General features: G+C 44.4%; 8 protein-coding genes across 22 annotated transcripts in view; 5 read left to right on the top strand and 3 right to left on the bottom strand.

The window, feature by feature from the left end:
- The first annotated feature begins 5,701 nt into the window (after positions 1-5,701).
- Positions 5,702-9,452, top strand: LOC124060174 (leukocyte elastase inhibitor-like). Its single transcript, XM_046390796.1, has 7 exons — positions 5,702-5,923; positions 6,561-6,744; positions 7,458-7,595; positions 7,681-7,798; positions 7,927-8,069; positions 8,548-8,715; positions 8,965-9,452. The coding sequence occupies exons 2-7, from the start codon at positions 6,577-6,579 to the stop codon at positions 9,367-9,369; spliced, it is 1,140 nt and encodes a 379-aa protein (XP_046246752.1). The 5' UTR covers positions 5,702-5,923; positions 6,561-6,576; the 3' UTR covers positions 9,370-9,452.
- Positions 9,453-13,506: 4,054 nt separating this feature from the next.
- LOC124060173 (leukocyte elastase inhibitor-like) lies at positions 13,507-17,440 on the top strand. Its single transcript, XM_046390795.1, has 7 exons — positions 13,507-13,728; positions 14,366-14,549; positions 15,263-15,400; positions 15,486-15,603; positions 15,732-15,874; positions 16,353-16,520; positions 16,770-17,440. Exons 2-7 carry the CDS (start codon positions 14,382-14,384, stop codon positions 17,172-17,174), a joined length of 1,140 nt encoding a protein of 379 aa, XP_046246751.1. The 5' UTR covers positions 13,507-13,728; positions 14,366-14,381; the 3' UTR covers positions 17,175-17,440.
- A 1,094-nt stretch (positions 17,441-18,534) lies between these two features.
- LOC124060176 (GDP-L-fucose synthase-like) lies at positions 18,535-22,770 on the top strand. 4 transcript variants are annotated; one of them, XM_046390799.1, is made up of 11 exons: positions 18,535-18,625; positions 19,361-19,518; positions 20,403-20,517; positions 20,614-20,742; positions 20,828-20,901; positions 20,986-21,119; positions 21,482-21,613; positions 21,698-21,777; positions 21,989-22,088; positions 22,206-22,284; positions 22,671-22,770. In XM_046390799.1, the coding sequence occupies exons 2-10, from the start codon at positions 19,361-19,363 to the stop codon at positions 22,259-22,261; spliced, it is 978 nt and encodes a 325-aa protein (XP_046246755.1). In that variant the 5' UTR covers positions 18,535-18,625; the 3' UTR covers positions 22,262-22,284; positions 22,671-22,770. The 4 variants fall into 4 exon arrangements, with proteins under 4 accessions (XP_046246755.1, XP_046246753.1, XP_046246754.1 ...); XM_046390797.1 differs by having other exon boundaries at positions 22,206-22,770; XM_046390798.1 differs by lacking the exon at positions 18,535-18,625 and adding an exon at positions 18,646-18,981 and having other exon boundaries at positions 22,206-22,770.
- A 117-nt stretch (positions 22,771-22,887) lies between these two features.
- Positions 22,888-27,812, bottom strand: bmb (brambleberry). Of its 4 annotated transcripts, none has more exons than XM_046390788.1 (13): positions 27,663-27,812; positions 26,426-26,685; positions 26,189-26,317; positions 25,914-26,099; positions 25,600-25,822; positions 25,160-25,276; positions 24,891-25,070; positions 24,505-24,711; positions 24,266-24,416; positions 23,838-23,899; positions 23,619-23,740; positions 23,389-23,510; positions 22,888-23,239 (listed from the first exon to the last, which is right to left on the bottom strand). In XM_046390788.1, the coding sequence occupies exons 2-13, from the start codon at positions 26,681-26,683 to the stop codon at positions 23,110-23,112; spliced, it is 1,887 nt and encodes a 628-aa protein (XP_046246744.1). In that variant the 5' UTR covers positions 26,684-26,685; positions 27,663-27,812; the 3' UTR covers positions 22,888-23,109. The 4 variants fall into 4 exon arrangements, with proteins under 4 accessions (XP_046246744.1, XP_046246745.1, XP_046246746.1 ...); XM_046390789.1 differs by lacking the exon at positions 27,663-27,812 and adding an exon at positions 27,480-27,637; XM_046390790.1 differs by lacking the exon at positions 27,663-27,812 and adding an exon at positions 27,408-27,429.
- Positions 27,813-27,854: 42 nt separating this feature from the next.
- pycr3 (pyrroline-5-carboxylate reductase 3) lies at positions 27,855-33,283 on the top strand. 3 transcript variants are annotated; one of them, XM_046390794.1, is made up of 7 exons: positions 27,855-28,051; positions 29,936-30,029; positions 30,114-30,178; positions 30,366-30,545; positions 30,640-30,852; positions 31,366-31,458; positions 31,592-33,283. In XM_046390794.1, exons 2-7 carry the CDS (start codon positions 29,942-29,944, stop codon positions 31,787-31,789), a joined length of 837 nt encoding a protein of 278 aa, XP_046246750.1. In that variant the 5' UTR covers positions 27,855-28,051; positions 29,936-29,941; the 3' UTR covers positions 31,790-33,283. The 3 variants fall into 3 exon arrangements, with proteins under 3 accessions (XP_046246750.1, XP_046246748.1, XP_046246749.1); XM_046390792.1 differs by lacking the exon at positions 27,855-28,051 and adding an exon at positions 28,058-28,910; XM_046390793.1 differs by lacking the exon at positions 27,855-28,051 and adding an exon at positions 28,998-29,432.
- Positions 33,284-37,075: 3,792 nt separating this feature from the next.
- On the top strand, positions 37,076-43,023 carry LOC124060810. 4 transcript variants are annotated; one of them, XM_046392135.1, is made up of 9 exons: positions 37,076-38,510; positions 38,980-39,118; positions 39,478-39,549; positions 40,711-40,773; positions 41,061-41,142; positions 41,721-41,827; positions 41,952-42,155; positions 42,275-42,469; positions 42,882-43,023. In XM_046392135.1, the coding sequence occupies exons 1-9, from the start codon at positions 37,210-37,212 to the stop codon at positions 42,918-42,920; spliced, it is 2,202 nt and encodes a 733-aa protein (XP_046248091.1). In that variant the 5' UTR covers positions 37,076-37,209; the 3' UTR covers positions 42,921-43,023. The 4 variants fall into 4 exon arrangements, with proteins under 4 accessions (XP_046248091.1, XP_046248092.1, XP_046248093.1 ...); XM_046392136.1 differs by having other exon boundaries at positions 37,084-38,510; positions 38,980-39,097; XM_046392137.1 differs by lacking the exon at positions 40,711-40,773 and having other exon boundaries at positions 37,107-38,510.
- Positions 42,559-45,424, bottom strand: LOC124060811. Of its 3 annotated transcripts, XM_046392139.1 has the most exons (7): positions 45,278-45,419; positions 44,889-44,956; positions 44,524-44,590; positions 44,226-44,378; positions 43,953-44,045; positions 43,372-43,489; positions 42,559-43,043 (listed from the first exon to the last, which is right to left on the bottom strand). In XM_046392139.1, exons 1-7 carry the CDS (start codon positions 45,335-45,337, stop codon positions 42,982-42,984), a joined length of 621 nt encoding a protein of 206 aa, XP_046248095.1. In that variant the 5' UTR covers positions 45,338-45,419; the 3' UTR covers positions 42,559-42,981. The 3 variants fall into 3 exon arrangements, with proteins under 3 accessions (XP_046248095.1, XP_046248096.1, XP_046248097.1); XM_046392140.1 differs by lacking the exon at positions 44,889-44,956 and having other exon boundaries at positions 44,226-44,368; positions 45,278-45,424; XM_046392141.1 differs by lacking the exon at positions 44,226-44,378 and having other exon boundaries at positions 45,278-45,417.
- A 4,417-nt stretch (positions 45,425-49,841) lies between these two features.
- The window catches only part of nos1apa (nitric oxide synthase 1 (neuronal) adaptor protein a), a 134,379-nt gene continuing 116,888 nt past the window's right edge, over positions 49,842-67,332 (bottom strand). The window contains exons 11-14 of one of the 2 annotated variants that reach the window (XR_006843692.1): positions 55,024-55,220; positions 54,720-54,844; positions 52,739-53,700; positions 49,842-50,435 (exon numbers count right to left, since the gene is read on the bottom strand). Coding sequence is in view for 1 of the 2 variants with exons in the window: in XM_046392753.1 (XP_046248709.1) it covers positions 53,040-53,700; positions 54,720-54,844; positions 55,024-55,220 (983 nt within the window). In the remaining variant the exon portion in view is untranslated. Of the gene's footprint in view, positions 53,701-54,719; positions 54,845-55,023; positions 55,221-67,332 lie in introns of both variants that reach the window. The other variant, XM_046392753.1, reaches the window with a different exon arrangement.

A 67,332-nucleotide genomic window follows, 5' to 3' on the forward strand; every position in this document is an offset into this window, starting at 1 on the left:
TCTCAGCTGTCTTGGCTGAAGTATAAAGGATAACATGAAAATATAAATCGCTGAGGGAGAGATGATTTTGAAGCGGCAAATGAGGCGGCTTTAACCTTTCCAGAGATATGTTATGCAGATGGAACGCTAGCCAGCCGCCCCTTTTGCGAATACTTCCCATGACAGTCAGGGGAGTAACATGCTCATCATGCTGGATGTACATCAGGGTCCCACCGGTGCTGATGACATACAAATCTCAAAGAATATCCGAAGATCACCACATCCACACTGCTGCGACTCCAGAGACATTCAGCCACACAAACCCCTGTAAAAACAACTGTATTCAGCCAGCATGTGCGCTTTAATGACACATTTATGAGCACTAATGCTGATAAGACACTGAAAGAGCATATAGATATGAAAGTCATAATTCTCACAGGGTTTCCGGGAGGACAATAAAAGCCTTTCTTCTCAAGGGACAAGAGGAACTTATTAAAATTAATCTTAATTTAATAAAAATGGACTCAGAACAGAATGGAGATGCGCATAAAAGCTTTAATACATGTGTGACCTTTAATACAAATGGTTTATTAAAAGTAAAGAGGCAGAAGAAGAAAGAGATCCATTCAGAGTTAATATATATATATATATATATATATATGTGTGTGTGTTTATACATAAAATGTGAGACTATGTAAAATAAATAGACCAGTCTAAATTCAGGTCAGAAAAAATAAATTCACAATGAAAAAGAAACCAAAAATCCCCTGACTCCATAAACCAGATAAAACAGAATGAGAAAGTTTTCTCCTGAACCACCAGTAAAACTTTTACTGTCCACAGAAGCAAAGTCAGACTCCAACTCAGATATGAATCTCAGAATCTGTCAGGAAGACACCTGGAGTTTGTTCCCCTCCCAGACTGGATAAAAGTGTCGTTTATTGATGTTATATGGGTGTAGTATTTCAGTGTGTGCCAGAAGATGTTTGTCTTCCCCCACTGTGCATCATGTGATCAGATTCTCACAGCGATCGTATCCGAACGCTCCATGACGTTTATGTACGTTAACGTGCAGATGCATAACTTTATTGCCTGGAATGTCGGCGGCTTCAGCCAACACCTACTGACATTTATTTTGTGTTGATTTTACTATTTTATGGGGATTTGAGCATGTCTCCCTTTTAGTTCTTATTACTATTCTTTCAATTTCAATTCAGTTCAGACCTTTTAATTAAACAGGACAGGGTCATTGAGAGCAAGTTCAAGCTGTTTTTCTTCCTTCATCTATTTTGAGAGAAAACAATCGCACAATTGTGCTTTCATTTTCTCATGCTTTGATTATCGTGATGGTCTTCAAATGTGCATAATTCAATAAATGTTTTTGAGACTACTTCAGATCACTGTTAAAGCCACCCACGGCCTGGACCCAGCTTGTGTCGGACTGCCCTTCAGCACACACGCACTTTGCAAAACACTTTGTATTTACTGGTTCAGATAAAGAAGGACATTAATACATTTTACAATTCTCATTATTTTATTGACAGCAAGATAACTGTGTATCACTGCATCAGGGACAGCATACCTCCAGACTGTGTGCACATCCAGTGAAAAGCATCTCTTTCTCAGAGCAACCAGACTAGAAATGTCATGTTGTCTCTGACGTGGAAAAGGTCTGCTGCTTTGGGCTCTGTGGGTTTTATTATGCAGACATTATCTTCTTTCAAAACCCTGGAGTAGTTCAGCTATGCTGCCCAGACAAACACAGTCCTCCCCTTTATGTAAACACACACATGCAGGCTCTGTACTTTTTTCGCATAATGATGAATATGCTTGAAAATGCTGCGCATGTTGGATTGAAAGGATGCTGCTTTATTGAGTTGCAGGGTCGTATATTAAGACAAGGCTGCTCAGCTCGCTGTGCCCTCGGGTACATAAAAGAACCCAACTCATCACAGAGCACCGCACAGCTGTCCTAACTAGTGTAGAGGTCATGCATAGAGCTGATCGCAGCGAGATGAGGGGGAAACGCGGTGGACAGCAGGATCAAACGCATCCACAACGAAGACAAATATCTGCTGAGGCGTCGTTTGAAAAAAAGATGAGACGGAAGGAATTTGGAGACTCGAGCTTTAATGTGAAAAGCCTGGGTGTGTATTCAAGTCACGTTAAGTTGTAGTGCAGGCAGTGCTCAAGATGAGGCTGGCGTGACACTGAAGCACACTTCAAAGCCGACAAGGCAGCGTTTTGTTGTACCGTAAGTGAAACAGACGTTTCACATCCCAGCAAGGTTGTGAGTCTGACTGTGCGCCTTTGAAGTGCGCAAACCAGTTCGTTTGCTGCTCGTGTTTCACCCCAATAGAACAAATTCAGCAGTGAAATTTGTATCTGCAGCAGGTGAGCTGTGGATAAACGGGGTTCAATGTGTTTGAGGGCATACGCAGAGAAAGAATCGTTTTTATTATTGTGTGAGAAGAATCAAGTCAGAGGGAACACAAACTGACATTTTACTGTTAAACGCAAATTCACTGTTTGTGTGGAGCATCACAAGTTGAGGCGAAGATGCATCCAAGCCTGCGTTTTGTGTACATGTGGATACTGGAGAAAGATGTCTTTGAGATCATTCAGGGTCAAACACACACACACACACACACACACACACACACACACACACATACTGTTGTCTTTCCATCTCATTTAGGGTTATTACATAATGTTATGACCCTGAGTCATAATTTGAATGCTGTTGTTGTTCTCCTTCCTGCCTGGAGGTGGTGCTGTTTTTCCTGCTGTGTTTCTCTTGCCTTGTTATCGAGCTGCAGGAAGCGACTGCTGATTGGAGGGGAGACTAATGGCACCTCCTTTAAAACGGCTGTCCACGTCAGCTGACGTGACCCTGATGATCCTGACTTCTGCTGTACTGAAGAGTGATGTTTGTCGCAGCAGATCATTTAGAGCTTTCTCCTTATGTAAATATTGTAAATAGTCCTGATCCAAACAAGCAGTCAAAGTATCTGTAAGGGTGGGAAGCCCTTTTGTGTAATTCTGCTTTTCTCCTGTTTTAGTCAGGGAGTTTATTTAAGCTGATTGTATTTTCTTTTATTTGTGAGCAAGCCTGTTTGGGTTATTTTCTTGGTTTTGGACGGCACTCTGCTGTGGCACTGCTCATCCTTGGGAGCTGGGAAAAAGGAGAATCAGTTTTAATGCTACGCTCAGGTTTCCACAGACAGAGCGTAACAGCAGTTTTACATTCATTTCCTGGGGACTCACCCTAAGCCTTACTCTAACTTTTACCTCTACTTAACTTTAGAGCCTTCAGCCTATAATTTAACGATTTCCATTATGGGAACCTTTGTCCCCATAAGGAATTAGAGTCCCCACAAAGTGAGTGTGCTGACAAGCAAACCAACAGAACCGGAAACATGACCTCCTCGGTGGAGGTTATGAATGATTTGAAGGTCAGAAGACGTCACCATCATCTGCGAGGTCTCAATGATAAAAATAAGGATGAAGATAGAAGTAAAAGAATCAAATCATCCAAATAAAACCTGATCAGTGTGATTATTACTGATGGAATATTGCTGACAGCAGCTTCAATGACTCCAATCACAGCAGCAAAGAGCCGAGTTGAGGAGGTTCAAACTAAGATTGGAATTGTGTTCTCTGAAGCATGCAAAAGCCAAAAGAGACACTAGGTGGCAGAATCTCCATTCATATGGAGTAAATTCTCTTCCAAAGAGATCCCAACACTGTATACATACTGTGTATTTAATTCAGTTTACTGTGGGCTGGACACACTGTCCATTGCTACCCCAGAGTTTCAACTGGCAGATCTTTTCATTCACGTTACAAACTCATAATAATATTACAACAGATTCAGATTAAACAACTGATTTGAAGGTTAAAAGATGATGTGACCAGTTCTCACTGTAATCCAGTTGAGAGCTGACAGGTTCAGATCTCCTCCCCCAGAGGAGAGAGCTGGACTCTGAAGCTCGGGGACCTGAGCCTGATCAGACTGCTGGATGTCAGCAGAGGCTCCTCTGGACCTGAAAAGCTGTGGACGAGAACAGCCTCAGAGGAGTCTCCAGGCGGCCCAGTGGTTCTTTACTGAACAACAGAACCAGTGCTGTGAAAATAAGATAAAAATAAAATAATCAAATTCCAAATAAAACCTGCTCAGTTTCGGGTGGCACGGTGGTGCAGTGGTTAGCACTGTCGCCTCATAGCAAGAGGGTTGCAGGTTAGAATCCCGGTCTGGGCCCTTCTATGTGGAGTTTGCATGTTCTCCCTGTGCCTGCGTGGGTTTTCTCCGGGTTCTCCGGGTTCCTCCCACAATACCAAAAACATGCACATTAGGTTAATTGGCTACTCTAAATTGCCCCTAGGTGTGAGTGTGAGAGTGTGTGGTTGTCTGTCTGTCTGAGTGTTGGCCCTGCGATTGGCTGGCGACCAGTCCAGGGTGAACCCCGCCTCTCGGCCGTAGTCAGCTGGGATAGGCTCCAGCTCACCCGCGACCCTGACGGATAAGCGGTGTAGAAAATGGATGGATGGACCTGCTCAGTTTCATTAATAATGGTGAAATAATATCACTGAGAGCAGCAGGTGGAGCAGCAGGTGGAGCTGAGGCAATCTTCAGTGACTCATGTTCATAGAAACCTGTTCAGTCACTGGTGGCACACCCACAGAGGAACCAGAACTCACATCGGTACACGATAAAACGTCAGGTGTGAGGAAGAAGGAGGGACAAGGACATCTATAGTGGGACAGCCTATGGGAGGCGGTTATGTAACAGAGAGGTCTGGAGTCCAAGGGCCGCCATAAATCAGAGGTGTTTATCGTGTATCAGTGGTTGCCAAGACAACACTATGAGGCCCTGTGATGGGTGGAGACAAGACGTAATCTACACGGCATATAGCACAGACGCACCTTTCCACACACGACGTGTTTCAGAAGAAAAACTTCTGTTGAATGAATGAACGATTTTATTTTTGGTCACATACATCACAATGCATAATACACTTTAATAATTCACATCAAAACCAAAAAAGGAGTAGTAATAGTAACATTAACAGTAGTAACATTAGCTCTGGCTTTATGTCTTCCAAAAATAAACAAACCCCTTAAATTATAATGCCCATCTTGGATTTTTGTTTATAGCGCGAAATGGTATTTCCAAGGTTTTCAAGGTTTTCAAGGTCCCTAAATTTATTGGAGTATTGGATTCCTTGAAAAGATTATTAGCATGTTCACAATATGAAGCTTTGTTAATGATTCAGGTTAAAGTTTAAATATTGAATTGTTTTACCAACATTTCCCCAAATTTCTGCACAATATGACATGTATGGTCCCACAATTCCAGAAACATGCACTTTAGGTTAACTGGCTTCTATACGTTGAGTGTGTGTGGTTGTGTGTCTTTGTGTAGTAGTAGTAGAGCAGATGGATGGAAGGGTGGATCGATGAATGGATGGGTGGGTGGATGGATGGACTGATGGACGGGTGGATTTCCTTCAGGAGACAAAGTGAAAACAAACACCGTGTGCAGAATAAAAATCCAGACCTAACAGAATGATTCCTGAGTTTGTGTGATGTTTCTGAACTGAGGGGGTCTTTGGTGTTTAACGGACTCTGAGTGCTCTGAGTGTTTGGAGCTGACACGAAAACGCGCAGCATTTTGATTGTGAAACCGGAAGAGCAAAGTAAACGTTAACATTCCAGCGTTCATTCTTCTCTGGGCGCCGCCACCATCACGCAGCCGCGTCCCACCCACAGTCTGCGCTCGCAGGGTTGGCTATAAATGAGCCGCGGTGGTAAACACGACCCCTCTTCCCCTTCCGGACGTCGCGGGGCTTTTCCTGTCGTCTTTCCCTTTTTACTTTCACTCTTCAGCGGGTGGAGTGTGTGCGAGCGGAGCGGGCTTCTGTTTTTGCGGGACGAAGAGCAGGTAAAGTAACGATGCAGCTTTCAGGCCTGTGACAGACCCGCACCGCACGGCACCGCACGGCACGCACACGCACTGTATCATGTAGCTTCTCCTGACACGCGTGGTGCCTGGACTTCAAAGCAGCTAGTTTGTTATTTAGAGCTCGACGTGTGCGGGTTTTACTTCCGGTTATCTGAAGTTTATGCAGATCAGTCGGAGACTTGTGGAAAATATAAACATTTCAGGCTGTATTTCATTTCACTTTATATGCAAATGCGTTCAGAAGATTTCAGTCTTCAGACAGATTTAAGGGTAAAATAAGTCTTGTTTTAATCTGCTGCGGGTAAAAAGGCAACACTGAACCTTTCGTACGTGTTATTGGTGTACTGATTTGTTTATGAGTTTATCAGTAGTTTGTCTTGCAGGAGCACAGTTTTCCTTTGTAAGTTCACATTCAGTTACCCACACAGTTTAAATCACGTTCGTTCTTACTGTGATGTTTAACTTCATTTTAAGGTATGAAATGCAGATGTTCTCTTTCAGGTCAATGGGAAATGTATTTAGGTCACTTGCATTTCCGTTTGCGTTAAAATCTGTCTGAAGTGTATTTTGCATGATGTAATTATACACTAATGTAGTTGCTATCTGCTCATTCCAGGAAAACGTCCTGAGTCATGGCCGCCATCAGCAGCTCTAACACGGCTTTTGCCTTGGAGCTGCTCCGCACTCTGAGCCAAGCCAACCCCACCGGGAACATCTTCGTCTCCCCGCTGAGCATCAGCTCAGCCCTGGCTATGGTTTACCTGGGCGCTAAAGGAGACACAGCTGCTCAGATGGCAAAGGTCACGTGCACCTCACCCGTCCATCACCTGATGTCTCCGCCTAGCTTGTAGCGGGGTTATAAAGTAACATACGTTATGATATGCTGTCATCCTGGTCTGTTTGCGTAAGGCATGAGCTCTACTGGTGCAGGTGTGTCTTCAGACAGATGAGGTCTAATGACACCTGTACTTTGATCTCATAAAAGGCCTCTGAAACAAGTGATGTGTTGTTCACTTAAAGGAGGAAGCTTGTAGAAACCGGCAGTTCCACATCAAGTTGCGCTTTCCAATTGATAAAACCTGTTTTGCTTTTGAAAGAGTACAGTAAATCCACACAGATCTGTCCTCTGTTTTAGTTTGATTAAAGCACTTACGGTGTATAGTCAAAGACATGAGACCAGTTTGTTTAAGTCTTTCCCCAACAGTTTGCAGTAATCTTCTGCTATGACAGCCTCTGCTCTTGTAGGAAGGCTTTTCACCTGGTTTTAAAAACCTCTCCAGCTGCAAGAGCATTAAATTGGCCTTAGCTACCTTAAATGGAACTAAAGAGCATAACTCAAACCATGGAAACAGCTCTAGATATAAAGTACATAAAGGTATGTGGGCGTGCCTGTCTGCATATTTATGGCCTTACAATATAAAGCGTTAGCATGTAGATTAACTACATCAGAACAACAATGGAGCATGGCTCCATAACAGTGTCAGGTTGAATAAGGTGTGTTGTTCCAACGCAGGCCCTCTCATTCAGCTCTGGTGAAGGCGTCCACGCAGACTTCGAGACTCTCAATGCCGACATCAACTCACCACATGCATCATACATCCTGAAACTGGCCAATCGCCTTTATGGGGAAAATACTGCCAACTTCCTGCCGGTGAGCTTTCAGTTCCCACTCACAGCAGATGACACAGGTAATTACACCGAATCGGTAACTGTTTGACTGAACTGATGTTATGCAGGAGTTCCTCCAAGCCACTCAGAAGTACTACCACGCAGACCTGAAGGCTGTTGATTTCGTCGGGTCTCCAGAGGCGTGCAGAGGGGAGATCAACAGCTGGGTTGAGCAGCAGACAGAAAGTGAGCGTTTACATCCTGACCGGACACAAAATCTTCCTTACATTCACCAGCTTGTAAAGCAGTCATGCGATAGCTCTGAACCAGTGCTGCTGAATCAGTGGTTGCTTTGTGTCTGTATTTCCTTTTAGATAAGATTAAAGATCTTCTGAAGCCAGGAACAGTCAGTACTATGACAAGACTGGCTCTGGTTAACGCCATCTACTTCAAGGGAAACTGGAACAGCCGCTTTGATGTGGCCAACACCAAAGAGATGCCCTTTAAAGTCAACAAGGTGACTCGGCTAGGAGGGTTTAAACTTAGACTGTTCGACTCGTCTGAAAGCAAGAAAACACTCAGAAAACAGTCGAATCTATAAGATTAATCTATTATATTAAATGGTGTCCAAAAAATTTTTGTGCACATTACAAAAAACGTTTGGACCCTTAAAGCCCCTGACGAGCTGCACAGACGGGCCAATACCTGTCGTGCTCGCTGTAGCGCCTCTTGGCAGCGTCTGAGTCCGACTTCTGCTTCCTGTCTTTGATGGAATTCATTCAGCCAAACCGTTCACTGATATAACAACGCAGCGTTCGCCTGGCGTGGCATCACGAAACTGTTTGTGCTGATTGTGAAGTTTGCACATGTGGAGAGACAACATGTTTGAAACGGTTGAACTCAGCCAGATGTGCAGCTGAACATTTTCAGAAACTAAACACAGACTCTCCAACATGATTCAGTAACTCTGAGTTTCTGTGGTTCTTGCACATCAGAATGACACGAGGCCGGTCCAGTTGATGTACCAGATGAAGAAGCTGCCCTACATTTACATTCAGGAGCACGAACTGCAGATCCTGGAGCTGCCGTACGTGAACGAGGAGCTCAGCATGTTCATCTTGCTGCCCCAGGAGTCGACAGACGGCTCTGACCCTCTGCTGAAGGTACAACATCTGGAAACTACAACCGCCTAACCAAAAGCAGTTTTTATGATGCACTTTTTTTTCATTTCGTAAAGGAGGTTTCTTGTGAACGGTCAGAAGTTACATTTACATTCAGTGTTACTCACCAAAACGAGGTCTAACAAATGTGTCGAAGGCATTAGCTTCCTCACAAAAGATTTGCATGGTTGATCTTTAAAGGATTTTAAATCTTGCATTGTTTACTAGCTTGCAGTCCCTTCTTTGTTCCAGCTGGAGAACGAGCTAACACGGGAGAAGCTGGACGAATGGACCAACAGGGAATACATGGATGTCCACTCAGAAATCTTTGTTCACCTGCCCAGATTCAAGCTGGAGGAGGACTACGAGCTGAACGAGCCTCTGGCCAAACTGGGCATGACAGACGTGTTCTGTGCTGCGAAGGCCGATTTGTCTGGCATGAACGGTAATGCAGGACTCTTCCTGTCTACGGTGGCCCACAAGGCCTTTGTGGAGGTGAACGAGGAGGGGACGGAGGCGGCTGCAGCCACGGCAGGCATGGTAGCTTTCTGTATGCTGAGGGAGGAACACTTCACAGCAGACCACCCCTTCCTCTTCTTCATCAGGCACAACAAGACCAAGTCCATCCTCTTCCTTGGCAGGTTTTCGTCTCCTTAGGCGACAGAACCAGCAGAGGAAGACCCTGGACCAGCTCAAATGAAATATGCAAAATCCTTGAAGTAATGTAAGATGTGGAAAAGGTCTGCTGCTTTGGGCTCTGTGGGTTTTATTATGCAGACATTATCTTCTTTCAAAACCCTGGAGTAGTTCAGCTATGCTGCCCAGACAAACACAGTCCTCCCCTTTATGTAAACACACACATGCAGGCTCTGTACTTTTTTCGCATAATGATGAATATGCTTGAAAATGCTGCGCATGTTGGATTGAAAGGATGCTGCTTTATTGAGTTGCAGGGTCGTATATTAAGACAAGGCTGCTCAGCTCGCTGTGCCCTCGGGTACATAAAAGAACCCAACTCATCACAGAGCACCGCACAGCTGTCCTAACTAGTGTAGAGGTCATGCATAGAGCTGATCGCAGCGAGATGAGGGGGAAACGCGGTGGACAGCAGGATCAAACGCATCCACAACGAAGACAAATATCTGCTGAGGCGTCGTTTGAAAAAAAGATGAGACGGAAGGAATTTGGAGACTCGAGCTTTAATGTGAAAAGCCTGGGTGTGTATTCAAGTCACGTTAAGTTGTAGTGCAGGCAGTGCTCAAGATGAGGCTGGCGTGACACTGAAGCACACTTCAAAGCCGACAAGGCAGCGTTTTGTTGTACCGTAAGTGAAACAGACGTTTCACATCCCAGCAAGGTTGTGAGTCTGACTGTGCGCCTTTGAAGTGCGCAAACCAGTTCGTTTGCTGCTCGTGTTTCACCCCAATAGAACAAATTCAGCAGTGAAATTTGTATCTGCAGCAGGTGAGCTGTGGATAAACGGGGTTCAATGTGTTTGAGGGCATACGCAGAGAAAGAATCGTTTTTATTATTGTGTGAGAAGAATCAAGTCAGAGGGAACACAAACTGACATTTTACTGTTAAACGCAAATTCACTGTTTGTGTGGAGCATCACAAGTTGAGGCGAAGATGCATCCAAGCCTGCGTTTTGTGTACATGTGGATACTGGAGAAAGATGTCTTTGAGATCATTCAGGGTCAAACACACACACACACACACACACACACACACACACACACACACATACTGTTGTCTTTCCATCTCATTTAGGGTTATTACATAATGTTATGACCCTGAGTCATAATTTGAATGCTGTTGTTGTTCTCCTTCCTGCCTGGAGGTGGTGCTGTTTTTCCTGCTGTGTTTCTCTTGCCTTGTTATCGAGCTGCAGGAAGCGACTGCTGATTGGAGGGGAGACTAATGGCACCTCCTTTAAAACGGCTGTCCACGTCAGCTGACGTGACCCTGATGATCCTGACTTCTGCTGTACTGAAGAGTGATGTTTGTCGCAGCAGATCATTTAGAGCTTTCTCCTTATGTAAATATTGTAAATAGTCCTGATCCAAACAAGCAGTCAAAGTATCTGTAAGGGTGGGAAGCCCTTTTGTGTAATTCTGCTTTTCTCCTGTTTTAGTCAGGGAGTTTATTTAAGCTGATTGTATTTTCTTTTATTTGTGAGCAAGCCTGTTTGGGTTATTTTCTTGGTTTTGGACGGCACTCTGCTGTGGCACTGCTCATCCTTGGGAGCTGGGAAAAAGGAGAATCAGTTTTAATGCTACGCTCAGGTTTCCACAGACAGAGCGTAACAGCAGTTTTACATTCATTTCCTGGGGACTCACCCTAAGCCTTACTCTAACTTTTACCTCTACTTAACTTTAGAGCCTTCAGCCTATAATTTAACGATTTCCATTATGGGAACCTTTGTCCCCATAAGGAATTAGAGTCCCCACAAAGTGAGTGTGCTGACAAGCAAACCAACAGAACCGGAAACATGACCTCCTCGGTGGAGGTTATGAATGATTTGAAGGTCAGAAGACGTCACCATCATCTGCGAGGTCTCAATGATAAAAATAAGGATGAAGATAGAAGTAAAAGAATCAAATCATCCAAATAAAACCTGATCAGTGTGATTATTACTGATGGAATATTGCTGACAGCAGCTTCAATGACTCCAATCACAGCAGCAAAGAGCCGAGTTGAGGAGGTTCAAACTAAGATTGGAATTGTGTTCTCTGAAGCATGCAAAAGCCAAAAGAGACACTAGGTGGCAGAATCTCCATTCGTATGGAGTAAATTCTCTTCCAAAGAGATCCCAACACTGTATACATACTGTGTATTTAATTCAGTTTACTGTGGGCTGGACACACTGTCCATTGCTACCCCAGAGTTTCAACTGGCAGATCTTTTCATTCACGTTACAAACTCATAATAATATTACAACAGATTCAGATTAAACAACTGATTTGAAGGTTAAAAGATGATGTGACCAGTTCTCACTGTAATCCAGTTGAGAGCTGACAGGTTCAGATCTCCTCCCCCAGAGGAGAGAGCTGGACTCTGAAGCTCGGGGACCTGAGCCTGATCAGACTGCTGGATGTCAGCAGAGGCTCCTCTGGACCTGAAAAGCTGTGGACGAGAACAGCCTCAGAGGAGTCTCCAGGCGGCCCAGTGGTTCTTTACTGAACAACAGAACCAGTGCTGTGAAAATAAGATAAAAATAAAATAATCAAATTCCAAATAAAACCTGCTCAGTTTCGGGTGGCACGGTGGTGCAGTGGTTAGCACTGTCGCCTCATAGCAAGAGGGTTGCAGGTTAGAATCCCGGTCTGGGCCCTTCTATGTGGAGTTTGCATGTTCTCCCTGTGCCTGCGTGGGTTTTCTCCGGGTTCTCCGGGTTCCTCCCACAATACCAAAAACATGCACATTAGGTTAATTGGCTACTCTAAATTGCCCCTAGGTGTGAGTGTGAGAGTGTGTGGTTGTCTGTCTGTCTGAGTGTTGGCCCTGCGATTGGCTGGCGACCAGTCCAGGGTGAACCCCGCCTCTCGGCCGTAGTCAGCTGGGATAGGCTCCAGCTCACCCGCGACCCTGACGGATAAGCGGTGTAGAAAATGGATGGATGGACCTGCTCAGTTTCATTAATAATGGTGAAATAATATCACTGAGAGCAGCAGGTGGAGCAGCAGGTGGAGCTGAGGCAATCTTCAGTGACTCATGTTCATAGAAACCTGTTCAGTCACTGGTGGCACACCCACAGAGGAACCAGAACTCACATCGGTACACGATAAAACGTCAGGTGTGAGGAAGAAGGAGGGACAAGGACATCTATAGTGGGACAGCCTATGGGAGGCGGTTATGTAACAGAGAGGTCTGGAGTCCAAGGGCCGCCATAAATCAGAGGTGTTTATCGTGTATCAGTGGTTGCCAAGACAACACTATGAGGCCCTGTGATGGGTGGAGACAAGACGTAATCTACACGGCATATAGCACAGACGCACCTTTCCACACACGACGTGTTTCAGAAGAAAAACTTCTGTTGAATGAATGAACGATTTTATTTTTGGTCACATACATCACAATGCATAATACACTTTAATAATTCACATCAAAACCAAAAAAGGAGTAGTAATAGTAACATTAACAGTAGTAACATTAGCTCTGGCTTTATGTCTTCCAAAAATAAACAAACCCCTTAAATTATAATGCCCATCTTGGATTTTTGTTTATAGCGCGAAATGGTATTTCCAAGGTTTTCAAGGTTTTCAAGGTCCCTAAATTTATTGGAGTATTGGATTCCTTGAAAAGATTATTAGCATGTTCACAATATGAAGCTTTGTTAATGATTCAGGTTAAAGTTTAAATATTGAATTGTTTTACCAACATTTCCCCAAATTTCTGCACAATATGACATGTATGGTCCCACAATTCCAGAAACATGCACTTTAGGTTAACTGGCTTCTATACGTTGAGTGTGTGTGGTTGTGTGTCTTTGTGTAGTAGTAGTAGAGCAGATGGATGGAAGGGTGGATCGATGAATGGATGGGTGGGTGGATGGATGGACTGATGGACGGGTGGATTTCCTTCAGGAGACAAAGTGAAAACAAACACCGTGTGCAGAATAAAAATCCAGACCTAACAGAATGATTCCTGAGTTTGTGTGATGTTTCTGAACTGAGGGGGTCTTTGGTGTTTAACGGACTCTGAGTGCTCTGAGTGTTTGGAGCTGACACGAAAACGCGCAGCATTTTGATTGTGAAACCGGAAGAGCAAAGTAAACGTTAACATTCCAGCGTTCATTCTTCTCTGGGCGCCGCCACCATCACGCAGCCGCGTCCCACCCACAGTCTGCGCTCGCAGGGTTGGCTATAAATGAGCCGCGGTGGTAAACACGACCCCTCTTCCCCTTCCGGACGTCGCGGGGCTTTTCCTGTCGTCTTTCCCTTTTTACTTTCACTCTTCAGCGGGTGGAGTGTGTGCGAGCGGAGCGGGCTTCTGTTTTTGCGGGACGAAGAGCAGGTAAAGTAACGATGCAGCTTTCAGGCCTGTGACAGACCCGCACCGCACGGCACCGCACGGCACGCACACGCACTGTATCATGTAGCTTCTCCTGACACGCGTGGTGCCTGGACTTCAAAGCAGCTAGTTTGTTATTTAGAGCTCGACGTGTGCGGGTTTTACTTCCGGTTATCTGAAGTTTATGCAGATCAGTCGGAGACTTGTGGAAAATATAAACATTTCAGGCTGTATTTCATTTCACTTTATATGCAAATGCGTTCAGAAGATTTCAGTCTTCAGACAGATTTAAGGGTAAAATAAGTCTTGTTTTAATCTGCTGCGGGTAAAAAGGCAACACTGAACCTTTCGTACGTGTTATTGGTGTACTGATTTGTTTATGAGTTTATCAGTAGTTTGTCTTGCAGGAGCACAGTTTTCCTTTGTAAGTTCACATTCAGTTACCCACACAGTTTAAATCACGTTCGTTCTTACTGTGATGTTTAACTTCATTTTAAGGTATGAAATGCAGATGTTCTCTTTCAGGTCAATGGGAAATGTATTTAGGTCACTTGCATTTCCGTTTGCGTTAAAATCTGTCTGAAGTGTATTTTGCATGATGTAATTATACACTAATGTAGTTGCTATCTGCTCATTCCAGGAAAACGTCCTGAGTCATGGCCGCCATCAGCAGCTCTAACACGGCTTTTGCCTTGGAGCTGCTCCGCACTCTGAGCCAAGCCAACCCCACCGGGAACATCTTCGTCTCCCCGCTGAGCATCAGCTCAGCCCTGGCTATGGTTTACCTGGGCGCTAAAGGAGACACAGCTGCTCAGATGGCAAAGGTCACGTGCACCTCACCCGTCCATCACCTGATGTCTCCGCCTAGCTTGTAGCGGGGTTATAAAGTAACATACGTTATGATATGCTGTCATCCTGGTCTGTTTGCGTAAGGCATGAGCTCTACTGGTGCAGGTGTGTCTTCAGACAGATGAGGTCTAATGACACCTGTACTTTGATCTCATAAAAGGCCTCTGAAACAAGTGATGTGTTGTTCACTTAAAGGAGGAAGCTTGTAGAAACCGGCAGTTCCACATCAAGTTGCGCTTTCCAATTGATAAAACCTGTTTTGCTTTTGAAAGAGTACAGTAAATCCACACAGATCTGTCCTCTGTTTTAGTTTGATTAAAGCACTTACGGTGTATAGTCAAAGACATGAGACCAGTTTGTTTAAGTCTTTCCCCAACAGTTTGCAGTAATCTTCTGCTATGACAGCCTCTGCTCTTGTAGGAAGGCTTTTCACCTGGTTTTAAAAACCTCTCCAGCTGCAAGAGCATTAAATTGGCCTTAGCTACCTTAAATGGAACTAAAGAGCATAACTCAAACCATGGAAACAGCTCTAGATATAAAGTACATAAAGGTATGTGGGCGTGCCTGTCTGCATATTTATGGCCTTACAATATAAAGCGTTAGCATGTAGATTAACTACATCAGAACAACAATGGAGCATGGCTCCATAACAGTGTCAGGTTGAATAAGGTGTGTTGTTCCAACGCAGGCCCTCTCATTCAGCTCTGGTGAAGGCGTCCACGCAGACTTCGAGACTCTCAATGCCGACATCAACTCACCACATGCATCATACATCCTGAAACTGGCCAATCGCCTTTATGGGGAAAATACTGCCAACTTCCTGCCGGTGAGCTTTCAGTTCCCACTCACAGCAGATGACACAGGTAATTACACCGAATCGGTAACTGTTTGACTGAACTGATGTTATGCAGGAGTTCCTCCAAGCCACTCAGAAGTACTACCACGCAGACCTGAAGGCTGTTGATTTCGTCGGGTCTCCAGAGGCGTGCAGAGGGGAGATCAACAGCTGGGTTGAGCAGCAGACAGAAAGTGAGCGTTTACATCCTGACCGGACACAAAATCTTCCTTACATTCACCAGCTTGTAAAGCAGTCATGCGATAGCTCTGAACCAGTGCTGCTGAATCAGTGGTTGCTTTGTGTCTGTATTTCCTTTTAGATAAGATTAAAGATCTTCTGAAGCCAGGAACAGTCAGTACTATGACAAGACTGGCTCTGGTTAACGCCATCTACTTCAAGGGAAACTGGAACAGCCGCTTTGATGTGGCCAACACCAAAGAGATGCCCTTTAAAGTCAACAAGGTGACTCGGCTAGGAGGGTTTAAACTTAGACTGTTCGACTCGTCTGAAAGCAAGAAAACACTCAGAAAACAGTCGAATCTATAAGATTAATCTATTATATTAAATGGTGTCCAAAAAATTTTTGTGCACATTACAAAAAACGTTTGGACCCTTAAAGCCCCTGACGAGCTGCACAGACGGGCCAATACCTGTCGTGCTCGCTGTAGCGCCTCTTGGCAGCGTCTGAGTCCGACTTCTGCTTCCTGTCTTTGATGGAATTCATTCAGCCAAACCGTTCACTGATATAACAACGCAGCGTTCGCCTGGCGTGGCATCACGAAACTGTTTGTGCTGATTGTGAAGTTTGCACATGTGGAGAGACAACATGTTTGAAACGGTTGAACTCAGCCAGATGTGCAGCTGAACATTTTCAGAAACTAAACACAGACTCTCCAACATGATTCAGTAACTCTGAGTTTCTGTGGTTCTTGCACATCAGAATGACACGAGGCCGGTCCAGTTGATGTACCAGATGAAGAAGCTGCCCTACATTTACATTCAGGAGCACGAACTGCAGATCCTGGAGCTGCCGTACGTGAACGAGGAGCTCAGCATGTTCATCTTGCTGCCCCAGGAGTCGACAGACGGCTCTGACCCTCTGCTGAAGGTACAACATCTGGAAACTACAACCGCCTAACCAAAAGCAGTTTTTATGATGCACTTTTTTTTCATTTCGTAAAGGAGGTTTCTTGTGAACGGTCAGAAGTTACATTTACATTCAGTGTTACTCACCAAAACGAGGTCTAACAAATGTGTCGAAGGCATTAGCTTCCTCACAAAAGATTTGCATGGTTGATCTTTAAAGGATTTTAAATCTTGCATTGTTTACTAGCTTGCAGTCCCTTCTTTGTTCCAGCTGGAGAACGAGCTAACACGGGAGAAGCTGGACGAATGGACCAACAGGGAATACATGGATGTCCACTCAGAAATCTTTGTTCACCTGCCCAGATTCAAGCTGGAGGAGGACTACGAGCTGAACGAGCCTCTGGCCAAACTGGGCATGACAGACGTGTTCTGTGCTGCGAAGGCCGATTTGTCTGGCATGAACGGTAATGCAGGACTCTTCCTGTCTACGGTGGCCCACAAGGCCTTTGTGGAGGTGAACGAGGAGGGGACGGAGGCGGCTGCAGCCACGGCAGGCATGGTAGCTTTCTGTATGCTGAGGGAGGAACACTTCACAGCAGACCACCCCTTCCTCTTCTTCATCAGGCACAACAAGACCAAGTCCATCCTCTTCCTTGGCAGGTTTTCGTCTCCTTAGGCGACAGAACCAGCAGAGGAAGACCCTGGACCAGCTCAAATGAAATATGCAAAATCCTTGAAGTGAAGATTTTCTTTTCTGTGATACTTTGTAGATCTAAGACCTGTATTTTTTTTGTCTGCTTTTGCACTGAAATCATATAGCTCTTCAAGCAATTAACGCGTGAGTGTGTTTGGTTGAATAAATAGGTATTATAATACTGGAATGACCTCCACTGAGCGGTCTGTGTAAGTGAAAAATAAAGCAACAGGCTTTTAGGTTTTTGAGTGAGTGTTTTCATTCAGAGTGGTCTGTGGGTCTTCTAAAGGACCCAGGACAAGCCCTTGGAAGTCAAGGTTCAAGACACATTTCAAAGCCTCGGTCCACAAAATGATACCTCTGCACGTTTACATGCAAGGTGGAAGGAGGTAACGCTAAGGTCCTTGTAGCATGAGTCAAGTACTTGCACTTAAGTATTTCAAATTTTTGCTGCTTTATACTTTATGCTTTATAAAGAAACTAAAGAAATGAGGATCTAGTATTACAGATTAAGGTACCCCACTGTGTATGAAGTAGTTAGAATTAGAATTTTACCAGATGCAAGACATTAATGTACCAATAATTATAATCTAGTATCATAAATATTCTGAAATGACTTTTACTTTTGGCACTTTATATCTGTGTACTTTAACTTAAGTAAGATTTTGAATGCAGGACTTTTACTTGTAACTGATGCCTGATTACTGATGCTTTTACTTAAGCGAAAGCGTAATTCTCCTTCTGTCCACTAAGGGGCGACAAAAACAATATTGTGTTTCTGAGACATAATGTGACACAACATACTGTATACAGTTGGCCTGCCTATAGCAATAAAACAAATATTGCTCCACCATCCAGATCAGACAATGACCAAATTAACAACAAGAAAAACACGTTCTTCAAGAACAAGTTATTGATTGTTAAAAAGTCCAGCGAGTTCAGTGCCTCCAGTGTTCTGCTTTAGAGAATGCACATAAATCTACATATGCTCTTGAATTACAACTTTAATAATATTACCCAGTAAAATATCTGAACGAGGGAACATTGTTTATTGTTTTAGATTCACTGTTCTGATGTTGATGTTGCTGTAAGGGCGGACAAAAAACAAAATTTGTGCTCAGAAAAATCTTGAACTTTAATTACCAGTTCGGAAGTTGTCCCTACCTTATATATAAAAGTAAAGGTTAGAAAGCGTATCGAAATACTAGGAGGCCCACAATCACTAGGAGAAACTTTAGATTTCGCTTTGTTATTATGTAATAACGTTGTGTTAAACATTATAAACGTTAAAACACATCAGAGTATCTGAGCCTAAAAGACTAAACTGTTCGTCAACGATACTTTATTTTGAAGGCTTTGACCGGAAGTCGGCTTGTACATTCTAACTTGACGCCGGCTTCTTTCCTCCTGTTTGTGTACTTTCCAGCTAACGGGTGAGAAACAGCTTCTCTGCGTGTTTGTTTAGCTCAAAGTCGTTCATCGCGCCAGCCCGTCCCGCGCGGGCAGCGGAAACACTGTCATACGACTTAGTGACGATATAGTTGCCACATTCAGCTTTAGTTGTCTTAAAACTATGTTAATGTAACACTCCCTGAAAGGAATGAACGTGATAGCGGTTACCTGCTAGCTTACATCAACTTTGGCTAATCACGTTAGCGTGTCGCGCTGGCTTTGCACAGTGCTGCACAGACTGGTCACCTGTAATGACCGGCGGGTACCAACAGACACGGTGGTTTGGGGATGCCGTTATAACACATTGCTCGAAAATACGCCATCTAAGTTAGCTACAGTAAGTTAGATAGTGTCAGTTCAGTGAGTTTGGCTTGATGTAGTTTGCTGTCAGAAGCTCCTCTCTGTTCCCTAATCTCTTGAATCACTTTCTGCATAGAAATGCAAATAATCAATGGGTTGCGAGATTGAGTGTTCCCTGGTTGTTTAGCTAGGTATTAAAAGTCTAACTGATCTGAACTGCTAAATGACGTGGCACCAACCTGAGCCTTCAGCAAACAGCTGCAACACACCCACCTGTGTGTGGTGGTCAAGCTCATATCACCTGTTCCTTTCTGTAATCAAATGTGTCCTTCCTGTCTTACATGAACACTCATGTCTGGATTTGCTTGTATTATGCTCACTCCTCATGAAGTAGATTTTCTGTCTTGCTGTTCTAGATGAGCTGTCAGGGTGATCACACAGCTCCACTGAGGGTGTTGGTGACAGGAGGGTCGGGCCTGGTGGGCAGGGCCATACAGCATGTGGTCAAAGAGGAGGGGGGAGCCAAGGAGGGCGAAGAATGGATCTTCCTCTCCTCCAAAGAAGCCAATCTCATGTGAGAGCGCGTTTCTTCTAGCTGCTGCTAATACACAACCGCCAGCCGTGGAGGGAGTAGTAAGATCCTTAGCACAGTAAAATTACACCATTACAGGCTCAAGCCCTGCATTGAATATGTTACTGAAGTAACATGCAGGAAAGTGTAGTTAAAGTACAGTGAAGTACAGTACAGAAAAATGTCCCCCTGTGACTGTTTTGCTTTCATATATTAGATTATTTGGACTCATGCATTAATGTTAAACAGGATTTTACTGTTGGAGTTGGTTGACATGGAGCTCGTTGTGGGCGGTTTTGCATTAAACTCCAACTAATGATTATTTTCATTCTGGATTAATCTGCTGGTTAATTTCTACATTGATTGATTGGTTGGTTGGTTTGTTAAAATTCAGAAAATAATGAAAAATGCCATCACAACTGATGTGAAAAATGACTACATGTTTATCAAAATAGATGCAGATTATCAGTTAACTGACCAGGTGTTTCAGTTGTACTTGTACGAATGTTTAGTTTGCCAGTTAAATGTAGTGGAGTTAAAAACACAAGTGTCTCTGAAATGTAGTGGAGGCCAAAGGATACCAAAAGACAACACCCACCCGATCCACAGCCTGTTCATCCTGCTGCCATGTGGTAAAAGGTGCAGAAGTATCCGCAGCAGTACCAGCAGACTGTAGACCAGTGTTTTTCTCCCCAGGCTGTGAGACTCCTGAACTTATCCTCCACATTATTTACTACTACTAGCTTCAGTAGTTTGTGTTCTGGGGAACTGTACAACGAGCCTCTTGTGCTGCATAATGACAGTTAAATTCATCTTGAATCCTGAGTAGAAGTAGAAAGTGGCCTGAGAAGAATATACTCCAGTAAAGTACAAGTACCTCTCTTCAGGAACATGGAGGAGACGCGGGCGGTGTTTGAAAAACATCGGCCAACCCACGTCATTCATCTGGCTGCTATGGTTGGAGGGCTTTTCAAGAACATGAAGTACAACCTGGACTTTTGGGTACGAGGAAGTTTTACCTCTGCTATCACTGCAGTTAAACCAGCACCAATGTTAGTTTCTGATTTGTGTTTCTCTTGCCGTTGTTGTCTCCTCCAGCGAAACAATATCTACATCAATGATAACGTGCTGCAGGCAGCACATGAAGTTGGTGCTGTCAAGGTTGTTTCCTGCTTGTCCACGTGCATCTTTCCCGATAAGACCACCTACCCCATTGATGAGACCATGGTAAAAGGCTGCCATGTGTGTGCGGTTAGGTTGCGTGTGTCTGTACATTCAGAAATGGTGACGCAACTTTTCTTCTTTGCCCAAGATCCATAACGGCCCCCCGCATGAGTCGAACTTCGGTTACGCCTACGCGAAGAGGATGATTGATGTGCATAACAGGTAGGAAGTGAGCCGTTGCCTAGTTAATTCACAGTAACACTTGAATAAGAATGTGTGCGACACTGTAAACTGTGTGTTTCACAGGGCGTACTTCCAGCAGCACGGGCATTGCTTTACATCTGTGATTCCCACTAATGTCTTCGGTCCCCATGACAACTTTAGCATTGAGGACGGACACGTGCTGCCAGGACTCATACACAAAGTGTACATTGCTCATAGTAAGTCACATTCATAAGGGGGCAGGGATGCACACGTCTGGTTTTTCTGGTTTTTCTCTTCTAACTCAGGATTTTGGACAATGTTAGAGGAGACTTTTATGCATTCTGTGTGGGTTTCTGCAGATTTTAATTATTTTGTTGCATAAAATTGATGAAGTTGTGTTGTTACTGTGACTAAAATGATAAACCGTACTTACCGTATTTTCTGGACTATAGAACGCACCTGAGATTTATCCGAAACCCACCAAATAAAAAAAAAATAAGACTAGTAGCAGCACTGATACTAGGCCCCTGTGCTGGACCAGTGGTGTGTAGTGGGGATGCACCATATAAATGCTGTTCTCGTTTGTGGTTGTGATTAGAGGAGGAGAAGCCCCTGGTGGTCTGGGGCTCCGGCACTCCCAGAAGACAGTTCATTTACTCTTTGGACCTGGCTCGTCTCTTCCTCTGGGTCTTGAGAGAGTATTCAGAGGTCGATCCAATCATTCTCTCTGGTGAGTCCTCATTCACAGTGTAGTTAATAGCCAAGGCTGAATTTAAATGTATTGTAACATCTGCATCGTGTCCACTGGCTCCAGTTGGAGAGGAAGATGAAGTGTCCATCAGAGAAGCGGCAGAAGCAGTTGTCCAAGCGCTGGACTTTAAAGGAGAAGTGGTGGCATCCTTTTAATTCCTGGACCAGAATCCGATGTTGGAGAGCTGCAGCAATCGGGTGCTTAGTTGATCCAAAGGAAATTAGAACTGCCAACTATTGCGATAATCGACTAACTGTTTCTGTCGTTTGTCCGAGCAAATTCTCACTGTACTGTAAGTCACTATTCAAAATATTTCTAATCATCTGGAGAGTTTCCTTGACCTTTGACCTCTAGTTTGACACCAGTAAATCAGATGGCCAGTTCAAAAAGACAGCAAGCAATGCGAAGCTGCGCCGCTACCTGCCAGACTTCACCTTCACACCCTTCAAACAAGGTGGGACTGACTTATTGTGTGTGTGTGTGTGTGTGTGTGTGTGTGTGTGTGTGTGTGTGCATGGCTGTGATTGGTTTACGTCTGCCGTCGGTATTCACTCGTTCTTCTCACTCACAGCTTTAAAGGAAACCTGCGATTGGTTTGTTGCCAACTATGACTCAGCCCGGAAGTGAAACCTCTGCTGAACAAGTCCATTCTGTTAGAGGAGGAGGTGGTGGTGAGGGCGGAGGTAGAGAACAAGACGTTTCTGCACCAACTGAATGAAGTCTGTTTGATTCGGTCGCTCAGTGAGCTGGACTGAACTTCTTGCTTTGAATTCAAGTCTGCAACATCACCCAGTGTGATGAAGACTTGTTTCTCCTTAGACATACTGTAAATGTAGCCACTGTATTCTACTGCCTGCATGTAGACTTTCTTTCACTGTTGTAGTGTTATTTGAAGAGGTCAATTAACAATTCAATCTTAAAAACCCCGGTGCTGGCACGATTTGATAATGGTGTGGTTCAGATCTTTTCCAGCACTTCGAACATTTCACACCAAATTACCTCCATTCTTGAAGGGTTTGGGGCTTGAAGTTAAAATGGATCTGATCTTGATTCACTTATTTAATGAACAAAAAGACTGTTATTATACGTGCTGTTTAACTGGTGGCACTGAGCAAAATAAATGTTTTATACCTGCAGTACGTCTGCCTGAATATTTAAAGGGGAGATTTCCGATCATTTTGTAGATTTTCATATTTCGCAGGAAGATAATACAAAAAGCAAGCTAATAACTGAATTAAACTTGAGACTATTTCTCAGATTCATAGGAAACAATAATTTATTAAAAGTGAACACTTAAAAATGTGTAAATAAAAATAGATTAAAATAAAAAAACAGTCAAGCGTAGCGCTCGTTTAGCAAACGTGACCTTTGAGCAAAGCAGGCAGAACGCAGGATGACGACACAAAAACAAGAAGCGATTCTTCCACAGAGGAGGCCCTCGTGAAGGAAAACATTAAGAGGGGAACTGGAGCGTTTCAGGAGTGAACATAGGAGGCGTGTCCCCCCTCATGGACTCTGCAGTACTCGTGTCCCAGCACGGCTCTCTTCTTACAGGCCTTCCCCGTCTTTGTGACACCGTTGCACAGCTGACGGCCTGATAGAGAGCTGCCACAGGAAGGATGGAAAGAAAACAGGATTATCAGTTCAGTGTAAAGAACCAACAGTAGTCAAAACGGCCTAATCGCAATGGATTTAATGGCATACTTGACATTTGATGCACCGAGATGTGGTGGGAAAATATGTGAAACCCTGACCTGTTGCTGACCAGCGACGGGGTGGGACTCGCACTTCGTGAGTCGCTCACCAAATCCCGCGAGTCGTTCGCTGCATCAAAAACGCTCCCCAGGTTCCTCAGAGGGATGTCATCAACCAGAGCCTTAAAAATAAAAGCACAACGTTTGTGATGACACCTTTTAATACCTGAAGAGACACTGCAAAAACATTTGAACTGATCCTTCGTGTGACCTTCGCCCGGTCTGCTCACCGCTGAGAGAGCTGGCTGTGGCACAAGCCTGGGAGTCGAGTGATTATGTGTCCTCATAATTGGCACAAACTCTGACACTGGCTTCCTGTGAGGAGGAGACACTGCTGATATGCCGAAGTCACCTGTGAGCAAAGACACGAGTCAGCTTAAACTGAAGCTAGCAAGCTAGCAAGCTACAGCTGCTTTTCTTTAAGAGCCTGTCATCCAAACATTTCACACCTGATACGAAGCCGTCCTGATCCAACAGGTCGTCCCGCTCCATGAAGGTGTCCTTTTCCTCTCTGAGGACAAAAAGACTTAAAAGTTTAAAAATCAGGAACTTCAGGGAGCAACAGGCTGCAGTAATTCATATGAAAATGTTAAGAATTAAAAAACAGCACTTGTTGAGGTGTCTGCAGAAGAGCTGAAACAATTAGACAATTAACTGAATAGTCATCAACCTAAAATGAATCAGAAATCCTATTGATTATTAATGGTTTGATATGTACGAGTATATTCTCCTTTTCTGTTTAAACCACTCTGAACTTTGGACTGAAGGTCTGACAAAACAAGACCTTTCATGGACCAGATCTTTGATAAAATTAACACCTTGTGTCAGCCCTCCTCTGGAGCACATGGACATGGTCTACTGAACCCTGCAGACTCACTTCTGCGGCGTGGAGGACGGTGGATAGGAGCGGCGGGATGAAACCGGCTGCTTCTGTGGCTCCACAATGTTGCACGGGACAAGTGGCAGCGGGGCGGCTGGCTTTGCTCTGATCTGGAAGCAGGCCCACAGCTGACTCACAAACCAGTGACCTGCACATGTAAAAAGCAATGTGACAAATGGAAGAAAATGCTGGAAGATATTTCGACATTTGCCTCGTAAGCGGCTTTAGGTTTGTACCCAGAGAGAGCGCGAGCAGCAGCAGGCTGAGGCCGCCGAGGTCCAGCGCCGGCTGCTGGTTGAGCTCGGCCACTGCGTTCAGAGGCACACTGAGCAGCAGCATGGCCCGAGGGAAACCCGCACAGCGCAGGAACGTCAGCACGACGGCGCACAGTACGAAGTACCCCGTGTGGGAAATGCACGTCCACATGGCCGTCAAGCTCAAGCCTGCAGTCGCAAGGAAAGGACGAAAGAAACTGATTTGGCCGAGTTGACGTCCTAATGGTTGAGTTTTTGACCACAACACTCGTGCTGAACACCACAGGCCTGCTGACCAGGTGCCAGAAGGGACTGCCATATTTGTAATGTAATATAATATAGTTTTATGAGTAACAGTGACGGCTCACCTGCCCAGCCGAGGTAGCCTTGGATCATGTGGAGCCTTTCCTCGACCCGGATCTGCATGTTGTCCAGGAAGTGCAGCACGACTCCCAGTGTGCTGTTCATGCGCTCCAGTTTGTTCATCAGGTCTGTGTAGTACTGCGAGGTCTGGTCCTGATACTGCAGGAATTCCAACATGCTGTGGTCTGATCAGCCACAGGGGGACAAGATTTAAAAGATCTGAGAACTGATTTGAGTCACAAGTTTTTAATTTTTATGGGATAGATTTTGATACCAATTTTTTGGTAGATGTCCTGAGCTCGGTCTCGGACGTCCGCGAGGTCTTCAACAATGGCTTTGTGGCCATCCTGCACCTCGGAGCCTTGGATCTGCAGATGCTCACTCACATTCTCTGAAGGAGAAGGAGGAGGAGGAGGACGGGTTAGAGAAGTTATTTCATGCTGGATGGGTTTTCAATAGAGTTCTTACAGTTTTTGTATTTTTCATGAATTTTTATTTTGCTTTGAGTTTAGTTACAGTTCGATTCCTGATTTTTTTCACAGCCAAGTTTCAGTTTTGCAGCCGCAGCTGTGCAGGCTCACACTTTGGTCAACATGTCAGACAGAACAATTCAATCAGCTGTCCAAACTAACGTCTAAACAAAAGCTCCAACGCTGTGCCAGAGACACCAAATGTTTTCTGGTGTGAAACGCATGATCACACGAAAGCTCTCACCCATTCTCTTTGTAATGCCCTGAATGAGCTGAGCTACCAGTTCCTGTCCAGAGGCGATGAGGGCTTTTTCCTGGCTCAGACGCTGCAGGTTGTCCCTCAGCGAGCTCTCCATTTGCTCCTGGCCTTCGTACAGTTTGCCCTGTTGGGCCTGCAGCGCGCTGTGACCATCCAGCAGCTTGTCCAATGAGGCTGCAGTCAGTTCCTTCAGTTCCAGCTGGCCCTCCTGTCAGAAAACATCAGCATCAAAGCAACGCGGGGCCTGACCCTTCACTGTGCACGTGAAAGTGAAAAGGCAAAAGAACAGTGAGAGCTACCTTCAGATCCTTCATTGCATCAAGTTGGCTGGTGGCTGTGGAGATGAGAGCGTTGACGGTGTGCTCGGCTCTGCGTCTGAAGAGCTGCTGGCGAGCTGCGTAGCAAACGGAGCGCGCTCTGTTGCTGATTATGTGGTAAGCATTCCATGTGTCTGAATCCATGTCTGCTGTGCACTCTTTTAAAGTCTGAAACGTTAAAGCGACATTAAAAGTATCCCCACAAAGGCCAAACACACCAAATGCTGATTTTGTTTTACCGTAACTTTAGATTGTACCATTTCCTCTGTGCACGAGTACGTCCGGCGCCCCTCACTCTCCGCCTGGCAGTTAAACAGAATGACTCCGAGCTTCGCAAGCTGCTCCTCCGAAAGGCTTTCGCAGCTCGCCTTCAGCCGGGCAACCACCTGCAACAGAACACAGTGCTCAGATCTCAGGCTGTCACATTTTTGAGTCTACTACAATTAAACATGAGAGATGAGAAACTGAATCAAGGCCCAGAGGGTCGGTTTTACCCGGTAGTGACAGCCGTCCAACGGGCTGATCTCCATATGCTTTGCTTCAGACAAAAACTTCTCGTCTGCAGTGGCCATCTCAAACTGAGCATCCTTTGAAAGAAGCGCTGGCACAGCTGGAGGTGCAGCCACAGCTGGAGGTGAGGCTGTCTCCGTCCGCCTCAGCCACTCAAAGAGCCCGCTGACTGCAGGACACCGACAGGCCAGCATGCTGATCAGCAGGAAGCACAGGTGGTGTGTGAGGACCATGTGGACCATGTCTGGAACAAAACACACAAAATGTAGACTGAATAAGGAACACGTGCACATTTTTCATTCTTGTAATCCTGTTAATGGGTTGATTTCATTTCATGCGAAGGTCACCATTTTGGGTCTTGAATGTTTGTTTTTCACATTTTCTTAAAGCGGGGCTTCTTGTAGTCTCAAGATATTTGTTATGTTTAAACATTTGCAATCTTCAATGATCCTCACCTTCTGCAGCACATCTTACATCTACAGTCTCTAACTGCTTACTTTTACCTAACAAAAATATGACTAAATATAAATATTCACTGAAATAATAAATAATACTACTCACCTGTAATTTACAGGAAATGTGTAATACCCCGGACGCCACTAGATGGCGACAACAACGCAGTCAATTTGTTTAAATGATTGATAATATACATTGCACTGTATTCTGGATCCTGCCTGTATGGCGTTCTGGTGTCATATAAAGCCTCGCACTAGTGGACATAACTGCATACATGAGACATTAATAACAGTAATAATAAAATTAAAAAACACAACTCATTCACATGTTTGAATGAAGACCACACTGAGGCTTGTCCAGGCATGTCTGCTCAGCTGCACAGCACAGAACCTGCTGTGGACCACTACAGCATCATCACGCACTGTTCAAACACTAAGTTTTTACTTTACTGATGAGGAAAACACGCAGCAAAAACTATTTTAAAATGAAAACATACAAATTAAAATCTACCTGAGAGCTCTTATGAATTTTCTACCGTTTTCCATTCAAGCACCGGGAAACAAAATGCACAGAAATTCTCACCGTTTGCCTTCTTCAAAGAAAAGAGCTAACGAGGAAACCCATTTAAACTTCAACACACTCAAAACAATAAAAGCCGACTTCTTGCATTAATATGCGTGCGTAAAATAACTGAAAACTGATTTCTTTTCCATTCACTGCACGCCCGACTAAACGCACAAATCGAAATATTTCTGAATCCTGTACCTGACGTTTAATTTCTGCAAAGACGTCCGCGGCTCCCTCACACAGCTGATTGGAATGACAGCTAAATTCCCGTCCCTCACCTCTCCGCCCTTTACGGCGACGACGCAGCCAATGGAATCGCTCAAATTTCCGGGGACGATCGTGGGGTGTGTTTGATTTGAAACACAGCTGAAACGGAGATTAACGGAGCGGAATCCCGTGGAAGTTGTGTGAGAAGTGGCTGAAGGCGCCGCCCACTTGGTGCAGCAGCAGACGAGTACCAAAACAAACACGCCGATCGTTCGCTGGAACTCAGCCGGCTGGGTTGTGGACGCTCCGGTTCTATCCGACCTGACAGACAGTTTGAGCTTTACTAAACGGTGGACATCGGCAAATCTGACAAACATCAGGTGAATAAATACCCTACCACCGACGTTAGCCGGTGTTATCACATCATCGCCTGACAGCGTGTTTATGTCACTCCGTGTTATTTTATGGTTGTCCAGTCAACAAGACACACGTGCATTGTATTTCTAATCTAATCTGTCCTGGATTATTTTCTAGCTATCCCCAGCTAGATGCTGCATCAGGGCTAGTTTTCTGCAGTCGTGATTTTTAAAAACAGGATTTTAACATTTTATCGGCACGGTTTTCACGACCTGTAGGCTAAATACTGCTAAGGCTTAAGCTAGCATCGGCGCAGCTCTGTCCCTACAGCGCCAGACATGCTAGCGCCTAATTAGCAACTTAGCCGTGTGAAGATTCTACCGCTCCGCTAGCGTTTAGTAGCCGTCGAGCTAACGCGGCTACGTTGCCGCAAAAATGGACGACCCCGGTATCAAGAAGCAGAACTGGGACGTGAAGGAGACCGAGTTATTTCTGGAAATCCTCAAGGAGCTGGACATGAAGAAATGCTTAGATGGTAGGAAAGTCAGGAATAACAAACTCTTCAAGGTGGCACACAGGAGGATGACGGCGGCTGGTTATCACAGATCTGTGGACCAATTAAAGTTTCGCTGGAAACTTCTCAAAAGTGCGTATTACAAGTGCAAGAGGGAGCCCGACTCCCCGGCCCCGACCAAAATACAGGGTTGGTGGCGGTATGAAAAGACTATGATAGCTATCATGGAGTCCAGACACCCTCTGGTCGGAGCTGGGGTCAACTCTGAGAGGAACGATGAAGTGACAGAAGACTCGGATGGAGAGGCATCAATGCTGCACTGGCCTCAGCCCTGCACGGACAGTTCCGCTCAGAACCTGGATTTAATTGTAGGGGTGACACCGTGGAGTCATTAGATCATGGCTGTGATTTCATTTCTTCCATGTGTTGTCTGGATGCATGCATTCATCACCCAAATGTGTGCATATTGTGATTATGTGTTGATCTGATCTACTATGTCTAATACAGTCCGGTAAAAGAAAACATGTCTCATAAAAACACGTTTAATGGGATCCAGATTTACATGTGGTGTTAAAATGCTTGAGTATAATCTTGAAAAATCCTCAGAAGAACTGGGAGAATTGAGCAGCACCATAAACTACAGGCTCCTCAGCTCCTCCATTCAACACAAACTGACCATCGTGAGGTTCATGACTGCAGGATTTACTGCAGGACTCTTGTATTACACTGCATTGGTTTTACATCGGACCTAACAAACTGAAAACTATGATATGTGTTCAGACAGAACTTGCACACCACAGTCGTACTGAATCATGATGCTTTATTTCCTAAAGTACTGCGATATCTGCTGTAGTGTTGCAAGTATCTGGATTTCAGACGTTGCACGTTTGGTAAGTCGGTCCTGATGTTAAGGCAACGCTTTTCGCTTTCTGCAGCTAAGAGTTATTGTCTTCATTATTGTTAATCTGCTGATGGTTCCTCGATCCATCGTTTTGAAGCTTAAGTGCCAGAAAATAGTGAAGCTAAAAGATATCAAGTTTACTGTCTGATATGAAAAAGAAAAGCCTCAAGTGCCCACATTTGAGAAGGTGGAAGCAGTAAATTTTTGGCACTTTTCTGTGAAAGCTAAAATGATTGCTGCTGCTGATGCTCCATTATCATAATGGTTAAGGGGAGTAATAGTTATATCAACCAGCTAAGTAGTAAATTGACTAATAATTGCAGCTTTAGTTATCTTGCAGTGTCTAACAGAACGGTGATGTGTATGTGTGGTAATGTGTGATACCATTGTTACTGTGGGAAACGTGTTGTGCTTGTCCTGTAATTCACTCCATAGTGTGTTACGTGTTAGCACGTCATCTACGTTCCCACTCAAATCTGTTCTCTCTTTTAGATCAAAATGGACCCTGAGATGGATCCCCAGCTCAAGATTGGTTTTATTGGTGCAGGAAACATGGCCTTCGGCATCGCAAAGGGCATCTTGTCTGGTGAGTGAGGAGAGAGATGTTGAAACAAGAGCAGAGAGGTTAGCAGTAAAGGAGCTAACAGTCTCTTATGTGTCCCCATTAAAGGAAATGTTCTTCCTGTGAACATCAAAGTGAGCGCACCGTCCTCCAGGAACCTCGGACGCTTTCAGGTACTGTTTTTCATCCTCCTTTACTTCTCTGACACCTCTTGGGAGGATGATTTGGGTTGCAGGACAGTGTTTAGGATCAGCTTCCTGCACACCAATCCAGGTAACCGGCATGGACTGATAGTGTGTGAGAGTTTTTGCATGCAGGTGAACATGTGGGTCAGCAACATCCCCTCCCGTTGACTTTCAGGAGCTCGGGATTCCCATCACTCACTCCAACGTAGAGGTGGTCTGTGGCTCGGATGTGGTTTTTGTAGCCGTCAAACCCCACCTGGTTCCTCTAGTTCTCAGTGAGATCTCCCAACACGTCACTGACCGACACGTCGTCGTGTCTGTCGCAGCAGGAGTAACGCTGGCAACACTGGAGGAGGTGAGTGTCCATGTGTTAGGGGTTTTGAATGAAAGTGATGGGTCGGTGGTGATCTGACGACAAGTACTGCTGTTCTTTCTTTTTCAATCCCAAGCTCCTGCCAGAGAATTCAGTCGCCATCAGGCTGATGCCAAACCTGCCGTGTTTGGTTCAGGAAGGAGCTCTCCTGTTTGCACGGGGATCCCACGCAAAACAGGAGGACGCAGCTCTGCTTCGCTCCTTGTTGCACCGCTGTGGTTTGGTGGAGGAGGGACCCGAGGCCTGGATTGACATCCACACTGGACTGAGTGGGAGCGGCGTTGCTTTTGTGAGTGTGTGTGTGTGGGAGGTCTTTGTAATGACCTGCAGCCTTGATAGGTCGTTATAATAAGACCTAAAACAAAGGCGTTAATAATGTCGATTGGTAATGAGATTTAGGCCAGTAATTTGTTGTAGTGTTTCAGATGTTTTCCTGATTTCCACGTGTTGATCATGTTGACCTGAGCTCATTTTACTACAATGTGAAAATCAACGCGTGCAGACTTCAGTTTCTCATGTTCCTATTGAGTTTGAGCAGGATTCCTCGTGGGCGTCTTAACTTATAAGCAAATGTGCGAGACCTGCTTGCCCCAACCCTTCGCACATATTTTTTTCTTCCTTGTATTCTGTGATTGTCCCCGTGACAAATGACTAAAGTTTCATGTCTTAAAAAGAAATTCAAAGGTCTGAAAAGCACAGTCGCATATCTAAAACACTATGAAATGGTACAAAATTACAGTAAGAAATGTGTACTTTGTAGTAACATCAGAAAATAACTGAAGCATGTGATTCCTTTCTGCAGGTGTACCTGTTCGCTGAAGCGCTGGCAGAAGGAGCTGTTAAAATGGGAATGCCAAGTGCTCTGGCACACAGCATAGCATCTCAAACCGTTCTGGTCAGTTTTACTGTGTGTGTGCTTTTGTTTCACTGTGTCAACATCAGTGTTGCTAAGAATACTGTGAATTTCGTCACGTTTCATGTATGTCAGCACAGCGTCATTAATCTGCTTTCCGTTCTGTCTTTTGCAGGGTGCCGGGAGATTGTTACGTGACTCCGGGAAGCATCCGGCTCAGCTCCGCTCTGAGGTCTGCACCCCCGGAGGAACAACCATCTACGGGCTTCACACCCTGGAGCAGGGCGGCGTGAGGGCGTCAACCATGAGCGCCGTGGAATCTGCCACCGAGAGAGCCAGGGAGCTCGGCCGAAAGTCGGGATGCAGGAAATGACGGCTGCTGTTTGCCTTCTAATAACCTCAGTGGACCTCATCCAAGCCTAACAGCAAACTGACTTCTTGTCTCAACAAACAACAGTGGAACACAAAGACAAAACAGGACGTGTCACATTTTTTAATTTAATCTTATCCTTTTTATTTCCTTTCAAACAAGTGCAGTTCAGACTTTTTTCCCTTTTATGTGTTTGACCAGGGGGATTGTTGTGAGCAAAAAGGAAATGTTTCCTTAATGTCGACATTGACAAGTGAATTATTTGAGCATGACTCTGCAGTTTATTTGGGGGCTGCTTTGAAATGCACAGCAAGTAATCTGGCCACACAGCCTTCGCTTTTCAAACTATTTCTGTACACACCAGAACAAAAAATCAATTCCAATCACTCAAACCGCTCTGTCAGGCCAGTAGATGGCAGCAAACACCAGAGAAGAACAGTGTGAGAATGCATGGTGAGTTCATTTTATTTAAATGAAATGATCCAAAACCAGAGAAAGCCGTTAAGTTCCTGACTTGTAATGAGAACTTACATCTGAGCTAATGAGGGCTGCAGCTAATGAATTATTTTTAATGTCGATTAATCTGTGTGTTATTTATTTACCAATTCATCAATCAGTCAACTTGTCGCCGGAGCTGTAGCGCTGACCGCAGCAAAACCGTCTGTTGTTGTTGTCACAGGCACATCTGTGCTTCTGAAGATGTTTGGAAGAACAAAACAAAACTCTGTTTTAGGGATAACAACATCAAGTGTGCGTGAACAATAAAAGCAGCAATGATTAGGCAAGCAAAAGGAAATCAGTTGCTCAAAAGTGTTGATGATCATTTAATTGTTTCAGTCATTTTTCAAGCAAAAAAGTCAAACATTTGCTGGTTCCAGCTTCTTAAATATCAGGATTTGCTGCTTTTCATTGTCAGTTCTGACAGTGAATGAAGGGTCTTCAGGTTTCAGACTGTTGGGCGGACAAAAGAAGCGACTTGAAGATGTCGCTTTGGGCTCAGGGAAACTGTGAGGAGAATTTTTACTATCCTTTTGATGTTTTATAGACTAAATCATTGATTGTGAAAATAATTGGCAGATTAATTGGTAATGAAAACTATTTGTTACTTGCAGCCTTAGTGAACAGGGGCCAAGCATGCAGAGGAAAATGTTTGTTTGTTTGACGTCAGCCATTAATCAAACTCGTACTCTGTAGCATCGATCAGTCCAGCTCTTACAGACTTCTCGTGCTTTACCAGTCGTGACTGTGCATGTAATGTGGAGTACAGGAAGGAGGTGAAATGTGTGGGTGTATTTAATTATGTTATTTAATATTGGGCCAAATGAAGTGTGGATAATTTAAGAATGATTGTGGTCGTGCAGCTGCTGCTAGTTCCTGTCCCAGATGTTGTTACCATCCAGTCGCTGGCTTTGTGTACCACAGTGTCGAGAACAATATCCCTGATCTGTGGTGCCAGATGTGTGGAGTGGGTGAGCATAAAGTGTCACGTGAACCGGCTGCCTTTGTGCATCTCTTTATTCTTTCTGGAGCAGATTAATGTCTAAACTCACACTTCATGACAGCAGACAACGGTGCAAACTTGTTTTTCAAGCAAAAAGCCAAGCATTGGCTGGTTTGAGCTTCCCTGAAGGTCCATGTGGGAGAAGTAATTTCTGCTGATGAGGACCGTGAGATATTCAGATTTGCAGAACAGAATAAATCTTATAGTTTCACGGGTTTTTATACTTTCTACAAATCACACACATTTATACACACAATTAAGAAGAAGAAGAATCAGCTTTATTGACAGTATGTATATTTTTACATACACACACTGAATTTGTCTTCTGCATTTGGCCCATCCTTAGTTGAACACACACATGCAACACCCAGCAAATTACATGCAGTGAAACACACAGGAGCAGTGGGCAGCATCAAGCCTGGGGAGCATATTGGGGGTTAAGTGCCTTGCTCAAGGGCACATCAACTGGGTAATGGGGGGGGGGGGTCGCATTAATCACTCCACCACACCCAAATGTTTCCTGCCCGTCCGGTGGGGGAATCGAACCGGTGACCCTCCGATCACAAGCCGCTTCTCCAACCTCCAGGCTAAAGCTTTCAAAATATCATTTATGAAACAGAATCTTAATTTCTGTTTTAAGAGAATGAAAGTTTTACAGCAACACATAACGCGTCATACAAGCACAAAGGTTGAAAGTGAAGAAACTGCTCGTTCAAACTATATTTCATTTGTCTTAATAGAACACTTCGCCGTAAGACTTGACCAGATTATCCATCTGAGTTTGCCACATCACCGAGTGTACAAACATAAAAGATGTTAAACACGGAGCGGAAGGCTGCATTGGTGATTCATGACTCCCCTCCCCCCCTTCCTCTAAGATCACACGGTCAGCGCTGCCCCTTGCTTCCTCCTCCTCCTCCTCCTCCTCCTCCTTCCCGTTGTCACTCACGGCTGGAGAAGCACGCGTTTTACCCACCGGCCTGGTTTCGCACACCGACAAGACAGAAAACACAGCAGTAAGTAACGTTTACGCTAAGTGGCAGCCGGGGTCTCAGTCTGGGAGTTAAAGCCAGGGTTCACTGGGGAGACGTTGTGGGAGTTTGGTGAACAATCAGCGGGGCGCTCGGCTGGTGTTAGCCGATGCGAGCTAACAGCTAGCCGAGCTTTGCTAGCGCTAACGCGGCTGTCACGCCGGGTGGACGCCGGCTTCAGGGGCCGACGGCTATTCGTTCACGTTTTATGTAGGACTCGCAGTGAAAGGTTTAGTTTCACTTTAATTAAAACAGAAAGGCAGCGTTATTTTGGTGTCACATCAAATGCTAACCACATGCTAGTGTTTCGTCGTAGCTGTGAGCCGCGACAAGATGAAAGATGGCTAATGTTAAGGTTAGCAGGACACACCTTTCTGTCCTTTTGACAGCTCTGTTGCTGCCTTTTGTTCAACATCTGGCCCGACAGGCTTCAGCACATGACACATTGATGATCTGTAATGAAAGTGTACGGTCCTCTAGACATGATGCTGCTATCTCACTGTGATCAGTTCTTTGGCTAGAGGATGGCTGACATCCTGTGAACTTTAATATAAAATAAAATCAAAACTATATGTCAGAGGTCAGTTAACCATGTGTCATACTGCAAATCACTGAACTCCACCCTTCCTGGGCTGCTGTACTGCATCGGACCTCTTTGCTGCGTCAATGGGACGAAACATCATGAGTAAATGATAATTGATTGCATCGGTCAGCAGTGTGTAAAGGTAACGTCCCTCCAAACAGGGAACGAGATTGTGGACACTTTGCAAAAGGTTATTTGAGCTGACTTCCCCGAATCGTGATATTATGAGGATATTCACTGATATGTGAGACAAAATAATGTGTAAGGGTAAGGCTGCCAGTATTTTTGTCCACAAATCCATTGTAAAGACCAAAGACAAAGACTGAACCAGCTCTGCCAACAGTCTGAGTATCTAAAGCCTGATATGACTGTGCATTAGAGCTCCTTTTATTGTCTACAAACCATTAAAATCACCCCAGTAGCCTCGCTCTTTACTCTGGCATGTTCTTTCATTATGATCAACACAAGTACTTTTAGTTTATTTTTAGTCTCACACCTCAGAAATACTCACTGGACCAATTGTGTATTAATATGCTGCTTAAAATAGCACACTGTTTCCTCCACAGGGCCCAGCTGGTATGGGAAATTATTAAGCCTTTTTGTAAGTGACGTATTTGTGACTTTTGGTTGGTGTATTCGGGGGATTTGTGGACCATAGAAAAATATGGAATATCCTCGATCTTTTGCGTAAAAGGCTGTCAGCTCAATCAGAAGGGCTGCATCCTAAACACCCACCTAACGAAAGCACACAGAGCAATCCAGGACACACATGCATGTGCTGTGGCCAGGATGGCTTATGGTCTGCATGCAGGGGGGCTGTTTTTGGTTGTAACATCACAGCTAATGTGCTTGATTGGCTAAGTGGATTGAATCATTTTGATAGGACTGCATTAGTAGCAAATGTTCATTTTTGGTAACGGTGAGCAGAATGAACTGTCCCCAGTGCCTTCCATTTAAAGAGAGGCGAGCAGAAAAAGGGAAAAAGCTTTGGGATTTATCCAAGTTGTTTTTGCTTTATACCAAAGCCAGAGTCTCTTGTTGAGGTGTTTGAGAAATCTTTAATACGTAGCTTCTTTCCTCCCATCCTGCCTGCAGAATCTGACAAGTGAGTATTCCTCATAACGTTTACCTCCTGTGGGGTTTGTTGTTGTCTTTTGTCCATAGTTATACACCTGTACATTAGTTTCATTGTTTTGCAAGGTGGTGATTGTTAAATTTCTTTTTCAATGGCTTGCGGTTAACTGGATGAAAAGAACGTGTTGAGCATTTGACTTTGACACTGGTTTAAAAGCTCAGCACTTTGTATCAAAGCAGGTGAGTTTAGAGCCTGAATAAGCTTTTGTAATGAACATTAAGCAGGAGATGCTTTCCCAGATCGGTTTCTACGGTCTTCAATATTAGTCACATCCACATGGTGAGACATGAAGGGAATGCATCTCCTATACTGCAACGGAGTAACGTAACACTATAGAAACAGCATGGCCTGCACTGTGTGTGATTTATTAACCATAAAACCTCAATTCCTACTGATTTAATTAGTTTACTTGCATGAGCATGTCGATGTTTTTCACAGATCCATCAACGTCGACCTGTGTTTTTTTTTTTATATATTTTGCCTCATCTTTGTCACACAGCTTTCTTTTTTTGCATGTCTTGTGCCTCATTTCCAGTTCAAAATTAGACAAATTGAGCATTTACGAAGAAAACTTTAGAGTTAGAGTTGTGGAAAAATAGGTGGACTTACCTGAAACATCTGTGAATTTGTTGAAAATCTGACTGCAGCTGTAGGTTGTGAACAATCAAAGGAACCAAACTTAGTACAGATAATGCTAACAAGCCGCATTGGTATTGTTATGATCGTAGGTGTAAATTGATTGTTTTTTGGGAAATGATTTTGTAGTGGCAAAAACTGCAATGCAGAACTCACATTTTGAATTTTTGGTTTCACTTACAATTTCCACCTGGCATTTAGACTCAGGAGCATGAACAGTTTTTCCATACATGTGTAAATGTTTGGGTTTACGCCATGTGAGCTGGAAGCTATCCTAACTTTGGTAGGACTTAATGCTTGATACGGACTCTTGAAAAATCACAAACAGCCAGATTCCATTCACTAAACCTTTTAGTTCATCTGCATGGGTTTCTTCTAATTTCCTGCATGAGTCTGCATGTGTTTTTGTCAGTGATTTATTTGTAGTAAAGTCTAGTAGCTCGGCCCCTTTTGTGTCTCTAAACCTTACTGCATTTCTCTAAGTAATCCAAAAGCCTGTACTTGTTATTCTGTTTTGTTTCCTGCAACGGATCAAAGATGATGTCTAAGAGGATCCCCCAGTGCTCTGCAGCGGGTCAGTCGGAGAATGAACAGCCTCCCAGCAACTGTCAGGTGGACCGGTCTGGGAACGCAGCACTGGGGTGTAGGAACAAGGCCGAGTCAAGTCAGAGAAACGGGGAGACGGCGTCATCGTCCCCAGAGAGCGGCAGCTTGAACGGAGATGGAAAGCGCAGCGGGAAAAGCCGCCGCCGCAAAAAACGCTCATCCAATCCCGATAGTGTCCCCGAGGGGAAGGTCGACAGTAAGACTAAGAGCGAAGAGAAACCAGATAAAGGGACCAGCCAGTCACCTGACTCCCACGCTGGGCTGATTGGCCTGCAGTCTGAGTGTGCCAATGTGTGGTTTGAGCGCAGCGTGTACGAGCGAGCTGAAAGCCTCTACCAGTGCTGGTTAGCGAGCTCCTCCAATGGGACCAGACAGAAAAACAGGTCACCTTCAGCCCCTGGGAAACGGTCAAAGTCTTCATCCACTGTGGCTCCATCTTCCTCAGAGCTGGCGTGCCACCACGGCGATCAAGTAGCCTGCCATCATGTTGTACAAGCCGTGTGGGTGAACAAGACAAGCTTTGACCAAGCCGAATGCCGCTTTGTTGAAGAATCAACGCCATCCATTCCAAACTCTCTGGACCTTCCATCCCAGCCGAACCGCTCCATTGCACCCAGAACACCCGACGAAGGATATCAGTCTTTAGCCCCAACTCCTGCGACCCCTGTCATCCACCAAGCAGCCATCACACCGACCAACCGACAGTCGATTAACGGGCTGCCCCGCATCCCCGTGGAGCTGCTTAGAGATGTGTGGTTGGAGAAGCCGCTGTACGACCGCGCCGAAGCAGCCTTTTACCAGAACCTGTATGGCAACAATTCCTCCAAGCGCTCCAGCTGCACCTCCTCTGCCAGAATTAGTGATCACCCACAAAGTCTCGTAGAAGAGGAGGAGGAGGGGGAGGTGGAGGGGGAGGTGGAGGAGGATGATGAGGAAGTGTTGGTGGAGGAAAAGCGGGTGGTCCCACAGGGTAAAGCAGAAGTCTTCCACGCTCTGCTCCCAATTCAGGAGGAAGAGGAGCCAGCTGAAGTCCCAGAGAAGGAAGAGGTGACGGGGGGCAGAGTCCGCTACTTCCTTCACCCAGACAGCGAGCGGGTGTGGCTGGACAAGTGGCGGTATGATGCTGCGGAGAGCCGTTTCCATGGTTACAGTGGGAGTGAGGCTGTGGTGGTGAAGAAGGGACGGAGGTCAGAAGAGGCGTCGATCGCCTCCATCGCCCCAAAGAGGGACAAGTATGACCAAACCGGGAGAGTGGAGCCGCTCCAGATGTTTCAGTTTTGTCTTTCATTGGTTTCCTTTATGTAATCATTTGTTTCCTTTTTTGTTGTTTTGAATGCTTGGACATTTTCTTTTGTTCTCAGTCATCTCGTTTTTTCATTCGTCTGGGTTCACTGGTTCTTTATCCCTTGAGGTCTCTTTTTAAATTTTGTTTATACGAGCCATTGTTGCCTTTTGCCAGTTTAACTTCATTTTAAGTTTGTTTTCATGCAGTTGTGTTGGGGTGTTCTGTTTGTGTGCAGATTAAAGAATACAGTAATTTTCAAACAGCCATTTTCTAGCTAATAACACTAACCCTGTGACAGGAGATCAGGGGATTTTAAGCATAACTAATACAGAATTTATTTTTTCTTTTTTTTCCCTGACCTCCTGTGTCCTGTTCATACATCCCTCTCTTGTCCTTCCTTGCTCTCTCCTCTGTAGCACCATGAGTTCAGTGGACTTTCTGGCCCAGGAGAAGATCTGGTTCGACAAACCTCGCTACGACGAGGCAGAACGACGCTTTTATGAGCGCACGAACGGCTCCTCCCAGCCAACACAGGTAGCTGCACCGTCCCACAGGGTCAGTTCACTTACACTCCTCCAACCATCCGTCTCAGAATGATGTAGTGATACATGAGGGTGTCATCTCAGTGATAATTTAACTGTGGTATTTCATTTTGATTTGATTATTACTCAGTTGTAAAATTAACATTTTGAACCTAATTAGATCTTCTGACAGGTTGATCTTTTTGATGATCATTTAAATTTTAAATTAGATTTTAAATCTTCCTGCAGTCCAACCTCTCTGCACATAAACGCTGCTGCAGAGAGTGAACGTATAAGACTGAAGTGATAAAACCACAGATTCTGTAAAGTCTTCAGAGGTACAGGGAGAAGCAGAGGAAGAATCAACACTGACTTCAGTTCATTTTCTTTCAGGATGTCGGAGCCAACACCATTCTGCAGGACATTGCTCGGGCACGAGAGAACATCCAGAAATCACTAGCAGGAGTGAGTACACGATGTGTGCTGTATCTGCCTCTTATCTCCCATTTTCCACTTGCATGTGTCACATTAGCAGTCAAAGTCCTACTTGACCCATTGCTAAGAATATCTATGATAATGGGAGCAGTCGAGCATTCATTTCTCTCACATGGAAAACTTTAGCCCCAAATGAGTCAGTGTCAGTCTGTCTGTATTTGTGGTGAAAGGACTGAAAAGGTCACTTCTGAATTTTTTTAACCTGAATCCTGTTTTCCCTCGTTTTTGTGCCAAAGTAAGTAATGTGACAGCAGTTCCTAAAATTAGCTCAGTACCAATTGAGACCAGTGCAGCCGCAAACTGTGCTGCAATGTAATCTCTGTGGGCACTTTTTAATCTCCGTGAAAAGTGTTTGTTTTTACCACTGAGAGACTCGGATGGTCATTCAAAGTGTCTGACAGCATTATGGAAATGAGTCCTACAAAGTCAAAGGATAAGTTCATTTTCCTTCCTTTCCTCTTCCTTTGGCCAAAGCCACCAGACTCCATTTAATTACCATTCAAGCTAGAAAGAAACAAAACTCACCAAAACCTGCCTGGTTTGTCTTTTCACGGCTCCAACAATCACCAGCTCTAAACTCTAAGGTCTAAACTCACCGTGTTGGATGTAAAAATATTCTGTCCCTGCACACTGTTTTTCTGCTGCTTCTTTTCAAATACTTTAATTTGAATCACAAATACGTATTGGTGATAACCTGAACATAAACTACTGGAAGACCTGCTTAGCAGAGATAAAAACGTTCCTGTGGCTGCAGTGTTTTTCTTGCTTTAGTCAGAGTTGTGTGGCCTAAAAGTGGGATCTGATAAAACGGTAACAAAACTGCAGTGAAAGGCGCATTTGTTGGCCTGTTTTCTTTACCTCTCAAGTCACATCCTTCTTCAGCAGGTTTTCTTTGGACTGTTCTGCTCTAACTTAACTAGCTTAGTCTGTAAAATGTGAAATTCGGGACAGCTTTTCCCCCAAACCTGTTCTGAAAACCGATCGGTGCTCAGCTGATACAAACCTTCCTCTCGCTGCTCTTCTTCTCTTATCCTCCATAACCTTTCAGCTCTGTGTTGTGTCTTTGGTTTGCACTCCTGTTCCTCCTTCCCTCTCCTTTTTCATGCTTGAAATCCCCTCCTTCCCCCCCAGCTGAAGACTACACTGTGTAACAGAGGGTCTGGTCAACCTTCCCTGAGCCAGCAGTCCCACCTTGTAAGTGCCAAGCCTTGTGTGTCCCTCGAAGCTCCTGGCTGACAACCTGTCTCAGGTTTATTAGAGTCTGTAAGCCGACTTTTAGCTGATTGTGGTTTTTGAGTGTTGCAGCTGCTTGTCACTTCAGTCTGCAGCTCCTGTGTTTCTGCTCAGATGAACACTCGCTGTGTGTTGCGTGTTCAGCTTTGGAGTCTGCTTGACAGCACTGGGTTTGAAGAAGGGACTGATGCTCTGGTTTGGTCTGTTAGATGTGCCTCTGAACTTCCTGTGTTCTGTTTCCTGTGCAGAGCAGCAGCAGTGCGGCCGATCAAGGAGAACTCGTCTCTCGCATCAAGAGTTTGGAGCTGGAGAACCAGAGCTTACATAAAGGTTGGTTTGTCCACTTGTGTCCTCCTCAGGTGCTGGGTGGGTATCTTTAGAGCCACCGCCGGCACGAGTATTTTGATAAATTACTTAAAATTTAAAAATTTGTGATTTTTGACCAACAAAAATGCCAAACATTTGCACATTTGTAAACTCCAGCGTCTCCAGTACAGTAAGACACAAAAACACAAGTTCCACAGTAAGTGAGGGGAAGAAAAGAACCACAGGCATCTCTCATCACACACTTCAAGTTGGAGCCTTTTCTTTTCCTTTTTGGTTTCAGAGCTTCTGTTGATATTTCTAGCATGTCGGAGCAGAAGTCGAATACAGCTTCGCAAAAGACTGTTAATTTATGTGATGTAGTCTTGTTTTGGACCAATCTAAGTCTTAAATTGTGTTACTTTATATTATTTTATTATTTATGTAGTGATTTGATTTAGAAGAACCAATAAGTCATGAATAACTGACTTGTCAGATGACACGTTGATGCTGCTTTCAGTCTGTTTCCGTCTGTCGTTTGGAATACGTGATGCTTTATTTTCATGTCATACGAGACTCATGGACTCTGGTCTTGTCTTCTTTAGTGGTGGATGACTTGCGGGCTGCGCTGTCCAAACTGGAGTGCAGGGTAGCCGTTCTGGAGAAGTCTCCTGTGGCCGCAGCTCCCACGCCTTCGGTTCCCTACACAAACGTGAGTTCACACAGACCGCTTTCATCATGTCGGCCGCGTCGTGTTTCAGTTCCGTGTCAGCTGCATCACATCGCCAAAGGTGACACTGTGTGAGTGTGTGTTTGTTTGTGTTTACTGCATTCAGGGCACCGCGGTCCAGCCGAAGAGCAGCGCCCCGGTTAAAGAGCAGGAACAGGAAGATGAGGATGACGACATTGACCTGTTTGGCAGTGATGAAGACGAAGAGGCGGAAAAGCTCAAAGAGCAGAGGTTGAAAGAGTACGCAGAGAAGAAGGCCAAGAAGCCCAGCGTCATCGCCAAGTCTTCCATCTTATTGGATGTCAAACCTGTAAGTCTACGGGAGCCTCAAACTGCGGAGAAATCAGGCTTAATACACTTTTATTAAAGTCTGACTGACACTGTGAGCCTTTTCATCTTTCTGATCACCTGCTTTTTTTGTTTTGTTAGTGGGATGACGAAACTGACATGGCGAAGCTGGAGGAGTGTGTGCGCTCGGTGCAGGTTGACGGCCTGTTATGGGGCACATCCAAACTGGTTCCTGTGGGTTACGGCATCAAGAAGCTGCAGATCGCTTGTGTGGTGGAGGACGACAAGGTGGGAACAGACATGCTGGAGGAGGAAATCACCAAGTTTGAAGACTTTGTAAGTACTGAGCAACGCACTTCAACCTGCAGTGTGGAGGTTTTGTTTCCCCCTTCTGGCAGTGAGAGTAATTACACAAACACGTTTTCTTTCAGCCTGGACAGTTTTTTATTGTGCATCACTTTCAGCACAGGAACAACATCACACACTCCAGATTTGAAAGCTCAGGCATACTGGGAGATTTTTGTGTTCATGATGGGCTTAATCAGCCTCACTTGAACTCTCTCTGCAGGAACCTGAATGTAACAAAGGTTTGAATCTGCACTGCAGTACATTTCAGCAGCCTCCAGACTTTATGTTGAATCAACACCCTGAAGACAGAAAGTGCACATGAAGGGGAGGATTTACTGCAGCGGGACACCCTCATACTGCCACATGTCTCATTCACTTTCTCCTTTTGGCTCCGTTTCAGGTCCAGAGCGTCGACGTGGCGGCTTTCAACAAGATCTGATCCCGATGTGTCTTGGTCTGTCCTTCGTCACGCCTCGTTTCTCTGCTGATTGTGTCAACGGTTAATAATAATAATAATAATAAAAACCAACTCTTGCACTGAAGCTCTTGGCTCGTTGATTACCTGAGAAAACAGATTGACAGCTTTAGTGTTGTTGCAGTAAAGATTTTCAAGAATCAGTTCAATCAAATAAATACTTTAGTCTAATGGAAAGTACTTAGGTTGGGTCAACATAATTCAGTTAAGTTATTTCAACTTAATTACTACAGTGGGATCTAATTTAATTTATTTTTGTTGACCCAACTAATTTGCAATGTTTTGTTTGAACTCAACTCTATGGTGCTAAGTGCTTAATGGTAAAAAAAATCCTTTCCATGACTTTCACATTCATTGGCTTTGGGTGTTACAATGCTAACAAACATTCTCTGTAATGCTACATTGTCCAACTCACCCATCACTTCCACCCCCTCCAGAGCAATGCCAACATCACCAAGCTCTGCACCTTCATGCCCAACAACAAAAACTCCTATGGGCGTCTCTGCTAAGGCCATTCGAATGCTGTCAACATCCTGCGCCAAAAAATGAAAAGGACAATGATTTTTCAGTAGTGTGCATCACATTTTCACAGCATATATTTTTTCAGCATCACTACAAGACTAATTAATTAACAAATTTGAATGAAAATGTAACCAAACAATGACCACCTAATATTAAACTATTTAACTGTGTCAGGGTGGAGTCATGGCGATCTACTTCAATAACTGAATAAGTATTACCCCTGGCATGTCTGTTGCAATCATGGGTTCAGTTATTCCATCAAAATAAGGTATGCTGTGTTAGTAAGGGACAAAGGAGTTCAAGTATGTGTAGTGTGTGTTTTGCCTGTCATCGAAAAAGAAGGATGAGTATTAAAGTCTTTTTTAAACTGATGGGAATCAACAGGAAAACTCAATTCTTTTGGGAGCAATAAAGAAATGTTAAACCCTTTTGTTCATCTCCTTAGTGAAGATACAAGCAGGTACATAAACATACCAGGTCTTCCTTCACCAGCTTCTGTGGATCTTCATTTAGGTACACACAAAGGCCTTTGAGGAAGCTTTCTCTCCCAGCGCTGATAGTGTCAGCCTTAATATGCAGAAAAAGAAGAAAACACCATTAGAAACACCATCTCAACAAACAGATGGGGTGGGTTTCACGTCTAAATTTACATGTATTATATTTACACATTAAAAAATGTTTAGAGGTTAACATCGTGTGCATAATTACACACAATGGCTTTCAGTGAAGAATCTGCCATTTTTATACCTGGATTATGGGTGCCATGGTGGTCTTTATTTTTCTCCCCTGTGCACCACCTTTCTTGGCAAACACCTTCATCAGATTTGAGTGAATATCCAGCTCTGAGAAGAACTTCGACAGTAGAGGAACTGCGGTGATTCTCTTAAAGTCTGCGCTCAGCTTCAAGAAAACAATGGCAGACAAAACTCAGTTTGGCTCTGTCACTGCTGGGTACATTTAATATCAGTAAACGTAAAATGGGGATGACCCAGATTCAGCAAAAATTAAAATAAAATACAAATAAAAAAAGGTTTAAATCACTAACTTGATGATGACCGATGACGTCCTTTATCAGCACGATCTGACTTGGCTGAAGGGCAGACTGATGTTTGCTGAAAGACATTAGGTAAATTAGCACTTATCAAGACATTTAACTCTTTATGTGGGAGTATAGGAGTAGATGTACCTGAAACATTTTCTTCTGAGCTATTTTCTGGAGAGCAGCATTATTTCAACCACTGTACATGTAGAGGATGTGTGTGATCAACATGAGTGATGGTTATAGGTCATACACAATCACCTATAAACACATTGGAAACATGCAGTTTTAATGTCATGTAATTTTTAATGTAACGATTTCACAAATGTAACAAATAAATCCCTTTAAAGATTAACTTTTAAATAACTTACTTGGCGATGGCCAATGAACTCCTACCTCTACCAGCAAAAGGTGGTTTTGGTCGGAAGGCAGACAGATGCTACATACAAACGTTAAAAATAGTAATAAAACCTGAGACATTAACATTAAGCCAGCAGATGGACTCAGAAGCGGAATATGGACATAAAATACAGTGGCTGACCATATAAGACGGGACACGAGTGGAAGGTTATTTATTTTGATCAACACAATGTGCATGTTGAAGTTAGCACGGCGCTAACATGTCAACTAGCATTAGCCATTGATTAAATAATGAGAAACAGCGTAACCAAATATTCCTGTAAATGATGGACAAGCTGCTATGACCTCATACGCGCCTTTATGGTTGGATTTAGATCGTTAAAACGAAATTTCATCTTACCTTTTTCAAACGAACACAACCGGCGCCTTTTTCTGCACTCTCCATGTTGTTCTCAGTCATACCAGGTGAGCTCGCGTGAAGTATCGCGAGGTCCTCTGCCAGCGAAGTACGTGCTGTGCGTACCAGTCTGGCTTGGTAGGTAGGTAGGTAGGTAGGTAGGTGGGTCGGTCGGTCGGAAGGTGGATAAGTAAGTAGGTAGGTCGGTAGATACTTTATTGATCCCGAGGGAAGTTCAAGATTCCTGATTGTATCAAGTTACATGTACTTGACTGAAATAAACAAATTTTAAGTGGTTTAATATCATGCAAATACGCGATTCCATTGTTTACATGTTGCACTTTCGTAAATGTAATAAGAAGGTCATTTTCCCTTTTTGAGCGCCGAAGGAGTCGTCGGTACTCACAGGTAAAGTCTGGTATGTTTTTAAGGCTATAAACGACAACAAACACAGCAAAAAGACGGAATCTTCGCTGTCCTGGTGAAGCTTTTTCACATTTCAATCAATCAAAAAGCGCGTTTCTTACCGGCACAGGTACACATATTCTACAAGCTGATTGTACCACCTGAGAAATCACTTTAGCCAAACTTGTGTTGAGCGCGTGTCATTTGGCCTTTTATAGATAATAAAGATAAATCATCTGATGGATATAATAAACCAGCTGTGTTCTGATTTAATTAGATCATCTTTGAAAAGATGGTTGATGCGTTTGGCTTTAAATTAAGACGACAGTAAACAAAGTGGCTCTGAAGTGTCTCCAGACAATCACTGAAACATAAAATGCTTGAAGCTCGGAATTAGATTTCTTAGTTAATTAATTGTTTTATATGTAAAATGTCAGAAAACTGAAAAATATCCATCAAAAAGTGAGAGTTAACAAATTTAAGTTGTTTTGTCCAACCAGAAGTCCAAAACCCAAAGACATTCAACACATCATCGAAGACTGAAAACAGGAAAATGTTCATATTTGCTGATCTGGAAGCAGTGATTTAAATGAATTTTATCCAAATGAACTGGGAGCCACATGTCATGTCAGCAGGAGGAGCAGCAACAGCAACGCGAGTTTCCTCACCTGAGGACGGACTGAAGACACGGAAGACAGACGGACTGTCCCTCACAGCTGGAGGTCAGAACTTTTTCCCTTTTCTTGGCCAGTCCTGTAAAAGAGGAAAAATGTTCCTGATGTTTGAGTTACGGCTTCATTCATTAAGAAACAAAACGAGAGTCGCTCGGCCTCACTTTGACTCACCTGGCGGCAGGTGAGAGAAACAGCAAACTAAGAGGAGGCTGAGAAAGGAAAAAAGTTCTGTTTGACTTTGTCTCCTGCTGATTAACTACAGCACGACGGCGAACAGACAGAAGAGTCAGACTGTTGAAGGGCGATGCTGAGGTGATGCTGATCTCATCCGGGCTTCTTAATCGATCACATGACTTCAGCGTCAGAACAATCTCACCCAGTTTGTTTAGCAGATGTTGGTCATTTTTGATGCTGCGGGCTTTCATCACAATAGAGTTCATTTACAAAATTAATTTCAGACTCACTGGGTCGCTTCTTCGTAGATGTCACTATTCCGGGTGTCCACTAGGTGGAGCTCTTTGGCCTACAGAAAGTCGAGACCGGGCGGCAGATGTTTTACAGCTGACGGTCTCAGCGGTGACCGCGAACAAGTCGAGGTGAAGGTTTCGGGTGGTTTGGACAGAGTGAGTGAGTGTGTGTGTGTGTGTGTGTGTGTGTGTGTGTGTGTGTTGAGGAGGCACTGAAACACCAGGAAGAGACACGCTGTACTACAGTGTGGTCGTCCGACTGAAGAATGTGTCCTCCTGACCGACCTCAGACCAGCATCTCAAGCTGGTGTGACCACATGGAGGTTACATTTGGGACGCTGCTCGGTGTTCACTCTGACGTAAATGTCTCCTTTGGGACGTATATGTCTGAGATCCACATTTACATTTCTCACTGAGTCATTAACTTTATTTAGAGCGCTTTAAAACAGCAGTTAGGGAGCGTCTAAGAGAGAAAGGCCATGGAGGAGGCCATGACAGGGGCACGAGCCTGGGAAACAAAAACCACAGCCACGTCACAGGCTGCACGAGGCTCAGCTAACGCTAACATGACCAAGCTAACATGCTCACAGTGATGATGTGGTCACGTTCAGGTCACGATTGTTAGCATTTGTGATAAACACAGTCGAGGCTGTTGGGAATGTCATCAGTTTGGGTTAAAAGGTAAAAAATATGTTTTATTTATATTTGACTGGTCTGAGCTGCTGCAGACTGAAGCTGTGACACAAGGAGATGAGCTGAGGTTCAGGACTGGAGTTTGTGGGGGTTCGGGTCTGCTGCTGGACCAGCTCTAAACACGTGACGATGCTTTAACTGCTGCTCTTTTGTCTCATTTGTTTTGTGGGGCGCTTGTTTATTTTTACTCACTTCCTGGGTGAATTAAGTCCAGTGAGAATGAAATAATAATAATAATAATAATAAAACAAAAACAGAATCACTTTCCCCCTGTAGGAACTTGACTCCAAATGAGATCTGGATTTGCACTGGAGACAGCTGAAACAGTCTCTGACAGACTTCCGCTTCTCTTCCCTCAAGAACAACAAGCTTAAAGACTCAACAGCGCGTGTGTTAGCGCTCCCCGCGGCGTTTCACCGCGCGGACGTCGCCTCCGTTAACAGCCCGTCTGACTGTCTGTCTGCGCATGCCCACGCCCGTTCAGAGGCCGACAGCCTGCTGCCGTGGAGGAGGCCCCGTCTGGGCTTTGAGAGGCTTCAGTGGATGGACGGATGAAGACTTGATTCTGTCTTTTGATCAGTCATGAGTGAACAAGAAACAAAGTCAAAGTCAGACAGGAACAGACACTTTGGCTGTGACAGACAGGAGAAATTACAGCCTGAGCACAGACGGAGAGACAGACAGGCAGGCAGACAGACAGGCAGGGCGAGAGGAGCAGGCAGGAGAAGAATAAAGGAAAGGAAGGAAAACCAAAGGGACTTCTGATGCGTCCTGAGCCGACAGGAAACAAAGGCAGCTGCACAAAAATAAAGCTACTTCCTATAAGCGCAGCCTGACCCGGACTAAGAACCGCACAGAATTAAGATCCCTGGCAGCCTGTAAGTGGCACCGCGAGGCCGAGGAGGAAGTGAACACGGAAGTGAACACGGAAGTGAACACGGAAGTGCTCAGCAGCAGCAGCTGGGCGGATGAGGCCGCTTCGAGGCTTTGAGGCCGGACTGGCTCAGCGGGGTCCAGTCTGCGCTGATCAATGAAGCTGATAAACCCGATCGTGAGGGTGCAGACAGACAGGGGATGACAACCTGTCGTAGGAGTTGCTCACCTGACGCAGATGCCAAATAAATAAATAAATAAATAAATTCTAACTTCCAGCACGCGGAATATGAGCGGCCGTGTTTTTCCCGCCAGTTTCACAAACACGAAGCCTCCATAAACCAGAAACTCATGACGGAAGTAGAAAATATGTTCGGCTTATTGACCTGACATTGATCACGACGTTACCTAATAACGATGCATATCGACTTAAACATCTCCAACAGCAAATTTAGTAAATTAGTTCATATTCTGAAAGCTCACAGGAGATTAATATGATTTTCTGTACAGTCAAACCACACTGAGAAAGATCAGAAAGTCACAGGAAGTTTTATCTTCTTGACTTTCTCGTCGGCATTTCCAGTCAGACACACGCACAGCTCACAGGTAACAGCCCACAGCTCACAGGTAACAGCCCACAGCCCACAGGTAACAGGTAACAGCTCACAGGTAACAGCATAGGTAACAGCTCACAGGTAACAGCACAGGTAACAGGTAACAGCCCAGCTCACAGGTAACAGCTAACAGGTAACAGCCCACAGCTCACAGGTAACAGGTAACAGCCCACAGCTCACAGGTAACAGCCCAGCTAACAGGTAACAGCTCACAGGTAACAGCCCACAGGTAACAGGTAACAGCCCAGCTAACAGGTAACAGCTCACAGGTAACAGCCCAGCTAACAGGTAACAGCCCACAACCCTCAGCTAACAGCCCACAGGTGTGGGTGGTGTTTTGGCAGTAATCAGGACGCTGCTGTCCCCATCAGGTGAATGACTTCGCTGTGTTCATCAGGTAACAGAAGGTATTAAACGTATTAACTGCACACTGGGGCCTGTTTTCCAGCCACAGTCACTGACGTGGAGGTGGGGTTCAGAAACGGGCCTCGTCCAGCAGGAGTCGTCCTCCCTCACGTTGACAAACGCGAAACCCGCAACACACGGAGACGCCAAGAGGAAGACCGGGACGTCCACGAAGTGGGACAAACAAAGATGAATTGTACATCAGAGAGGCTTCGGCTGCTGAATTCCCGCCATCGCCGACGATTTATCAGAGAGGGAGGACACACCAAGGCCTGTCTCCACTCAGGACGGAGACAGATTCAGAAGAAACCAGATCGGACTTCAGCTCCGTCAAAACAGGAAGTCTGCTGTCAGGCTGCCTGACAAAGGAAAGACACGGAAGACCGGATGTGTCCAGAATAAAACGAGTCTTTAAAAAGTCACACAACACAAAACAAGAAGTTCAGGATTAGCTCTATTTCCAGACTTTTTAAACGCATTACAGGAGTTATTACATCCGCACTTTAAAAAAAGATACAATAGGAAAATAAAAGACAAAATCATTTGTTTTGATTTTTGTAGCATACTTTCATTATATAGAAAATTAAACAATTCAATTCAGATGTAAAGAACAAAAAGAGTCGCAGGTTTGCTTTCGCAGTCCATTTGTGACATGTTTTCAAAAGTGTGCAGCATTTAGCTTCCTTCATTCATCACACGGCTGAAATTATGTGGAAAAACTAAAGATTCAACAGAAATAAAACAGAAAGCAGGATCACTTCTTCTTTAATCAAATTCTGAGGCAGCTAAATAATTGCCATGACTAGATTCTACGAATATCAAAATAAATCACTTTCCTTCATTTGTTAGAACAAGAACAAATTTGCATATTCACAGATTTTGTTTTTCCATAAAATGTACACCAGCGTTCCTTCATCAGAGAATACAACAGAAATCTACTTTAGTGGCCTGAAAGGCTCCGTGATGGTGGAAAAGAGCTGCTCTGAATGTCTTAAAAACACACTTTGCTTCTTTCCTTCACGTGATTTTGCTGCAAGAGAAGAAGCGAGACATTTCAGACAGTCTGAGCAACAATTCATCTTATTGCTTTCATTTTCTGACTAAACACAAGCAGCTGTGTGTGTGTGTGTGCGTGTGTGTGTGTGTGTGTGGTTTTGTTCAGTTTGGTCAAAACCATTTTGTGTCATTTAAAATGCACTTGAGGAGCCAGACAGACGACGCGGCGTGACGGCTTCACAGACCCGCCTGGTGTAACGGTCGGGTGTTCCAATACTTTTGTCTATATAGTGTATGTAATCACAGGGCCCAGGGTTAAGAACACTGGGATTTCCTCTTTAAGTAGAACATATCAAACTGTAAAAAGTGTCCACAGGCAGCTGAGGGGCTCACTAGATAAAACTAATTGGGAAGATTTTTGTTAAACTTGGTTGGGCTTGAGGGGAGCCGTCTTATTGGACCATTAAAATAAATGAGGATCACTGAGGACGACAAAGTCTGAGAGACAAAGCTTCCTTTCTCTTCCACATTCCTGTCATTCTGCCGCAGCTGTGGCTCTGCTGTCCGTCTCGCCGTCCTCCGGGAAGACTTTCGCTCTTTTTTTCAGGTTCAGGAAATCCCGTCACTCACAGAGGCCTCACGTCAGTCCGAGTCCCGAGTCTGGAGCCGGTCTTAGTCCAGCCGCACAGATCAGCTGAAGCTCGGACTTTGGCGTCAGCTCACCTGCCCAACGAGCTGCGCACACCTGAAGATGTGAGCTGCTGTTTGGTGTTTTAACTTTGACTTTGGTTCTCGCTTTCTCATTAGCAGATGAAGTGAAAATAAAGAAGTAAAAGTATAAGTGTGTGATGTTCTGTATGTTCTGTATGAATTATTGCTTCTCTTCTCACTAAAATCTAAGATAAACTCTCAGAGTGACCAAACCAGCCTGACTGACTGAGCCGTTAATTTGTGTCTTTGGTGTCACTTAATGATCGACTTGAACAAAACGCACCTCTTTCATCCCTTTGTGTTGACAGCTCATTATCTCGCCTTTCTTTTGCTCAAAAACAACTTTTCAAACGCCTGCCCTGCACATGCGCCTAACAGTCCCTCAGTCCATCAGTCCATCAGTCCTCACTGCCCCTCAGGTGGTTTTTATTGAGGAGGGTAATGAGAATCTTCCAGTTCAGCCAGTTTACAAGACAGGAAGCCTGGAAACCCGACGTTGGGCCAGTTTCTGCTGGGATTCGCTCATTAAAGGTGAGACACACGGCCAATAAAAACATAATGTATAAAGTCACAGATCAAGCTTCAGAATTTGTCATTATTACAAAAAAATAATACCACTTTCATATGTCCCTGCGAGAAAATGCGAGAAGAAAAATAGAAGAAGGAAAAAAACAGTTTGCTGTTTCTGAGTCCCAACAAGGACCAAAACGTTTTACATCAGGATTTTTATTTACGTAATCTTTTTTAAAAAAAATATTAAATAAATGGCCGTGAAATCTCAGATTTCCTTCTTTCTTCTCCTTTTTTTTAATGCAAATAAAGAAAAAAATCCTCCTGTTGATTGGGATTCTGATCTTTCAAAGGTCACTTCTCAGAGCAACAATCTGTGCCAAAGGAGGCTGCAGGAGGGGATAACTTGACAACTTGATGTCCCACTGGCCCAAAAGGGGTCTGAAGGAATTTAATATGGATGAAGGTGAGGGTCAAAAGGCTTCCAGTCCCGGTCACAAACCGCTTGACATTTTGTACTGACTGAACTGAGAGTGACCTCCTCCTCCCAAAACGTTTCCATCTCAAACACGTCCACATGCGTTCAGCCTCGTCCTCCCGTTTCGTCCTCCAACTCTTTCTTTCGGTTCTTAGAAGTTTCATACTGGAAATACAATTACACTGACAAAGACTCTGCCAAAACTCAGTTACAGTAATTCTACTGGATATAAACCTTAACTGCTCTATAACTCAGATGAGCATCAGTTTCATTATAGCAGCTTTTGTGTAACATGGATTTATCGTCATGGAACGAACGTCCCTTTAAAAGGTTTTAAAAACGTCAAAAAGGGCTCTTGAAATTAAAGACTCCATAACAAAAGAAATAAACACTGCTGAGTAAAGTACAGCCCAGAGATATGAGGGAAAATAAAAAAATGGATGAAATTCATGCTCGCCAACAGGACTTTTTCATTTTCAGCCCATTTAAAGGGATATTTCACTGCATTAATCACATTCGTCACTACATTAAGTGGTAATCTAAAGCAGATGTGACATGTTGTAAGAGCTGAAACAGAGTAGGTACACTGTGATGAAGTTATACTCCTCAGTAATTGTGTAGCTGAAAAGACTCCTCACCAGCAGTTCGTCTGACGTGAGGTCGGCCATACTGGAGGGCCTCACTGCATCACTGCGACCCTTAAACTCATCTAAAAAGTTGCTGAAAAGTTAAAAAGCATGAGATCGGGCCCCTGCCCTGGTTCCTTGAAGCACTCGTTCCCTTTTCCTCCAGCAGACCCTGGAGCAGTGATGAGTTCAATATTTAAAAGTGGCAGTGAATATTTGATTTGCAGCACTTAATGCTGTCTGCTTGAATCACCTCTGGAGTCAAAATGAGGACAGAGAGTCCCAAACTTTTATTAGAACTGTTATCTGCTCCTTACTCAAACGACAGCAGGTCTGGGTGGGGCTCCGAGTCCTCAGGACTCACCTCGGGGCCCTTACTGCAGGGGCCGCCGTTCCCCAGCAGGACCTCCTCGCCCAGGCTGATGCGGCAGGGAGCTTTCCCTGAGCAGGGCGTGGAGGCCAGCCGGGAGTCCGGCCCTGACGCCTTCTGCCAGACGTCGCAGGGCTTAGCTCTGGGCTCCAGCTGGGGGGGATCTTTGTTGATGAGGTCTGGTACAGAGAGCTGGAGCTGCGGCTGATGTTCCTCCTCGCCTCCTTCAGTGCGCCCGTTTTCCACGGCACCTTCTTCTCCTTCTGTCGCTCCGTCGGCTGTGCCGTTGCCTCCTGCCGTCTCCTGATCGGGAGCGGCTTTCTCCTCTGCCGGGTCCAACGGCAACGCGACCTCCTCTGACTCCTCTTCCTCTTTCTCGCCCTGCTGCTGCTCCTCGTTGCTCCTCAGCTGCTCCTTGGCGCTGAGGGGCGTCTTGTCAGGAGAAGAGAGGAGGGCGGAGGAGTCGGCAGCGTCCGGAGAGGAGACCACAGGGTCGGATGAGATCATCATGTCCTGGGTGGTCTTCAGCGCCCGCGGGAGGCGCTTCTTCCCCGACGGGGGTGGCGGGTCGAGTCGAGGGAAGGCGTCGAAGGAGGAGATGTGACTGGAAGAGAGGAGAAAGGTGAAGGAGGTGAGTGAAGGAGACAGGAGGAGAGTGAGGAAGACATGAAGCCATCAGTGACTGTGACGGGCTTCGGTTCTGGTGCCTTCAAATGCTGTGAGGTCTGATTTTCCTCGAGTGATGTTCATTAAACTACACACGTGACGCTGAAGTTTTAGAAGCGTTTCAGACTCCGCTGACGCTGGCATTTCTGTGAAAGGTTTTTCCTAATTAAAGCACGAATTGTTCTGTTATGTTTTTTTGTTTCAGTTGTTTGACCACCAAAATCAAAGTTCATCTTTGAGTCCGGATGGTTGCGTTCCTGATTTATGGCGAAAACATAACGCCTCCGGCTGTGGAGGAGTCAAGAGAGACTAAATGAATTATGACTTGAAGAAATGAATAAAAACACGCATCTCATCTGATGCTTCTTTGTTCCAGCAGTGGAGAGCGTTAGAGAAACCTCTCAGCTCCTGATCAGTCGGTGGCCTGGTAAAATCTTTACCGATCATCCCTGGCAAATTAAACTAGATTAGTTCACAGTCCAGTGAGTGGAGACAAATGGGAGCAGAGCTGCTAAAAATGACTTCTGCTTGACTGATCTTCAGTGGAAGAGACAACAGATCGATGCTTCTGGAACAAATCCGTGAACACAGACGCACAGAAGCAAAGTGCGAGCGTACGCATGTCGGCAGGTAATGAATAAAGTTCGGTCTTATTCAATTTCAGGCATCTGCGAGGAGCCTTTCATGTGTCATTATTAATTTAAAACCAAATTTCACAGGAAGAACCTTAAACGAGTCACCTCGTCTGACCCGCTGCCTAACACACAGTGACAGGCGCTTGTCTCACGACGGGTAATTTAATATGTCTGCCTACAATAACATAATGTCTTTCAACAGTTTGATGGTTAAACTGAATATGTGATGTTGGAAACTTTTGAGATTTTCGCCTGTTGGTCATAAAAATGAACACAAACAGTATGACAGCACTAAACAGTGTGTGTGTGTGTGTGTGTGTACCTGTTTCCTGTGGTCTGACTGAGTTGCTCCATGCAGCTCCACACGACACCAACGTTCTTGTTGACCTCAGTGACCCCAATGTCCCCGAGATGGCTGGACTCTTTTCTTCTTAACAAGTCATTGACCTGAAGGAAAGAAAGATGGACAAAAAGCAAGAGGAAGAATGAGGAAAAGAGGAAGAAGAATGAGGGAAGAACAAAAAAAGTAAAATCTTCTGATGCAACAAACCGACTCTGTGACCCAAACATCAGGAGATGAACATGACTTGAGGACCTGCAGGTCTCAGTACTCGTGCTGTGCTGACCTTTGCGCCGACGGCCTTGCCCAGATTAATGGCGTTTTTCAGCCTCTGTTGTCCTCCAGACGATGGAGAGTCGACGCAGCTGGATCCCAGGTTGGGATTAGCTGATGCCTGGGAGCGTCGGGCCGAAGTCTGGCCCGGCCTGGAGGTCTGAGGACTCTGCTGCTGGGCAACGGAGTTCTCAAACATACTTTGATCAACTGGGAAAAAGAAGGCAGACAGGCAGTCGGGTGAAAACGCTGCAGGATTTAACCGAACTTGTTGCAAAGCTGCAGACCCTTCATGCATCAGACAATACAAATGGGATGTTTGTTCAGCGGATGAGGTGCACAAGCTCAGTTTTGAAGGGAAATGAAAGGAGTACTCCACTGAAAATGCAGAAAGAGAATCAGTCTCTCTCAGTCTCAGAGAATCTCTCTTTACTGTTCACAACAAGCAAAGGTCTGATCCACAAACCTTTTCAGGCTCCTTCGAGTTTGTGCTACCTAAAAGGTAGAATTTAGGAGGAGTATTCCTTCAAGTTCCTCCTGTGCCACTCTGCAGCTTCGCACTAAAACTGATCTTTACATCATCTAAGCAAGATTCAGAGATTTCATGAGAAAACACAGAACATATGAGGGCCAGATGGCGGAGCAGTAACACTCAACATGGACAAAACTTCACACATGCACACACAGTTTGAGCAGTGAAGGATCAGAAGTTCAGGTGGTGGTCGATGCACTTAAGACAGAAGATCTTACCTCTCGAAAAGAAAAGTTTCTCGGAAGGCATTTAAATGAGACACAGAAGCATCAGAAATCAGATCATTTTACCGCTGATGACGCAGATTATCTGCTCAGACACAAAAACATCACTGAGCTAAAGCGTGCAGCGTGGAGACGCATCTCTGAAAGGCCACGTATAAGGAGGGAAAACATCACCATGTGGAATCAGGCAGAGCGTCACAATGGGCAACCTTGAAAACCTTGAGTCGAGATGTGATCCGATATTATGAATCAAGGCGATTCACAGTAACTTCAAGGAGGCAGAGAGGAATATGAGAAGAATGGAGGGAAAGATATACATTTACTTAACAGCATGCGGGCACTTATTCATAGGAGTCATCAAATCACAAATCAATTACTACAGCTCAGAGGAGGCACAGCGAAACCTCAGAGGACCTAGCAATCAATGTAATTATATAGTAGACTCTGTGTGTGTGTGTGTGTGTGTGCGTGTGTGTGTGTGTGTGTGTGTGTGTGTGCGCGTGTGCGTGTGTGTGTGTGCAGGAATGCAGTTAGGCACTCTCTGCTATCTAACTGAGTGTGTTTTATAATTCAGAATAAGGATTTTGAGCAGTTCACCGCTGACTGTGTGTGGCAGCTTTCTGTCTTCTGCTCGAAGCCTCTGCGTTGGCATCACTGAATCTAAACATGGCGCTAGTGCTGCTAGCCTAAAAAATAGCACTGCATTTAAAAATGTGTGCACTGGAGAGGACAGAAACAACCGAGTACAGGGAAACCATAATGAAGCTGGTGGTTAGCTTACCCGTTACATTAATTAACTAACCAGCCGTGAAATTATTTCTGATATTAACCACTTCTAGAATATTATAGTAACCAAAATATCAGGTGCAGTAAAAAGAAATTAGTCATATTTTTTTATTTTGCTGTGAATGAGGTCTCATTGGTTAGCTAGCAAACTGTTTGCTAGTTATTAATGCTGGCTGCCACATTTGATCAGTTTTACTCTTCTGTTAGCGACTTTTGTTCAAAATGGTTTAAAGTGGTGACGCTTGGTAACATATTTGATAGCCATGCCTTGATTTCATTAGAGGACTTCACGCTGTTAGCTAATGGTGGTTTAGCTCAGTGACTCCCAGTCACGCGGTATTGGAGAGAGTGAGACTGTAGCTGATTCTGAAATAAATTGAATTAATTAAACAAAAGCTAATGACTAAACTGTTGATATTTGTAACAAAATGAAATAAATAAACGGCTGGAACATCCAGCTTTTGCTCCATGCAGTCGCAGCACGAATGCAAGCCTGACCAAACGGAGCTATAAAAATGACAGTCTCACTGTGTGTACTGTATGTTAACATCTTTGTATCCTGTTTTGATGTGACCGACAGCCAAATAACAACCAGGCTGACTTAAACATAAATGAACACATGTGATGATGATGATGGAGTCCATCAGACTGACTGGTTTAGCTCACTGAGAGGACGGCATAAAGTCTCTCTAAATAAGCTCTTTTGTTACTGTGATTACTATGCAGTAGCTAGCAGTACATAGTAGTACTGTGAAAGGTGATTAATTTACATGTTGTAAGTCTTTGTTCAGTATTCTGCCTGTCTGCCAAGGTCGTTCAGGGTTTACTGATTGTTCATCAAGGTTATCAAGTGATCTCAGGATCGATCGTGACACGCCACACAGGCTATAAAACATCCTTATTGATCCCACCGTGCAACGAGGTCACATATTCCTTCCACTTTAACTCCTAATGGGCAGTTAATGGACGGACTTCGTAATGTAGTAACCCCTTAGAGGGCTTTGAGAAGGACACTCGAAAGGGAAGATATTTGTGCAACAGGCCTAAAAATGCGCTCTGGGAAATTCATGTATAATTCAAAACATTACATATTCTGCATCTTTTCTCTCAACTTGTCTTCCAGAAACTCGTGCTGCAGAAAACCTGCAGTTTGAAAAAGACTCAGTCAGTCTCCGTCTGGCTCATTTACACACAGATGTGATTTATCATCACTATTTATGACCGTTTCTCTGGCGGAGCGTCCCCGAGCCAGCTCTCAAACCCTTTGCTCTTACGACTCTTCTATACTCTGAATGAATGCAAATTTGGCAATTTCTCAAAGGCTGTCAAATAAAGTGCTGCATGCAACTGCCAGCATACCCACAGCGACTAGAGATCAGCTGGTCCCCCATCAAAGTGAGTTACAGCGAAGGAGACCAAGCTGGAAATAAACTATTAGTGACATTTAAAATCAACAAAAGTGATATTGAAGTTAAGGCAGGTTTTCTGTTGGCATTTTGCCTTATTGACAATAGAGACGAAATGGCAGGGATGAAGAGACCGAGAGAGGGAGGACAGACGGAGTCCAAGTGAGGCTACTCCAACTTTGTGGCAACAGTTTGTTGAAGGCCCTTTTCTATTCCAGCATGACTGTGCCCCAGTGCACAAAGCAAAGCTCCATAAAGACATGGTTGGATGAGTTCGGTGTGGAAGAACTTGACTGACCCACACAGAGCCCTGACCTCAACCCCATCCAACACCTTTGGGATGAACTGGAACGGAGATTGTGAGCCAGGCCTTTTGGTCCAACATCAGTGTGTGACCTCACAAATGCTCTACTGCATGAATGGGCACAAATTCCCACAGAAACACTCCAACATGTTGTGGAAAGCCTTCACAGAAGAGCGGAAGCTGTTAGAGCTGCAGAGTGTCTGAGTGTTTACAATGAGACGTCATTAAAGTGTAATGGTCACGCACATAGTACCACGTTTGATTAGTCAGTTTTATAGCAGTTATAAAATACGTTTGGCGTTCAGTCAAAGTGTGGTTACTCCTGACATCCATCATCACGTCAGCTCCTCACACCTTGATTCATTTTTCACAGCCATCCTCCTTCAATAAAGAATAATGATGAATCCTGGTGTAATTATGATTGTAGCGTTCATCATGTGGAACTTGTAAATACCCAAATCAGCTGTCAGCGGCCTCTCGAGGAGGGCGTCTGTGACTACGGCTCGGCTCAGCCAGGCAGCCAGCGTGAGGCTGCAATTAGCTCAGCTCGACTTCACCGATCAAAGTGCCAAACTCCTAACTTTGTTCTTAGCAGAGAGTAACCCACTTCCGTCTCTCTCTCTCTCTCTCTCTCTCTCACACACACACACACACACACACACACACACAGTCAGTCAGACCTTCTCTTCTCTTCAGTAATGCCTTGTGTATATTGTACTGAACAAAACTGAGAACAAATGTGTCCATCTGGGGGTTTTGGATTACAAAAAAGGCTCTCAAGACATCAATTTGTCTAATGTCGACTCCCTGCATTATATTTTCTTTAAAGCACGTCATAAACCTGCGATTGGAGTGAAGTTATTCCACTGATTTAGCATCCGAAGTCGACTGATCTCAATCCGCTGATGAGGAGCGTGTGAGATGGCGAGAAGCTCGAGAGAAAGCGAGCGAGTGCACCTCGAGCCGAGACCAAACTGACTGAGCGTGATGGTGCTGTGGTGGGACAGATGAGACGCTGAGGGGGCAGAACGCATGACCGATGGGTGAAACACGCTCACACCGACACACAAACACACTAATCCTCGGGCCAGACGCGGTCATTACTGATGGATTCAATTAGAGCTCCTCACTCGGCCGCATCAACATACGCATGCGAGGGAAGGAAGGAGGGAAGAAAAATACCTTCTGCCTGCTCACACACACACACACACACACACACACACACACACACACACACACATACACGACGAGAGGCAGAGCTGCTCATCAGGTTTTTTTACCTGGCTTCATCAGAACATGAATGATTAAGGTGGCTCGGTTCTGGTGGGGGTCTGTCTCAGACTGATGAGGGGCCGCATGCAGCGCAGGATTAATGGAAGAAGATTCATCTGACTGACGTGCTGCCTTTCACATCATCGCTGCAAGCTTTTAGTCTTTTATTCTACGTGGAAAGTGTTCCCCGTCTGGACTTCATTTCCAATTTTATGGAGGATCAGATGAAACATTCATGACTTCCTGTACACACAGAGAAACTAAAACTCTTGAGGTTGAACATATATTTAATAATGATGAATTTCTAAACATTTGAGAATTTTTGAAGAAAATTCAAATAACTACAAATGCACACAAATCATATATTTGTTTCTAATAAGATCATGGTTTGGAAAACTGTTTTAAAGTTTAAAGTGATCCAATTTATTCTGCTATAGCCATTAAAAGTACTGTGAATGTCGTATAACAGACTGCACCGTCAGTGGCAGGGTCCACCATACCCGCACTGGATTTAAGCTTAATATTTTCACTTTTATTGCATTTTGTTTTTGACTGTTAGACAAGAAAACCTGGTTAGACAACTTTGACTATTTTCTAACTAACTTTACAGGCAGGAGCTTCAACTCGAACATTTGTTTCTGAGAAACAGCAGATTATTCACTCAGCTAAGAGCTCAGCTGTCAGTGTGCCTACATTAGCTTGTGTTTTTCCTCCATCTTCTCTGACTGAAAAAAGTAGAATCACTCAGGCATTAATTAAAAAACAAAATCCTGATAAATAGAACATATCTTGAAGTTAAGATGCCGTATTTTCATACATTTCTTGCAGGATCGTCAAGGTTGTTTTAATTAGCTGAATTACCTTCAGTCTTCATCTTATCTACAGCCTGATCTGCACCATAATTTCCTCCTTGGATGTCATTTCAGTTTTATCTAATCTAATTTGCTAAACGCTTTTTAAATTCTGCACTCAGTGACAGCACAACAGTAAAGTGTGCAGAGGCTCCGCCTACAAAGCTCATGTCGTCACAGCCGACCTCCTCCTTTTGAACAGGGGCTAATCGGAAACTGAGCATCCCCGAGCGCATCAGTCAGCATCTGTGTCGTGGTGACAGGCTGAGCCTCCCGGTCGGACCCTCAGGGGGAAACAGAAGCCTCGTTAACCAAAGGACCTGTCGTCTCCTCTTCCTCCTCTCTCTGAAGTTACCCAATCACACGCCACCCCTCTGCTCTTCCCTCCGGGATTGTTTTATTGGCAGGAGCAGCATTTAGGCACCAGAACTGTTGAGATGAAACTAATACTAATGAAACTTTGAAGCGAGCCTCTGGACGTGGGAGGTTAAAATTCCCCATCATGACTAAAACTGATGATGCTCTGCCATAGAACTTAGACCATGCAATGAATAATCCCACGTAATCTCCACTGAATCCAATACGCATAACATTTCTAGTAAACAGGATGGAGGCGTGAGACGAATGCCCCGAGCGGTCAATAGAAATGCAATTACTGCAGCACACCTCACCTTTCTGCCTGCAAATCATCTTTAGACTGCTGCTACAAACCTGCTGTCTTTCTTGACTGCTTATATTTGTGTGTTTGGTGTTTAATGTGTTACATTTACTAGTCAAAGTAAGTGTAATAAATGGGCCCTACCGTTGTGTATCTGTGCAATTATCAACAAAAACAGCCGGTCAGCGGGAAGACCGGCAGCCTCTTCTGGAGACGTTAACAGCCACACTTGATGTTCCTACACACAGCATTTGTTTCGGTTACTTATGAAGTCTGCTCACTTTAACGCTACAGCAGTCTGATGTTTCCGTCTAATGTCAGCGGCTGAATGTGAGGAGTTTTTCCCGCTGCATCGAAAACAATTCACTTCTTATCTTGTGACCTTACAGACTCTATTAGATGCATTCAGAAAAATGAGATTCAATTCTGAAGTTCATCTCCACAAACTCTGGAAGAGCAGCAGACTGCCCAGAGATACCATAAAAAGAAATATTTTCAACTTCTGAGTCTACTATTTATTTAGGGTCCTGTCTATATCAGGAGTAAACCTCCCATGAGGTCGCTTCTGGTTTGTGGACTCGGGTTTTCAAGGCTAAAGTTTGGCCCTACAGTCGTCGCCGTCTTGGGCTCTTTGGAGCCACAAGTGACCATATTTTGACAAAAAGGTGGAGCTGGGAGGGGGGGGGTCAGATCCAATCGGGATTGGATTGGATCTATTGGATCTCCGTCCGGCGATAACCCCAATTGGATCCAGGATATCCCCGATTGGATCTGACTGAAAACCCAAGGACACGCTGAGGTAGAGACTTCTAAATCACAAGGCAGCCCCAACCTAAAGCATCTCCTGCTTCCTGGTCTACATCATTCTTCATGCTACACTGAAGAAGATTTGAAACCAGCAACTGAGACCAGAAACTTGTCAGGAAACTGTTTACCAAGGTCATAAAGCAAAGAGAAGTAAGCTCATTTTCTCACGAGCTTACAAACAACTGGAAACCTGTGCGACCTGTGGAGTCGCCCCCTGGTGGCCATAAGAGAGAATGCAGGTTTCAACAGTATCAACAGGACATTTTTGGCGACATTCTTTTCAGATTCACTGTGTTTCATTAGATTTCAAAATGAATAACGCACAAGCCTTCATAACCCTTCATAAAAGACGCTGACATGTTGTGCAACCACTCCGCTTACTGCGGCCTAAACAGACCACAACGCATTGCAGCCACAGCACATGTTATTTTCTAATTAAAGGGAACAAAATGTCAGTTTTGGGATAAGCTTACTCTCTTTAACTTGCTACACTATTACGATCATATCATTCTTACCGTCTGCACATGCATGTAAAAACCCGCAGCCACATGGAACGCGTTCACTCCACTTTCTGGCACTTGTTCACAATCATTTTGGGAAATTACTGACCAAAGTAGAAGGAGTCAAGTCAGGGAGTCACAAAACTGCAGTACCTGAAATATCTCAGCATTTTCTAAGACATCATGATATCAAACTACATGGTGACTGTACTGCTGAAGTAAAATGTCCCCAGTAAAAGTGATTTTTAAAATTACCAGCAAAGACTTAAAAACTAATGGGACGGCATGAAAACAGCAGGCCACAGGACCTGAGGTTGTAGCCAGACGTGTGGGTGGCTTCAGTCTCCTCAGTATCAAAGTCATCAGATCAATAATTCATTCAGCCATTTGCCACATCACTGTCTGTCTGACCTGAAAGCTCCCTGGAGAGAGCATCTGAGAGACAGAAGTATGAGCGTAGTCCTGAAAGAAGCAGCGAGGGAAATGAGGCGGCAGGAAAATAACAAGCCCGTCGATCCGGGCGTTCGCTTGCTCTCCGCCTTTCTTCTCTTTCCGATTCTCTCTGTGGCTCTCTGTGTGATTTTCGTCTTGTATGCCAATTCTTCTAAGGATGTTTGTAAAAAGTGGAATTACGTCTCCGGCTCTGGGTTTTCCTGAATCAGAATTTGGGATTTTCAGATGTGAACTTTGATTTAAGCAAAGAGCAGGTTTAGATTAGAAGTTCAGGCATGAGAATCTCAAAGGGCTATGATGCGATTATTGAAGCATCAAACTTTTTTAATTACACGATTTTACAACACGGCACATTTGCAACGAGGCATAATTAAAATTAACAGCTGAACGTGCTTCATTTACATTTTCATATATTTGCACAGTCGTTCAAGACACCAAGAAGGAAGGCGCACATGCTTTACGTTTCTGTTACAGACAATCAAAACAGCTGAGTTTTAAATTCCAGATTACTGACTTTTCTGCACTGACACATAATCTTTTAAAACTGAATGGTGATGCATGTAAGAATCGCTTTGTAATTCATCCCCTGCTTAATCTGCCGCTACAACAACCTCCTCTCTTCCGGTTTTAGGCTTTCCACAAGATTTTGGAACCTGGCTGCTCACATTCAGAGCATCAGCAAGGCCCAAAACCGGTGCTGGTTTATAGGGTCCGGCTTCAACAGGAAGGGGTCCAACACAGAGGGGCCTCGCCAGCAAGACAGACTGTGTGGCTGGCAGTTTGTTTTTAACGAGACAAGAGTGAACCAAAGGGAGTTTGTACGTGTCTGAGCGCGTCTTATCCTGAGTCTTAATATGACACATCAAGCACTGCAAAAGTTAAATATTACTGACTAAAAGCTAAAAAATGATCAAAGGTGTCTCTTTTCTTTCCCCTTTCGGGGAAAGGGGAAAGAAAAGAAGAGTTGTTCTCTTTAAGGTGACACAGACATTCATCTCCATTTCAAATTCAGCATGCGTGGTGTGTGTTATGTTTGTCAGCTTCCTTTTGTCAGCGCATGTGTGAAGAAACACAAAGGAAGCTGCATGAAAAGGAAATGGGACAAGACAGACGGGCTGACAGACCGACGTGTCTTCCACAAGCCTTCGGCTGACTCAAGATCAGTTTGCCTTTTTAGCCCTTCACATCTGGAGATCCACACGCTCCAGATTACGTGCCACGCCAAGCCGCCGCTCAGCATGGCCTGTAGCTCTGCAACATGGGAACATCAAAGCAAATCGCCACCACAGCCAGATAAAGACACACAGCTGAAATCCGCTCAGAACACGAGCTCAGCTTTGCTCGAGTCCCTGCTGCCTCTAAATACGAATGCACATTTGTATGAATGCTGAGGCGAACGCAAGAAAATCGCCTCTGCAGGAAGTCTAATCTGACTTTGCAGTGGCAGCCAAGAGGTCGGAGATGTGAGTGGAAGGTCGCCAGTTCAAATCCAACGACGGGAAAATGCGGTCAGGGATTGTGACTGTAATGCTGCAGAGGGCAGCAACCACAGCCATAACCAATACGAGACTGTGTTCACGCTGGACAGACACAAGAGCTAATGCGCAGATGGACTATTTCCATCATAAAGTCATCGCTCAGTTATTATTGTGTTTTTTATCTATGAAATATCAGATAAAGTTGAACATATCTGTCACACTTTTATCCTCAAATAAAAGTTTGCCTGAAAAACAGCCCAAAGCCCAAAGAAATTTGACTCACAATGACAGAGGAAAAAGTTGTTTGCTAAATAATATACACAAGAATATTAAAGAATTTCCCCTCAGGGGATAAATAAAGGAATTCTAATGCTGATTCTGACAACTGATAAGCCAAACCACTGCTGATTAATCAATTAATCATTTCAGCGTGTTAGTGAAGAAATAATCCACACGCTAAAGCTAAGAGGCACATTTAGGTGAATATAACCCACCGACCCACCGATAAACTCTTAGTGTGAGTCTGACCTGTTTGGCTCTGATCATTAATGAATCAGAGGATTAATCACTCAGCTTTTCGAGTCCTTTATTCCCCGGACTCTGGTGATGCAGACGTGGTCATTAATTTCCGCGCTGTGATGGTCTGTTGTGAGTGTTTGTTTGTACGTGACCCGCTAACCCCTCATGTCTCCGTCAGCACCACTTCACATTAACCAAACAAGCTCAGCCAACTCCTCACTGGGCAAACATAATTAACACTCTGTTTGTGTGTCTCTTAGTCATCTTCGCTGGAACAAAATCAGAGTTATCATACAGTCAGACAGTATGTGGACCCCTGAGCAAATGTGGATATCATCCGCAATAGTTTTACCACATTTTCTGAAATCTTTACAGCACTGCTTTAATAGCCCCTACCCTTCTGGTTTGCACCACATTGTGGATCCTGGCTGCACTAATTAGGCCACATGAGTCATGTTGGTTGATAAGGTCTGGCATGTAGTTGAGAAACTCAGACAGGGATGTCCACTGACTTTTGACCAAGCAGTAAATCCTTTTCTGGGTAAAGATAAGCATGAGGTTTCAGCGAGTGTTGGGTAACGTGACAATATACTGACACGAATTTATCAAACGTCAGAGATTTTGGGATTTGTTTGAATCAAACATCCTCCAACAGTTTTAAAAATACAAGTCAGCACTTTGACCTCACTGTGAGGTTCAAATCCAACCAGAGTGACAAAAATGTGTCAGACTGAACTGTTTCAACCAACCATTCATCCATCACATCCAGAGCACGCGTGTGTTGCAGATGCATCACATTGGTTGGCTACATCCAAGCTTGGTATCTGTGCCGTTAAGTGTGCCGTTAAGTGCGTCCCCGCAGGTGACTGACGGACGGACTGTATTGATTCACGCTGCTCCTTTGCTGTGCCAGTAGTTAACCCCAGTTTCAAACAACACATGCCTGTGACAGGGAAATCAATACGAGGCACCAAAGTGGGCTCTGCTTGGTCTCACTGGCAGGCAACGTGGCCCTCAGACGGCAGAGACAAGCCCCATCAGACAATTAATTAGTGCTGAGAGCAAAGGAAACTGCAGAGTGCAAGAGGGACAAACTGAGATTTGAAATCAGACTCGAGCGGATTGTCTGACAGCAGAGAGAGAAATTTAATTGTTTAAAAGACATTTTGAAGACAGTATATATGATAGATTTAAAGACCAAAGGTTTTAGTCAACAATTCAAATAAGAAGGGAGACTTTTAAAAGAAAACAGGCTCTCTAAAGGCTTGCTTCATCCAGCAAACATACAATAAAACTGGAACGTGTTGCCGTCAAGTCGCTTTGTACTGGGATTTGCTGTTGATTTATCTACATTAGAGCTAATAGACCTAACCAGTTCGACTCGTTTAGGCTCACGCGAAATCAGCTGAACTCCAGAAGGAGTCTTTATCTGCTCCAGACCCGGATGCAGTTTGCTTGCTGTGTGCATCACCGCCAAGGTAAAAGGTCGTAAGCTGTGCTTGTTTTTATTTTTTGTGACCGCACAGCATGAATCGCTAACAGACACATCAGCAGCAAGAGAGCGTTTAGAAACAAAGTGTGGTAAGTCTGGCATTTTGGAGAGGCTGGAGGACAGGCTGGGTTCAGGAGATGACAGGAGAATAAGGTTAAGGTAAAACACATGTGAGGGAAATACAGATGATACAAAAGGGAAGGAGAAGAGAGAGAACAGAAAGTGTTTACCCCAGAGGCTAAAAGAGAAAAGAGCGTCAAGAGCAGCCCAGGAACAGGGAGGAGAGAAGGTCGAGAATAAAGACATGCAAGTAATAAAAGTAAGGGGGTAGGATACACAAACAGAAAGCAGAGACTGTATGTGCTTTGCTTAATTTATAAATTAATGATGATGGAACAGCAAAATACAGTTAAGTGAAGAAACACTGACTGGTCTCGACATCAACAGGTTTGAACTTAAGTTTAGAATGCAATGAAATAAATGTAAAAATGTAAGTTTTGTATGTTGTGTACGTACCACACAGCTGAGGCTGACAGGAGTCCATTACTTTCCAACAAAAGACCTTGGAAGTGGCTTTACTGTCCAAAATGTAAGACACCCATTACAGCTGTGAAAAGTTTGTTTGTGTGTTTGTTGGTTAAAGTTCAGGTAACAACTCAACAAGACGAATTGAGTCCTGTTTGGCCACTGGACCTTACGCTGTCTTAAATGATTATGTGTTTGGGTCGAGGCCACAAGAGGGAGGACATTAAGTAATTAAAAATCAAATTGTGTCCTGATGACACCTTCATGTTGTCATTTTTATCCTGCCTGTTCTCCAGACACGCCCTTGTCTCCAGGCTTCCATGTAACCTGATTCTACATAAATCAAAAATGTGATTGAGGCTGCTGTTGGAGTCATTTCTTCTCTAAGAATGCAATACGTTCTTTGACTAAATTATTATTGAATCATGGGATGTGGGGTTACCGTTTTAAATAACTGCAACATAAGTGCAAAGATGTTTTAAGTCCATGTATTGCAGCAGATATGAATATATTTT

The sequence above is a fragment of the Scatophagus argus genome, chromosome 6 (genome assembly GCF_020382885.2).
Source record: "Scatophagus argus isolate fScaArg1 chromosome 6, fScaArg1.pri, whole genome shotgun sequence".
Classification (NCBI taxonomy): Eukaryota; Metazoa; Chordata; class Actinopteri; family Scatophagidae; genus Scatophagus; species Scatophagus argus.

Bases quoted from the DNA above. Each gene is read 5' to 3' on its own strand.
- pycr3 (XM_046390792.1), top strand. From the start codon at position 28,464: ATGGACGACCCCGGTATCAAGAAGCAGAACTGGGACGTGAAGGAGACC. The intron at 28,911-29,935 runs GTAGGGGTGACA...TCTCTCTTTTAG, and splicing joins CTCAGAACCTGGATTTAATT to ATCAAAATGGACCCTGAGAT. The intron at 31,459-31,591 runs GTCAGTTTTACT...TGTCTTTTGCAG, and splicing joins TAGCATCTCAAACCGTTCTG to GGTGCCGGGAGATTGTTACG.
- bmb (XM_046390788.1), bottom strand. From the start codon at position 26,683: ATGGTCCACATGGTCCTCACACACCACCTGTGCTTCCTGCTGATCAGC. The intron at 23,741-23,837 runs GTGTGAAATGTT...CTTTGCTCACAG, and splicing joins TCAGGACGGCTTCGTATCAG to GTGACTTCGGCATATCAGCA. The intron at 23,240-23,388 runs GTCAGGGTTTCA...TTCCTGTGGCAG, and splicing joins CCGTCGCTGGTCAGCAACAG to CTCTCTATCAGGCCGTCAGC.
- LOC124060810 (XM_046392135.1), top strand. From the start codon at position 37,210: ATGATGTCTAAGAGGATCCCCCAGTGCTCTGCAGCGGGTCAGTCGGAG. The intron at 39,119-39,477 runs GTCAGTTCACTT...ATTTTCTTTCAG, and splicing joins TAGCTGCACCGTCCCACAGG to GATGTCGGAGCCAACACCAT. The intron at 41,828-41,951 runs GTGAGTTCACAC...TACTGCATTCAG, and splicing joins CTTCGGTTCCCTACACAAAC to GGCACCGCGGTCCAGCCGAA.
- LOC124060174 (XM_046390796.1), top strand. From the start codon at position 6,577: ATGGCCGCCATCAGCAGCTCTAACACGGCTTTTGCCTTGGAGCTGCTC. The intron at 7,596-7,680 runs GTGAGCTTTCAG...GATGTTATGCAG, and splicing joins ATACTGCCAACTTCCTGCCG to GAGTTCCTCCAAGCCACTCA. The intron at 7,799-7,926 runs GTGAGCGTTTAC...ATTTCCTTTTAG, and splicing joins GGTTGAGCAGCAGACAGAAA to ATAAGATTAAAGATCTTCTG.
- LOC124060811 (XM_046392139.1), bottom strand. From the start codon at position 45,337: ATGACTGAGAACAACATGGAGAGTGCAGAAAAAGGCGCCGGTTGTGTT. The intron at 44,591-44,888 runs GTAAGTTATTTA...AATGTCTTTCAG, and splicing joins AGTTCATTGGCCATCGCCAA to CAAACATCAGTCTGCCCTTC. The intron at 43,044-43,371 runs GTGAGTTGGACA...CTGTTTTCTCAG, and splicing joins GGAGGGGGTGGAAGTGATGG to GTAATCAACGAGCCAAGAGC.
- LOC124060176 (XM_046390797.1), top strand. From the start codon at position 19,361: ATGAGCTGTCAGGGTGATCACACAGCTCCACTGAGGGTGTTGGTGACA. The intron at 20,518-20,613 runs GTACGAGGAAGT...TGTCTCCTCCAG, and splicing joins AGTACAACCTGGACTTTTGG to CGAAACAATATCTACATCAA. The intron at 20,743-20,827 runs GTAAAAGGCTGC...TCTTTGCCCAAG, and splicing joins ACCCCATTGATGAGACCATG to ATCCATAACGGCCCCCCGCA.
- LOC124060173 (XM_046390795.1), top strand. From the start codon at position 14,382: ATGGCCGCCATCAGCAGCTCTAACACGGCTTTTGCCTTGGAGCTGCTC. The intron at 14,550-15,262 runs GTCACGTGCACC...GTTCCAACGCAG, and splicing joins CAGCTGCTCAGATGGCAAAG to GCCCTCTCATTCAGCTCTGG. The intron at 16,521-16,769 runs GTACAACATCTG...TCTTTGTTCCAG, and splicing joins GCTCTGACCCTCTGCTGAAG to CTGGAGAACGAGCTAACACG.